The sequence below is a fragment of the Amblyomma americanum genome, unplaced genomic scaffold (genome assembly GCF_052857255.1).
Source record: "Amblyomma americanum isolate KBUSLIRL-KWMA unplaced genomic scaffold, ASM5285725v1 scaffold_81, whole genome shotgun sequence".
Lineage (NCBI taxonomy): Eukaryota > Metazoa > Arthropoda > Arachnida > Ixodida > Ixodidae > Amblyomma > Amblyomma americanum.
The window spans coordinates 357901-429048 of record NW_027526553.1 but is presented as its reverse complement, the minus strand read 5'-3'; the positions used below and the strand labels follow the sequence as shown (position 1 = coordinate 429048).

The window sequence follows — 71148 nt, the reverse complement described above, 5'->3', positions numbered from 1 at the left end:
GTAGATCAAAAACCATATTGCCGCGAATATTTCCAGTGTTTGTTCGTTTTTCAAATCTGCCGCGACACCACCTTATCGCTTTGTTTGCGACGCAAGACGCGACTAGATTTATCTCGATTGATCGCAGCCAGGCAAAGCTGATTGTACGTTGTTCCGGAGTGTTCTAGTAACTTTGCGCCCTTTATCTCGAATGTTCGCTATCAGCTTTAAATTGAGCACGGCCGACAGCGGCGGGCATTCTGTTCGACGACCGCCGAGCACGCTTGTCGCTTCGCCGCCGCCGAGTGATTCAGTCCATTTTGAGTGCAAGTAAGCCCAATAAACAGTTCTTTTCGAAGACCCTTTCGTCCGTCTTCATCGCTGCTTCGACTGCCGTCACCACTACGTGACATCTGGTGGAGGTGCTGGGCAACTTCCATGTTCCGGACGCCCCTTCAAGTCGTGAACCCAGCCCTGAGCGCTTCACACCCGAGGACGAACCAGCAGCTCAGCGAGCCAGCCGACGTCTCCAGGGAGAGGAGCCTGAGTTCGGGAAACTGCCGGACCGCACCAGACAGCGAAAAGACGCTGCTACCAGCACTGCAACCTCGCCAAAGATGTCGACACCGATCATACTGCAGCAGCCGCGGGTGCCGCCAACTTTCAATGGATCCCTAGGCGAAGACCCTGAAGAATGGTTGGACCAATTTGAGCGCGTGGCGTCATTCAACAAGTGGGATGATGCGGCAAAGATTGGACACGTTTTTTTCTCATTGGATGGCTCCGCACGCACGTGGTACAAAAACTACGAGTCGTCCCTTACGACATGGGAGCTATTCAAGAGAGAACTATTGAAGGTATTCACCAGTGTCGTGAGGAAAGAAAGAGCTGAACGACTCCTCGAGTCCAGGATCCAGCTTCCGAATGAGCCCGTCCGCAGTTAATTCGAGGAGATGAAGCGCCTATTTCGCCGCGCCGATCCCGGGATGACCGAGGAAAAGAAAGTTCAGTTTTTAATGCGTGGCGTAAAAGAACAACTCTTTGCAAGCCTCGTTCGCCAGCCGCCAAAAACAGTCGAGGAGTTTATGCAAGAAGCCTGCACGATTGAGAAGACCCTCGACGTTCGAGCTCGGCAGTACAATCGCCCTTCCTCTGCCTGTGCAATCCGTTCGGACACGCCGGCCACCACCAGCGACAGCTTGCTGGAAGTTATCCGCGAAATCGTCCGAAAGGAGCTACGCCGATTACTGCCATCTTCCCCACAGCCACAAGCAGCGACTCTGATGGATGTGGTACGGGAAGAAGTGCAACAGGCACTTGGTACCCCGACGGCCACAGAACCCCAGGCCATGACCTACGCCGCTGAAGTAAGTACTGCTCAGCCCCAGCGACAACCCCCACGTCCTCCCCGAGATGAGCCAATCGTTCCACAACGCCGCCTCCCAGCCCCCGCCCGCCCAGCCTATGACCGACGCTCAAGCCCCAGGAAATGCGACGCCTGGAGGACTTCCGACAACCGGCCGTTGTGCTTCCATTGCGGTGAGGCCGGCCATATTCTTCGTCACTGCCCGTACCGACGTATCGGTGTTCGATGATTTGCCGTTAACGCCCCACGACCACGCTTCGGATAACGTCCGCACGAAATCGATGAGTACCTGCGTCGAGAAGAGTACACGCCGAACTGCTTTTCGCGCTCACCATCGCCGTCAACCTCGCGCTTTGCGTCGCCACGCCGCAGCTACGCAGCCGCGGTACGAGGAAGGTCGCCCAGCCCCCGTAGGGGAAACTAAAGGCAGCAACCTCTGGAGGTGAGGTTGCTCACGAGCTAAACGCCGAAGATCCTCCACCGACCACGCCCCATGAAGACGTTGCACCCGCGACGCCGCATGAAGAACCGACACTCGCTGCACCGACGCCGCACACAATGAGAACCTCGACCACGACGCAAGCTACCTTGAAATCGACGCCGCCACCCAGAGGAGCTTCGACCACACGCCCAACCCGTGACTCGCATACGCGACGAAGCCGTGACCCGACGCCGAGAGCGACATGAATGCAAGAGCCAGGACCTCCGACCTAGAAATGACTATCGACGGCCGGAAAGTTACCGCTCTAGTCGAAACAGGAGCCGATTACTCGGTGATGAATGGAACATTCGCTGCGCAGCTCAGAAAAGTCACAACGGCTTGGGACGGCCCACAAATTCGCACCGCTGGGGGCACCTCATTACGCCATCAGGACGATGCACAGCGCGAGTGACTGTCAAAGGACATATCTATCCTGCGACCTTTGTTGTGCTACCGCAATGCTCCCGCGAAGTGATCTTGGGTATGGATTTCCTTAATGAGCATCAGGCGATCATCGACCTGCGATCCAAGCTGATCACGCTTTCGACAGACGAAGCCATCGCTTCGATGAAAACTCGAGAAAATCACGTTGCCCTAAGTGTCCTGGAGGAAGAAGTGAGCGTCCCACCCCGTTCAAGCGTTATCGTGACCGTAGGCGCCACGAAAGCCATAAACACTGAAGCCATCATCGAGGGGAACATGCAGTTGCTACTAGACCGAGGAATCAGCATCGCAAGAGGCATCGCACATTTCCGCAATGGCCAGGCCGAAGTACTGCTGACTAACTTCAGCGAAGAATACCGGCATATTAACAGAGGAACGACGATTGCTTTCTACGACGAAATATCTGACGTACGAGATTCCTTCGCCCTCTCCGACCCCTCCGCAGAAGATCCGCCTGACAAAGAGAACTCGCCCACTTTCGACATCAACCCAGCCCTGCACCGGAACAGACAAGACCAGATCCGCAATCTGCTTCAAAACTACAGTGAGTGCTTTTCGACATCGCCGAAGGTGCGACAGACGCCAATTGCCAAGCATCGCATTATAACGGATTAACACGTCCGACCTCTCCGTCAAAGCCCCTACCGTGTGTCTCCGCGAGAACGACAAGCCATCCGGGACCAAGTCGAAGAAATGCTTCGCGGCGAAGTCATCCAGCCTTCAAACAGCCCATGGGCGGCACCGGTTGTTCTAGTGAGAAAGAAGGACGGCGCACTACGATTCTGCGTGGATTACCGCCGCTTGAACAACATAACAAAGAAGGACGTCTACCCCCTCCCCCGCATCGACGACACACTGGACCGCCTCTGCAACGCCAAATATTTCTCATCGATGGACCTCAAGAGCGGCTACTGGCAAATTGAGGTCGACGAAAGAGATCGCGAGAAGACAGCATTCAAAACTCCGGATGGGCTGTTTGAGTTCAAGGTGATGCCATTTGGTCTCTGTTCCGCACCAGCGACGTTTCAGCGAGTAATGGATACAGTGCTGGCAGGCCTGAAGTGGAAAATTTGTCTGGTATATTTAGATCACGTCGTCTTCGCCTCGAACTTTGAAGAGCACCTCAAAAGACTTCAAACAGTACTAGACGCAATCAAGTCGTCTGGCCTAACCTTGAAAGCAGACAAATGCCACTTTGCCTACGAAGAGCTGCTGTTTCTAGGCCACATCGTTAGCAAGGAAGGATTACGCCCAGACTCGCAGAAAACAGCCGCTATTGAACAGTTTCAACCGCCGGCCGAAAAGAAAGCAGTGCACAGACTTCTCGGACTATGCGCATATTACCGACGATTTGTGAAAAACTTTTCGCGCATCGCCGAGCCCCTGACCCAACTGACGAAGGCAGACGTGCCGTTTAAATGGGAAGCGCCGCAAGCAGAAGCCTTCAAGGAACTTCAGCGTCGTTTACAGTCCCCACCGATCCTTGCGCATTTTGATGAAAACGCCGATACTGAAGTTCATACCGACGCAAGCAGCGTGGGACTAGGCGCCGTTCTCGTTCAAAAAAGTGACGGGCTGGAGAAGGTCATCGCATACGCTAGCCGTTCCCTTTCTAAGGCCGAGGCTAACTATTCGACCACTGAGAAGGAGTGCCTTGCCATCATCTGGGCTACGTCGAAATTCCGCCCCTACCTCTACGGACGGCCGTTCAAGGTGGTCAGCGACCACCACGCGCTCTGCTGGCTTGCCAATTTGAAGGATCCCTCTGGCCGACTCGCTCGATGGAGTCTGCGTCTCCAGGAATTTGACGTCACCGTCGTTTACAAGTCCGGACGCAAGCACACTGACGCCGATTGCCTCTCACGAGCCCCTGTAGATGCACCGCCGCTGGACGACGATGAGGACGCCTTCCTGGGACCCATCAGCGCAAGCTCTTTTGCTCAGCAGCAACGCTCGGACCCCAACCTAAAAGGCCTCATCGAGTACCTGGAAGGCAAGGTTTCTTCACCCCCCTCTTCATTCAAGCGAGGACTGTCTTCTTTCTGTGTGCAGAATGAGGTCCTTGTGAAGAACTTTACAGCGAACAAAACAACCTACCTCCTCGTTGTACCTACTTGTCTCCGCGAAGAAGTTCTACAGGCTTCACACGACGAGCCGACAGCTGGACATCTCGGGTTTGCTCGCACCCTCCGCCGCATTCAAGACAAGTATTACTGGCCCCGACTGTCTGCCGATGTCGCAAACTATGTGAAAACATGCCGAGATTGTCAGCGAAGAAAGACTCCTCCCACACGACCAGCAGGATTTCTGAACCCCATTGAACCTCCCTCAAGACCCTTTCAGCAGATTGGCATGTACTTGCTTCGCCCTTTTCCAACGTCAACATCTGGAAATAAGTGGATCATCATAGCGACCGACTACCTGACCCGCTACGCCGAGGCGAAAGCCCTACCGAACGGAACAGCAGCAGAAGTGGCCAAATGTTTCGTGGAGTGCACTCTTCTTCGACACGGCGCCCCCGATGTGCTCATCACGGACAGCGGAACAGCATTTACGGCGGAACTCGCGCAAGCCATCCTGCGCTACAGCCAAACCAGCCACCGGAGGACAACTGCATACCATCCGCAGACCAACGGACTGACCGAGCGCCTGAACAAAACCATCGCCGATATGCTCGCTATGTATGTCGATGCCGAACATAAAACCTGGGATGTCATCCTGCCTTACGTCGTCTTCGCCTACAACACCGCAGTGCAGGAGACCACCCAGATGACGCCTTTTAGGCTCGTCCATGGCAGGGATGCCGCGACCACGCTAGACGCAATGCTGCCCAACGTTACAGAAGAAGAGAACGTCGACGTTGCCGCCTACCTTCAACGCGCAGAAGAAGCTCGAAGGCTTGCCCAATTACGGATCAAAGATCAGCAGCGGTCCGACGCCAGACGCTACAAACTACGAAGACGCAACGCGGAATACAAGCCAGGAGACCAAGCCTGGGTGTGGACACCCATTCGCCGCCGTGGATTGAGTGAAAAGCTTTTGCGCCGCTATTTCGGTCCGTACAAGGTTCTTCGTCGGCTGGGTGAACTGGATTATGAAGTCATCCCTGACGCAATGACTGCATCCCAGCGACGCCGCGTACGACCAGAAGTTGTCCATGTAGTCCGTCTGAAGCCGTATTATGCGCGCTAAAGGCCGCTGCATTTCCATGCTCTATTTTCGCAAGATCCGTTTTTTTCCCTTACTAGTCGCATTATTTGTTTTAATGCATCAAGTCGATGCTTCTTTGAGAGGGGAGTAATGCCGCGAATATTTCCAGTGTTTGTTCGTTTTTCAAATCTGCCGCGACACCACCTTATCGCTTTGTTTGCGACGCAAGACGCGACTAGATTTATCTCGATTGATCGCAGCCAGGCAAAGCTGATTCTACGTTGTTCCGGAATGTTCTAGTAACTTTGCGCCCTTTATCTCGAATGTTCGCTATCAGCTTTAAATTGAGCACGGCCGACAGCGGCGGGCATTCTGTTCGACGACCGCCGAGCACGCTTGTCGCTTCGCCGCCGCCGAGTGATTCAGTCCATTTTGGATGCAAGTCAGCCCAACAAACAGTTCTTTTAGAAGACCCTTTCGTCCGGCTTCATCGCTGCTTCGACTGCCGTCACCACTACGTGACAATATCGAAAGCTTCAATGAAGGCTCCCCCCGCAAAGCACTGATACACTACATTCGCACCTAAATAAAAGCAGACCGCAAGCGCCGGTTATCAGAAAGAACACAAGCGCCGAGGTTTGACACTGAAGCTTACTCGGCTACAAGAGTTCTTACAAAAAGCTCTTAAAAACACAGCGTACACCCCGTACATACGCCACAAGTGGCCTCTTGCCAGACAGGAAACACCTATGCAAGACAAATGCAACCATTTCCAAGAACACTGCAGAGCAGATCTCCAACATTTTATGTGGACTTGCCCATTTCTCTCTCGAGGAAGAAAATTTAAAATTCAGCACATATCATATAACTACATGGATACCATAGCAGACCAGATACGATTCAACACACACACACACACACACACACACACACACACACACACACACACACACACACACACACACACACACACACACACACACACACACACACACACACACACACACACACACACACACACACACACACACACACACACACACACACACACACACACACACACACACACACACACACACACACACACACACACACACACACACACACACACACACACACACACACACGCACGCACGCACGCACGCACGCACGCACGCACGCACGCACGCACGCACGCACGCACGCACGCACGCACGCACGCACGCACGCACGCACGCACGCACGCACGCACGCACACACACACACACACACACACACACACACACACACACACACACGCACACGCACCACTCGGAACCCGCACGGCGAACGCTTGTATTAAAGTTTTGGTACGAAAACTTTTTAGGGAAAGCATAAGGCGCGGTAACTGCCTCACATCTTGGTGGGCACATAAAACATGCCTAAGAGAAGAAGGAAACTGTCTGGGAAGGCCTACAATAGAAAGTTCAGATGTGTGCGGATAGTATCTTTGTCGCAAGCTAGCCCCCGGCTTGGCTATAGAACATTTAAGCCATATGCAAAAATAAATCGTATATGACACCACCCAGAATGCTGTACGGAGAACAGGTGTGTGACAATTTTGGTACGAATGTAGTCGGGAAAACTGGCTCCGCATTTAGGTAGCGCAGTGGGGAGTAGTTATAGAAGAACGACGTGTACCTCATCTGAAATTGCGGCGCTCGGCTTGCTGTGTGCGTCCCACGGCGGCTTGATGACGTCGCCCTATTCTTCTTGCCATATGGGGTTTTCTGTACCATCCTTGAGTACGCTCGCCAACACACGCCGCTGGCTTTCCCCGTAATGGGACTTGTAATGCTTCCTCATTAAAACCGTTACTAGCCAATGGCTATGTGTGCATCAATGTTTGTACTTCGCAAGATATGCAATAAATATTGAATGAATGAATGAATGAATGAATGAATGAAATGCTTCCTGCGCGGGGGGTAATCGGAAGCTCCGGTATCGCGCGACCTCTCAGAGGTCGTCCATGTGAATACTGCTTGAAAGGAACTCTAGAAATCTCCCGCCAAAGTCTGAAATTGCATGTGCTGCGTCGCTATTACAAGGACAAACAGGGCAACACGGTTGTTTCAATTTCATCATCATCATCATTATCATCATCATCATCATCATCATCTTCATCATCATCATCATCGGCCTTACTACACCCACTGCAGGGCAAAGGCCTCTCCCATGTCTCTCCAATTAACCCTATCATTTGCCAGCTGCATCCACCCTTTGCCTGCAAACTTCTTAATCTCATCCGCCCACCTAACCTTCTGCCGCCCCCTGCTACGCTTACTTTCTCTTGGAATCCACTCCGTTACCCTTAAGGACCAGCGGTTATCTTGCCTTCGCATTACATGCCCTGCCCAAGCCCATTTCTTTCTCTTGATTTCGACTAGGATGTCATTACCCCGTGTTTGTTCCCTCACCCACTCTGCCCGCTTCTGATCTCTTAACGTTACACCTATCATTTTTCTTTCCATGGCTTGCTGCGTTGTCCTTAACTTAAGCTGAACTCTTTTCGTTAGCCTCCACGTTTCTGCCCCGTAGGTGAGTACCGGTAAGATTATGCTGTTGCACACTTTCCTCTTGAGGGAAATTGGTAAACTGCCACTCATGATCTGCGAGAATTTGCCATATGCGCTCCACCCCATTCTTATCCTTCTAGTTATCTTCCTCTCATGATCCGTATCAGCTGTCACTACCTGCGCTAAGTAGACGTATTCCGTCACAATTGCTAGGCTCTCGCTGCCAATTGTGCTCTGTTGTTCCCTTGCTAGGCTGTTGAACATTACCTTGGTTTTCTGCATGTTATTTTTTAGACCCATCGATCTGCTCTGCCTGTCTAGCTCACTGATCATGATTTGCAGTTCACCTCCTGAGTGACTCAGCAAGGCAATGTCATCAGCAAATCGCAGATTGTTTAGGTATTCTCCATTTATTCTTATTCCGAACTGTTCCCAAATCAGTCCTCGAAATACCTCCTGTAAACATGCGGTGAACAGCATTGGCGAGATCGTGTCTCCTTGCCTGACGCCCTTCCTTATTGGAACTTTATTGCTGACTTTATGGAGGACTATAGTAGCTGTGCAGTTGCTATATATATCTTCCAATATTTTGACATAAGGTTCTTCTACCCCCTTATTACGCAATGCCTGTATGACTGCTGAGGTTTCCACTGAGTCGAATGCTTTCTCGTAATCAATGAAAGCGATATATAGAGGTTGGTTATATTCTGCGCATTTCTCTATCGCCTTATTGATAGTGTGAATATGATCTATTGTGGAATATCCTTTACGAAAGCCTGCCTGATCATTTGGTTGATTACAGTCTAACGTTGCCCTGATTCTATTAGCGATTACCTTAGTAAATACTTTGTAGGCAACGGATAGTAAGCTGATCGGCCTGTAATTTTTGAAGTCCTTGGCGTCTCCCTTCTGATGAATTAAGATAATGTTTGCATTCTTCCAAGCTTCTGGTACAGTCGAGGTCATAAGGCATTGCGTATACAGGGTAGGTAGTTTTTGTAGCACGATGTCCCCTCCGTCCTTCTACAGATCTGCTGTTACCTGATCCTCCCCAGCTGCTTTTCCCCTTTTCATTCCTTCGATGGCTTTCTTTACTTCATCTTTCGTTACTGGCGGGATGACGCATTGTTTTATTGCCGACTTTATGGAGGGCTACAGTAGGTGTGCAGTTCATATATATATATATACTGCTGTCTTTCTCATTATTGCTCTGATTACATTGGCTACTGTACAGGCATGTGTAGAACTCTTCGGCTACGTTAACTATCTTATCCTTATTGCTAATGACATTGCCCTTAAGTACTGTATACGCCTCACCTCTCCTCCTAACTTCGCTAAGCCCTATCACATCCCATTTAATTCCCGCTAGTTCCTCAAACAGCCCTGCTAGGCTAGCCTCACTAGCTAAAGTTCTAGCGTTAAACGTTGCCAGGTTCAGATTCCAATGGCGGCCTGTCCGGAGCCAGAGATTCTTAGCACCCTCCGCTGCGTCACAGGTCTGACCGCTGCCGTGGTCAGTTGCTGTGCAGCCGCTGGGGACTGAGGGCCGAGGGTTAATTGGTTTGATCATAGAAGGTTGTGGCCAAGTACTACACCAGGGTGGCCAAATCCTGCTCTGGTGAGAGAGTGCGTTGTCGGTTCTGGTCACCGAGATCCGGCCGCACTCTAGGCCTGGTTATGCAATTCCATCGACACGCGGATTTTTTTTTAAACCCGGTGGAGAATTGCGCGGCACCAGGATTTGAACCCCGGTCCTCTTGCACGCGAGGCGGATGTTCTACTTCTACGCCATCGCTGCATTGTTTCATTTTAGCTTAAATTAATCTAACAGGCCACAAGTTGCATTCATTACCCACCGAGTTTCGGGGTTCGAGCGAGTAGGCAGCTCACTTTTGTAGCGAAATTTACACTACGCTGGCCGGAGCGATTTCGTCTGTCTTGGCCATCTGCTCCTACTGCGCAAGCGTAAGTTTCGCCACGGGTGGGCCGCGCGTCACGTCACAGCTGTGCCTCCGCCGCCTCGCCCACTCCCCCGCTGCTCGTTGAGGCATGACTAGCTATGCGCCTTACCGCGCATGCGCGTTTTGTCACCGAATGATTACGGTAGGCGATGCACTCGGCCGTCAGTTGCAAGCCACGCAAGAGTTGCTTTCGCTAAGTATACTAGGCAATGCAGAGCTAAGCCACCGCTAATTGTTTTTTAGCATTGTCGACGCATCTCGAAAAGTGGCATATGTCTCGGCGGCACGCTTGTAAGTGAAGCCAAAAAAGAGGGAGCTATTTTCTACAGCGCGAATAAGCACCGCCACAGTGCCAATCTAAAATTCGGGCTTGGAGTCTTTGGTTTCAACCGATTAAAAAGGAACTGTGTATCCTCAGATATTTTTTTGGTTTCAACTATAAAATTATTCCTTAAACCAAGATTAGGCCACAGCCCACTGGCTCCTGAGTGCGAGTTACAATTGGTTGGTAGAGTCAATTACTCCGTGCTAAAATTAGAAGCAGGTGAACTGAAGCAATGAGAGCATTGGATTCATTAGTGCTGTTGTAAGTTTTGCGGCATTGGTCGGACGCTTTGGACAAACGTAGGGTTTAGGCCTCTCCACTACCTCGTCAGTATACGTCTACAGAGGTTGCGCCTTCTATTCATAAAGTGTCATCACCATATTAGAGGGGTTAATTGGTCAACCGTTTGAGACACTTTTTACATAACGGCATGCGTATCGCAACCTCGAAGCTTTTCCTAGCAATAATTTTTTCGTTTCAAGGGAATTAAGCCTCCCTTCCCAGGGAAAATGGGGATTTTTTAGCCATTTATCGAAAGCAGCAAAAACTATTCAACAAAGCACTGAGCTTGCTAGCACGTCTCCCGCAATTTTCTTGGTGATAGATCTTTCCACTGGTACAAATGACTACATTTTTCTTCATTTCCTGCACCAAAGAAGAATTTCATGGAACCAGGATTCTGATTTCCTAAATCCTGATGTTTCAATGTTAGTTTCCAGTCTTAAATACATTTTATGTGAGTCTTTATTCTCGTTTAAAAAATAATCTCTGGGATTTTTCGTGTGAAAACTAATAAATTGGATTTCTTGAGGTCTGAATATTTTTTTTATGCTAATAAATAATCCTTTCCAAACAAAAAGACAAATGGTTCTTGAACGATTTAAGAGTGTTTTACAGCAGTATGTAAGAACGCTTACGACTTTTGTGACCGTAAGAAGACACAGTCAACGCATAACGATGCACAACCCCCTTTCTTATGTTCTGGCTTCCGCGACGGATCATCGTAGTCCCATCGCTACCGTCATCATGCGGACTAAGTAATCTGAGGCCCTCTCGATTCTTCTGGATTCATGCTCGGTTCTCTAGAGCGGTAGCTCTTTTCAACGCAAATGTTTCTCACCATTCCTTGAATGATTTTACCCTGCTTTCACCTTGACATGCACAGCTTAACAACAGATTTACATTGAAAGATTGACTTTTGCCGATTTGGAACAAAATCAAATCCAAACCATCATTGACCGTGCCCGACAGGATTGCGGCCTCCAAATTTGGCCCGGGTCATTTCCAAAATTTTGGCTTGGCCAATCCCCGAGATATGCCCTTGGCTGGTTTGGACCAAAAGCCATGTTCAAACATAATTGAGCGAGCGTGACACGATGGTGGCCTCCAAATTCGGCCCTGGCCATTGGCGAAATGCTATGGTTCGACCTATCGTCTGCTATGTCTGCTATCGGCAGACACATCATTACTGATTCAGTTTTCTTTCCTTTTTTGGTGAGACGCAAAAAACGATTTTTCTGTGGTCAGAAGACAACAGCATCTCTTCTTCCTTTCTTCTTTCACTCCCTCCTTTATCCCTTTCCTTACGGCGCGGTTCAGGTGTCCAACGATATATGAGACAGATACTGCGCCATTTCCTTTCCCCAAAAGCAAATTATTATTATTCTGTGGTCAGAACCTTCGGATTAGTGCTGCACAGAAGATGACATGAGGAGCGCTTGCGCTAGGCGCATACACGCAAGAGATGATGTTGCTATGCACCAAACGTTCGGGTTAGAGCTCTCGCTATAATAAAATTCCCCTTCTTCACCCAGCGCTACCCGTACAGCGTGGCCTCAAACAGCACGTCATCATCGAGCCTGCCCAACCTGACCCGCGTTGTGGGGATGCTGGACCGTTAGCTGGGCCTCGGAGCCCTGTTCCGGCCCTCCCTGACTCGTCGTAGACAGCCGGACACCACGGTGCTCTTCCTCGACCCGCCAGAGTCGACGCCCTCTCTGCGTCTCCGTGGAGCCGGCGGAAAGATGGACCAGGAGGCGTTGCTGCTGAAGATCGCGGCCGGCTTCGCGCTTCTCAATAAGCCTGGTCGGAAAATCAATGACGAAGCTAGGCAGGTGAGTTTTGTAATAATTTTCTGGCTGTGAATCACAAAGGGTTTACCGGTTCGTCATGTTTCTGCGGTGAGTGCACTGAAAAGTACCTAATACGCTTACAAAGTTGTTATTTGTTAAAAGAATAGAGCCAGAATTTCGATTGCGATAAACACAGTCCTGGCGGTCCAAGGTGAATAAAAAGTGGAAGCAAATGCGCTCACAATAAGCGCAGTTGTGCCCACTTTCGGTACTTGTCCGTCGACAGCCAGCGCTGTCTATTTAAGAATTATTGCCAGCCAACTCGCCCGGTAACATAATTAGCTCAGTATATTTAAAAAACGCTGCAGCAAGCCCACGAAAAGAAAAGTGGAGTCAGAGAAATACACGTACAAAGTTTTGTAGCGATAGCTGCATTACGGAAGCATTTCGAGCCTTCAGCGTGGCGACGCCGCCACGCTGTCACGCGGTCGGTCACGCGGCGGGGCGCCGTGACTGATCACGTGGTTCGTCCCATCGTAGGGCACGTGACCGGCCACGTGGTGCAGAGCAGCTGCTGCTGCTGCTGGCGGCGCAGCGCGCTGGCCAAGCCGAGCTGTAACAGCTGTGCGCATGCGCCGGGTCAATGGGACGATGATGATGAAGAAACGCCCAGCAAAACGGAGCGGGGAAAGAACTGACTTTGCAATTCAACTGACCAAGTTCCACCCGGCCAGCTGTAGCTATCGCGTCACTCCAGGTTTAACCAGAGCGAACCCATCGCCAATTTTTTTACCCTTGGGGTACGCCGAGGCGTTTTTAATTGAATTCAATTTCACTTTCAATTGTTCATTTTCAAATAATATATGGAAAAGGCGGAGGAAAACAGCTCCATGGGAGCAGCTTGAAGAGCCCTGACTCCCTTTGCAAGCAATAGCGAGGAAGCGATGCACGCACCGTTTAATTGCGATAACGACAATCTTTTTATCCCCTTTTTGTTGTTTTTTACTAGGTAACTTTTCAAAACAAACAAAGACGTCAGTATAATAAATGCTCAATGGTGAATGTTGCCTCATTTGCGCCAAAAATATTGTCGCCGTTAAACGGTCGAAGCACACAAACCAGGTTCAATTAGACGTGCTGGGCGTGCAAGACAGCAGGGAGCTCGAGCGAGGACGAAGACGAAAACCTCTAGCCCCTCGAGAGCGCAAGGCATGGCAAGTCCCATCTAAAACAGTTAGGCCGTGGTATGGCGCCACTGGATTGATTGGTACTGTGGCATTACTCCCCCTCTCTGAAGGGCAACGACTCGGTGCCGCAACAATAAGAAGCAGGAAGACAAGAGACGTAACATGTGTCCGGCGGCTGGTGTAGACACGCATGAAGCGCTAATGGGCGTTTTACGGCTTCATCTGTGCGCCCTGGACGACTTTGGGGGTAGGCCGTCTAGAGGAGCGAACTCTTTCCTAGGGAAAACTTCATATTTCACATCACTGACTTGGCGGAGTACCTCGTAGGGGCCAAAATATCGGCGCAGAAGCTTTTTGGAGCGCACACGCATGCGGATTTGGCTCCAAACCCAGACTTGTTCGCCGGGCTGGTAACCTACAGCTCGGTGGCGGAGGTTATAGCGGTGAGCAGCGTGGGCTTGATGGTGCCGGATGCGCTGTAGGGTGAGTTGGCGGGCGGCTACGGAGTGACGAACGAATTTGGCAGTACCCATAGCAGATGAGGTACTACTAGTCGGAAGCAACATGGCGTCCAGCATAGTTGTGGCTTCGCGACCATGCACTAAACGAAATGGAGTGAAGCGCGTCGTTTCTTGTAGAGCAGTATTATAGGCAAATGTGACCTAAGGTAGTTTGGCGTCCCAGTTGCGGTGGTCTGCGTCAACATACATGGATATCATGTCGGCGATCGTCTTGTTCAGCCGTTCGGTGAGTCCGTTCGTTTGATGGCGGTAAGCTGTTGTTTTGCGGTGACTTGTGCCGCTAAGGTGCATAACCTCCTGCGTAAGGGCCGAAGTGAAGCCGCTGCCCTGTCACTTTCAGCGATGATGAGTGCACCGTGAAGAAGCACAAAATTTTGAACGAAAAAGTTCGCAATTTCGCCAGCGGTACTACGAATAGAGCTTTAGTTTAACAGTACCGCCTGAGGTAGTCGGTGGCGACCACAATGTAGTGGTTAACCAGTGAGGACTCCGGAAATGGGCCGAGTAAGTCCATGTCGCCTTGATGGAAGGGGACTTGTGGCGGATCAATAGGCTGCAGTAGTCCGGCTGGCTTAGTCAGCGGCGTCTTGCGACGTTGGCACTCGCTGCAAGTTCTGACGTAACGCTTGACAATTGCAGCAACACTGGGCCAGTAGTACTTTTGGCGTATCCGCGCCAAAGTGCGGGAAAAACACAGGTGACCAGAAGATGGGTCATCATGGCACGCCTGCAGGACTTCGTCGAGCAAGGCCGCAGGTACGACGAGCAGATAGGCAGCTTCCGTCGGGTTGTAGCTTTTCTTTTACACAACACCATCGGGTAAACAGTATGGCGACATTCCAAGTGAGAAGATTCTCGAGGGCGACAGAGCGCTTCCTTCAAGATACTCAACGAGAGGCCGTAGTTCACTGTCGTCCCTCTGGTGTTGAGTGAGGATGGACGTTGAGGTAGCGCCGAGAAAAACAGAATCGTCGTCGGTTGTCCTCGATATTAGCACGAGACAGACAGTCGGCTTCACTGTGCTTCCTACCGGACTTATAAACGATGGTGGCATCGAACTCTTGAAGGCAAAGGCTCCAGCGTGCAAGCCGCCCCGATGGATCTTTGAGGTTCGCCAGCCAACAAAGCGAATGGTGATCACTGACGATTCTAAAAGGGCGAAATTTGATAACTGCCAACAGAACTGCCAGGCATTCTTTTTCAGTCACGCACCTTGTCACGCTTCCGAGCGTGACAAGGTGCGTCTTGCGTATGCGATGACACGTTCGATACCATCCTGCCACTGCACAAGGACCGCACCGAGGCCGATGTTGCTGGCGTCGGTGTGCAGTTCAGTGTCGGCTGACTCATCGAAGTGGCCAAGAATGGGCGTACTTTGGAGACAACTGCGGAGGTCTTCGAAGGCCTGTTGCTCCTGGCCCCAGAGGAACGGTTCGGCATTTTTCGTGAGGCGGGTGAGAGGCTCAGCGATGTGGCAGAAGTTCGGCACAAAATGCCGATAATCGGCGTAGAGACTCAGAAAGCTGCGCATACTGCGCTTATCGGTTGCCACGGGAAAAGCAGCGACGGCGGCTGTCTTATCGGGGTCAGGGCTGACTCCCTTAGCGCTCAAGATGTGGCCGACAAACATGAACTCCTGCAAAGCGAAGTGAAACTTTTCGAGTTAGAGGGGAAGACAGGCCGAACAAATTGCTGCGAACACAGCGCGAAGGCGACTTACGGCTCTTCGAATGTGGCGGAGAATTTGACTACATCATAAAGATACACTGGGCAGGACTGCCATTTTAGATCGGCAAGCATAGTGCCAATCATCCGCTGGAAGGTGGCAGGAGCCGAACACGGGCCGAAAGGAAACACCCGGAAATCGTACAGACCATCCGGTGTATTAAAGGCGGTCTTTTCCTGGTCGCGTTCGTCAGCCTCGATTGGCCAATAGGCACTGCGTATATCCAGTGACGAGAAGTACGTGTCGTGGCGCAGCCGGTCCAGGGAGCATCAATGCGTGGCAGAGGATAAACGTGTTTTTTGGCGACTTTGCTTAGACGTCTGTAACTAACACAAAACCGTAGGGTTCCGTCTTTCTTCGCCACTGGAACAACAGGCGATGCCCACGGGCTCGCCGACGGTTGTATCACGTCGTCTTGGAGCGTCTCTTGAACTTCTCGGCAAATGGCATCCCGTTCCTTCAAAGAGATCCAATAAGGCGACTGACGTAACGATCGCTGGTTTGCGTCAACTATAATGCGGTGCTTTGTGAGCGGAGGCTGCCTAACCTTGGAGGTCAGGGCAAAACAGTCGCGGAAACACTCGATAATGCCCTCGAGGCAGCGTTTTTCTGTTTCGGCCAAAGGTTCGGGCTCACGTAGGTTTTTATGGGAGTGGTCGAGTCCTCCACTGATGCCGGGATTTCGGAGAGCGCGTGCTGTCCTGCGAATTCGCTAAGTACATCGAAATACGCTCTGGCTGTTTTTCCAGGCAAACGCTGGGGTTCAGAACCAAAATTGGTCACCAAAAGTTCGGTTCGCCCACTGTTCAATTCAATAATTCCAAGAGATACACAGACTTGCCAACCCATGAGCAGCGAGGTGTTGGTTTCAGCGATGCCACGAGTGCTGGGGCTGCTTCTACCGTATCAAACATGCTGGCTCTTGACGCGATCAATAAGTGGTCGTCACAGACGCATAACTTAGCCCTGCGTGGTTCGATTTCGTCGTCGACAGGGCCTTGGGCGGAAAGCAACACGATTAGCTCCTGAAGGCTGATAACGGCACTGTACTCCTGAAGGAAATCCAAACTGAGTGTGTCTTTGGAGCACTCAGGTAACACAGCAAAGCAACGAGGGAAAGTGTCACCGCGGATCTGGATTCGCGAAGTGCAGACACTGATCGGAGTTACCACATGGCCACCAGCTGTCCGGATCTGCGGCCCAGACCAAGAGATCAGAACCTTCCTCGAGGCCATGGCTAACTTTCTGCTCATTACCGAAAAATCGGCGCCGGTATCCACGAGTGCGGTAACGCCGTGGTTGTCGGTGGATACCGGAATTTCGGCGGAAAGCAGTCGGTCGCAGCGCGTCGTCGAGGTCGTCGGGTCAGGTCGTCATTCGCCGGAGCGTCGCGGGGAATCGTCGGGTGGAGGCTCTTGACTCGGTGCAGTAGCGGAAGCGCTACCCCCGGAGGACGCCGGCCTCAGTTTTTCTGGCGTGGGGACGTACCTCTGAAATGGCCAGAGGACGACGGGCGGCCGGGCGAAGAGAACCGCCTTGGGGATGGCGATCGGGACTAGCGTTGCTGCGAGGTCGAAGATTGCACGTTATCAGGCAAGTACTGTTCGATATGCCCTGGTCTTTCACCGTAACGCGGTCCCGGCTGTTGCCTGTGTGTAAAGGGCTAACGTACTCAAGCTGGATGCGAAGCTTTTTTTCAGGGGCCTTCCCGTATCTGTCAAATCTCAAAATTGTCAAAGTGCCACCAATGAACGTTTCGCCTCCCTCTCCCCATGTCTCGAATGGGCAAGTAAACTTCTTTTCTTTCTAAGTAAGGAAATATTGTTCAACACATTTCTTCATGCCAGGTGCTCACCTCCACTTATAACAAGCGCGTCTGTTGCGATGAAAAGTATTCACATAGTGAACAAAGGCCTTCTTTTCCTATCTGGAGATGTTGTTTTACTAGTTGTCTTACTAAGCTTTCAACCATAAATTAGTGCTTTACGCTATTGTTTATCAAATCAAATCTTTATTTCTCAAGGAGATTTAAAGGGTGGCGGGTAAAAGCCGTATGATTGCAGCTTGACGAACCCCGGCCCCCTCATGTACAATTCGGCAGCAGTTTGAAAAAAAAAGCACATTTAGCTTCGAAAAGTTAGTTAGAAACAGATTTCGTTAAATACACTTCAGCTTCAACAAAATGCATATAAAAGAACCTTTCAACGCCATACAGAAAAATAATCTGCAGCAGTACAGAACACTTCATGGCAGTCAAAAACACAGGATACAACAAAAATATGCAACAAGTAACATACATCACGAACACCAAAAAGTGCAAACACAAGCATACAAAATTTATCAGGCGTTAGCTGCAAGAAAATGTGCATAAACTGCTCGTTATGACATCTTTCCCGGCAGACATCGATGGCCACAAGGATATTTAAAAGAACAGCTGCGTGATAAGAAATGGACTGGCGACCATAATCTGTACGACAGAAAGGCACAACCCATGAGTCATTTCGACGAGTATTGTAGAAGGAAATGTGGGGTCAAAGATTTATGAAGTCCAGGAAGCGGCGATTACACGCCAAAACGGACGAGCAATATGTAGACGTGAGACGAAAAAGATAGATGTATTCTATGGGAAGAAGTTTAAAGTGATGAAAGTAATCAGATGTTTGCGCATGACATGGAATAATAGCAATCGCACGCAAGGAACGTTTCTGACAGATTTTAAGTTTCCCTATGTTTTCCTTAGATGTAGTTGACTAAATTAGATGGCAGTAGTTTAGTGTAGACAGAAACAGTGCGTTATAAATTACGGGTTTAACTGTGGTCGGTAGGAAGTGGCGGTGCCTGTTTAGTATCCCGCAAACCTTGTTAAGTTTATTGTAGAGTACTTCACATGCTTATTCCACGTAAGGGACTCAGAAAATGTTACGCCAAGGGTCCTAATTTCGTTAACAATACTTACTTCCACACCATCTGACAGTATCTTAGCTTCGGGGTTAACATTTGTGTTCTTAGTGCGGAAAAGAATGGCCTGTGTCTTTTTAGCGTTCAACCGTAAATGATTTCTTTGCGACCAGTCGCTAACAAATGACAGTGCATGGTTTCGAGAGTAAATTAAATCATCAATATTTGCCCCCGTGAAAAGCGTAGCAGAATCATCCGCGTAGCCGACCCATAATATGGCGTCATGCTGGGAAAAAAATATTATTAATATAAACAACAAATAACAAAGGCCCAAGGATACTTCCTTGCGGTGCGCAGGAAGGTATTCTTTTTATGTTAGAATTATGATTATTGTGATTTACACATTGGCACCTGTTATGAACATATGAAGAAAGAAGAAGATTTGCACTGCCGCGCACTCCTTAGTCCTCCAGTGTAGACAATAAGATTTCGTGATGGACACATTCGAACGCTTTTGAAAAATCAATGCACAGACCTAGTACAAGTTCTTTACGTTCAAAGGCGTCAATGATGAGTGCTATTACTGTCTGAAATTCGTCCAGCAAGTGGGACCGATCTTATTGCCGGCAGTCTGCTTGAGGCACTCGCACCAATAAAGTGGTCATTCAGCATATCAGAGAGCGCCTTGCCAGTCACATCTGTACTACCCACCCTCATGGTTTCAAGTACAGTTTGTAGTTTGCATCGTAGAAGATTGTTTAAACGTTTCCACAGCAAATCAGTATTTTTAATTGCATCATTGAAATGCGCCATCAGATACTGATGCTTGGCATGCTTAAGTTTGACATTTAAACGATTCCTGAATTATTTAAACGTTTGAAGCTCTGACAAATCCTTTGATTTTGCGAATTTCCAGTGTAGCTTATTTTCAATTTTAATTTGAGCTAGAAGATAGCTTGTAATCCATGGCTTCCGTGAGGGTTTCTTATTTACGCGTGACATGTACGGGAAATGTTTTTTGTACAGGATTGTAGTATTTGACATGAGAGCGTCATACATGGAATCAACATCAGTTTTTTCAAGAACATGAGTCAAGTCGCGGGCTTGAATATCAGTGCGAAAACTGTTCAAAGAAGTATCGGTGATGTTTTGAGAAAGCAAGGGAGGTGAGCTGTCTTTCTTTGGGGCATATTTATCCTGAATAAATACGAAAATAGGAAAGCGATCGCTAATACCACATACAAGAGTTCCTGAGATTGCAGGTTTATCAACATTTGTAACAAATACATCAATTAGAGTTTGCTAGGATGATGTTATACGTGAGGGCTCATTTATGAGGCTAACAAAGCCATATGCTTCAGAGACAGACAACGGACCAGTTCGACAGGTTGAATTGACAAGCATGTTAATGTTTACATCGCCACGAAGAAATGGGTACTCATTTAAAGATATGAAGTCAAAAAGATGGTCAAGAAAACGCAAAAAAATTGCGACGTTTGCGTGTGGTGGACAATAAACAACGGTGAAAAATCTGCAAGCATCACGAACAGTCAATACCTTGTAATTTTCGTTTGACTCAGAATATTCTTTGACGATATGCACGTTAAAACAATGTTTCAAAAGGAACAGCAAACCACCGCCCCTTTTATGCGGACGGCAAAGTGTAAAGCTATTATTAGCCGGATGATTAAACGAACAGGAAGCTTCAGTATACCTTGTTTCGAATGCCATAATAGCATCAAACATGACATCTACGGAATTTCAGCAGGAGTTCACAATCATCATGCTTATATTCCAGAGAAACGGGCGTTTAGGTGAAGAAAAGATAATGTGCCATCAGGTTTTAGGCTTTTGAGGCAATTGTGCTGTACTGACATTTTGTGTTTATCATTTGTTACCTTTTGTGCAAGCAGCTAAGCCTGTGCATACTTCAGTCACTGTTTGAAGATGAAGACACAAGCCTACTCTGGTCGGAAAAGATTTTATCGATGTCAGCTTCACTGAGGATTTGTACTGCCTGCATGCCATCGGCCTGCCTTGCGTAGATCTTTCCATTGCTTGTCCAAACGGACTTCCAACTGTTTTCGTACTTCTTCTTAACAGTCATGGCTAGAAGTTTTTTAAGTGCTGGAAGTAGGTGCTCGTTTATGTAGACGGGCTCTGAATTGTTAACACCGATGTTGCTGTTCGTTAAACGAGCCTTTTTCGCTTTCGCGAGGATGTTATCGCGCTTAGTGCGTGCCCAGAACTGGACGATAATGTTACTTTTATCGGGATTACGGTTCGGCACACGATGGCAAACTTCGATGTCAGCCTCAGTAATTGGCTCTCTTATAAAATCTCCGATCTTTGCCAGAACATCAGGGACGGATTCGTGTTCAGTTTCAACCACACCCTGTATCTCAAGGTTGTTCTTCATTGAGTATTGCACGGAGCGGGTTAGCCGGATTTCTAGGTCTTTCAATTTGGTCACCGTCGACGTGAGCCTCGTTTGAAGTGCCTCGTTTTGAGCTTCTATCTGGCGGTTTTTAGCAACCTCGTCATCCAGTTTCTTTTTTAGTTCTTCTTTTCAAGGCTTTGGATTATATTCTTTTGTTCATTCTTTAGGTCCCGGATTTCATTACGCAGGTCCCTTTCCATCGACTCGTGGAAAACCTTGAGTTCCTGCTTCATTTCCTCTTTCATCTTGGCAAATTCAGCTTTCATCTCGTCCTTCATTTCAACAAGTGTTAACGTACAGTCAAAGCGATGCAAAGGGACAAGAACAAACAGCCACATTTTTTGAACTCATATTTTCTAGCACTTAGTGAACATAAGGGACAAGAACACAACTACCCAGGACGTACGCTAGTCCTGTGTAGTTGTGTTCTTGTCCCATGTTCACTAAGCGCTAGAAAATATGAGTTCAAACAATATCCAACTAGCCCAAGTTTCTGCCTTACTAAACAGCCACATCTCTCGCTCATTCAGATAACGATTGCGGGTGACAAACTTTTAATCAGGAACTCACGTTACAAAAGCATCGCCCTGCGCCTCACCCTAAAATATACCCGATATTGTTTCATAACATAGGCTGCATACCATGCAAAGCTTTCCTAGGCCTCCTGTGGCCCTCCCATCTGCTATAGTGACATCTTCTTTGAAGAAACTGGTGAAATGCGATCGTATACCATGAGATCCCCTCGGGTTTTTCACTGGTAAAAAACGTCTTCAGTATACTATCTTTTATTGCGGCTATGGTGTAAAGCTCCCCTATAATAGGAATGCAGAGCAGAATACGGAAATAAAAGACTTCTCACCAACAATTCTAGCGCAGCTTTGCTGCTAAGCCATTCCAACTTTCTAGACAAAAAAAAATATGTAAAAAAAGCGCATGCGACATGCTAATTCGACGTAATAAAATAAACCATGTCGGATAAACAGGCCAACAGATAATCTTCGATGAACTGTCTGTGCATTTCCCACCGAAAAATGGCGGTGCCATATCGCCACTGTTTAAAGCCGTCGCAACGCGGACGTCAACAGATTTACAATTCTGGCGATACGTGCCAAGATGACTAGAAAGTTTTGTTTCTAGGATGTGGGGGGTGAATGAACGCCTTGAGAGCAAACACGACGTTTTTTTCCTCCAAGAAAAGCGTGGTTCAAATCGTCAAGGGCTCAGCCGTGACTAGGTGACTTATGAGAGAAGTGTATTAGTGAGAAAGCAATACTTCACGGGGCAAACGCAATAAAGAATCTAGTTGCTTGCATGACCTTCAGGGGGCAGAAATAAAATAATCATATCTGCGAATTGTTTTTGACTCAACGACGGCGCAAACAGATCAGCTGCGTTGGCCACTTCACGACAGCCTTTGCTCTCGCCGCAGCCAGTCACGTTGTAACACACTCTCACCCAGTGCATTGCACGTCGTCGCCTCCATCATCATCCATATGCGGCGCGAAAGAATCAGATCTGCTTAACCTCGACCGGAGTTTGACCTGAGTGACATCATCGCAGACGTGCCGGCGACCCATGAGGTAGGTAGGTAGGTGAAAACTTTATTGATGAGCCTTATGGATGAGTAACTGCCAAGGGTTGGTTTGGCTCTTGGTCCCGGGTGGTGGCCAACTGTCCATGACGTGCGGCGACCTCTCCAGCCCACTCTACCAGCCGCCTTTGTGAGGCCGGTTCGGAGCTGGAGACCGCGATCTCCCAACCTTCTTTGTCCGTGAGGTTCCAGAGAGATGGTGGCTGGAATTTTCGGCAGAAATATAAAATGTGGTCAAAGTTGCTCTCGGAGCCCCACAAAGAGAGGCTTCGGGTATGTAATGGCCTGGGTGGATAAGGGTAACAAAGCCGGTGAAGAGAATGTTCGAGCCTGGAGCTGTCTCCAGGTAGTTTGTTGTTCTTTCGAGAGGGTGATGTGTGGTGGGGGATACACGAGTCTTTGCTCCCTGTAATGTAGGGTTATCTCATGATAGGTGACGAACCGGTCCCAAGCGCTACCCCGGTCTACGGTGTGCCCTGCTCGGTTCACATACGCTCGAGAAAGAGAGAGGGCCACTTCGTTGCCGGGGTTGCCTGCGTGGGCTGTCACCCAAACAATTTGAACTAGTCGGGGTTCTGTGGAGCAAACCATACAGCCTTAACGCATGCTTTCGCATGTCTACTAGTTTACTTAACTACGTTAAAACACTGCCACATTTGTTTTGGTGCGGCGAGCATCGTTGTGAATGCTTTTCTATTGAATGGGTTGATTGTATCGGCCACTAGGAATCGTACTGTGGTGGCTCACTATCAAGCGACAGCTGCAGCACAGAAGCGAAGTATAGTACAGTACACAGCTTTAATTTAAAAATTATGGCCTTCTTATCAATATTCTTAAAGCAAATGCAATAGAATTTTGAAGATGGCTTTCAAAAATTTCAGAAGAACCCTAAAACTTTCGAAGTGGACCCACCCCAGGGAACGAAGTGAGGTGGGTTAGTGGGAATAGGTGGGTGGATTAATGTGGCGTAGTGGGTGAATTAACGTAAATTAGAATGATTAGTGGGTGATCTAATAAGGCTTATGGGCCAGCTTACTACAGTCTGCTATGATAATCTAATGGAAGTTACTCGAACATCCATTCCTCAGATTTTCAAATTTTGTGTGCAGATGATGTGATTACCCTCTCGACCTTTCAGAGAATTTCGTTACAGAGAAGCCCGGTAGTTTTTGCATGACAACCAAAATTCCATTGCGTTAAAACAGACTGTGGTGGAATAAGGCAGGTGATGTACAGAGAGAATATATATTTTATAGAGGTCATTATTACGAAACAATTTTCGTGCAATTACACACTGTTAGCCACGGATATTTCGAGTCACATGCACTAATAAGGTGCATATTGGATCCACTGAGGGAAAAAACAAGAAGTTGACAGTGCGCTACCCCCTCCCTCGCACACAACACTGCGATATGCATGGCATAATTTTTATAATCAGATTCCTGTATGCTACAACAAATGCCCATAATGGCATGAAAAAACGCTAATGTGTCTTTAGAAGCCGCATCATTCTACACGACCAAGGCACGTTTTTTATCTATGCCGCTGGTGAGAAGCACATCTGGATAGCGAATTTCTTAATAATCTCACACAAATCTTAGATCTCACTTTAAAAGTAAGATATATTGTCTCTTCGATTCTCGCTTACATGGAAAGTGTACTTAGCCAAAATGCTATACGTTTCCTTTGGTACAAAAACAGCTTGCTTTAAATAATATAAATCGCCACGCTTAAATAACGTCACAAAACAGGAAAGCACATTGTACATTAAGCTCATTTTTTTGTCACATTTTACTATGCTTAGAATGATTGTTGCAAAAAGAACCAGAGTCTCAACAGCACTTTCCTTCTAAAAATTGTGTGCTCATGTCGACGTCCAGCATTCCCTCGGCCACCTAATGCTTGCAAACCCTCTCAGAAACAATATATTCTGCATTCATGATCTACTGATTCATCTCTGGGCGCTGGAACTATAAGAATTTTGCCCCGGCGTCATGAAGCCCCTTTATTCCTTGGATGTAGTGTTTACAATCATCGCTTCCACCCTTTCTCTCACCGCGTCGTTCAGCTTCCGCGATACCTGTAGTAGCTGTAAGGAGTCAACTACACACGCCACGGCGCTATTCCAGGTCGTGGCCGTCGACCGGGAGCTCTCTGCCATCGTTCAAATGGACAGGCTGGCACCTCACCGAGGACATTTCCCAGAGGGCGCTGTTTTGTCGGCAGCCTCTGGCGGCGGCCTCGCTGCGCTCATGAGCGTTCGCAAACTGGCCCAAGACTTCAGCGCCGCCAAGTGGTCGTGGGAGGCGTACGCTCAGCTACTCCTGGGAGACATCGCCCTGGAGATGGGCAAGACCACCAAGCCACGGGTTCTTGTTCAGGTATTTGGAAAGTGCTAGAGCTATAGCTGGGAAGAACCACAAAGATAGTATTTGTAATAGGATTCCTTTTAAGTAATATTTTTTTTTTGCTTCCGAGCAAGGATATAATATCGCTTGTCTCGAAAAGCAGTTGCTCTGGGCTTAAAGTTTACTCACATCTATTGCGTTGCACGAATATACCCGGTGTTTCAGGGTATATTATTACTAATTTTAAAATTTGGTTTTTGAAGTAAAGAGCAGGTATTTGCAATAGAATCATTGCACCGTTGGAGGACGTCGAAAAACGTGTCAATCGTGTTAACTACTAGACTGGTTTACAGAATGCTAATAGTCATCTTTTTAACTACTACCGATAGGCGCCTATCTGATTGTAGTTAGAGATTTGTAGCCGGCCTTTAGTAATAGCCATACTAGTTTTTACAAATAAAAATGCGATTGCCATCGCCACCGTGGTTCTACAAAACTTGGCTACACGAGCCAGAATGCATGCGCTTGCGAAAAGCATGAAGCAAACCAACCCCTACAGTGCATGCAACTAGTCTAAACAGCCAAATTTTTCGACCCGCCGCGGTGAAGGTAATCGCATTTTCGAAATTCTAAAGTATCATATGGCTATCACTAACGGCCGGCTTGAAATCTCTAATCGAAGTGGGTGCTTACAGGTAATGATTAAAAAGTTAATTATTAAAGTTTAGTTAACCCATTTAATATTTAACATGATTCGCCGTTTTTTGACGTCCATCGATACTGGTATTACTATGCCGCAAAACATTTGTTTTACCTAAAAAACTCTACATTTAAAAATTACTAATCACCTTCCTTGATATACTGGCAGTTTGTACTGTATTTGCCGGCACAGAACTTGGTGGTGCAAGCGCGGTATATTTTCAGTAATGGGATTTATGTTTCGACTGTGCGATGTCAGTGCACGTTAAAGATCCCCAGGTGGTCGAAATTATTCCGGAGCCCTCCACTACGGCACCTCTTCTTCCTTTCTTCTTTCACTCCCTCCTTTATCCCTTCCCTTACGGCGCGGTTCAGGTGTCCAACGATATATGAGACAGATACTGCGCCATTTCCTTTCCCCCAAAAACCAATTATTATTATTATTAATGAAAAACCACACCTTCTAGCAAGTACTATTACTAAACAAACCCACGGACATCGCAGAAAAGGAATGAAATATATAAAAATGATTTCATATGTTCTACCTTGCCTCTAGAAGGCGCCTGCAGAAGCAACTTTTGTGGTATGCATGCCGTCATTAGGGTTCTTTACGACTTTCAAACTCCATTATTGAATTTTTGGCCTAAACGTAACGCACGGCACTTAATGGGCGCCCGATTCGCTAGCGTACCTTTTTTGTGAAATATATTGTAAGCGCGATAACGTCTGCGCGATACAAAACAACGAATACATAATCATCGCCATCAGCCGGACTCTAGAGAACAGACCAAGGTCATGAAGGCCGCCACGAAGCTTAAACAGTGTACCCCTCCTCCGCAGGTGGACAACACTGAGCAGCTGGCAAAGCTCTGGGCCTTGTTGGGCAATCACGACGAGTCGGCACTGCTCAACTACGTGGGCTTCTCCTGGCCGCTTTCCTGTCACCCACCCTGCCGCACGGCGGACCAGCGCGAGAGCTCATCCCGCTCAGCCACGGAGAACACGTGCCGCAGGTGCGTGACAAGAGAGAGGGTTTATTGATAGGAAAAGGAAGAGAGGTAGGCCTGAAAAATAAATATCTGGCCTGCTACTCTGCTCTGGGGGACGGGAAGAGGAGAGAAAAAAAGGTCACGATGGGGGACGATGATGATGGGAGGAGGCAGATGAAAAACTACTTAAAAAAAAGCACAGTTTCGACATCACAAACGCGAGACAAGGTCCGTGTCGATCAAAAAGCGTGAGAGCGCTCGCGTTGCCTTTAAAGATCTAAAACTATCTGGCCAAGCGCCGAGGATCAAATCCTCAGAGAGGAGAGATGTGTCCATAGGCTTCAGAGCAGATGCGAGTATGAGTCTTTCACGTGCATACGCTGGTCAAGCCACTAAAACATGTTCTATAGTCTCTAGCACGCCACATGTGGTACATTCCGGGGAGTCCGCTTGTCCTATTAAGTGCAAGTATTTGCGCGTGAATGCCACATTTGAACGTAGTCTACGGATAACGCATGCAAAAAGGCGAGGTATTCCGCGAGGAACTGAAAAGGTCATCGTTGGATCTAGCCGTATGAGGCGGATGTGTCGGGTGTCTGGCAGGGCCCAGTACCTAGCCGTCGCCCTGCTCATCAATTCCGAAAGGAGACAAGTTGTGTCCACTATAGAGAACGGTACAGCTGTACGCAGGCCACTGCTGAAGGCGCTCCTTGCTTCAGCGTCGGCGGTCTCATTTCCATCGAGTCCGCACTGTCCGGGGATCCACTGAAACACTATACGGTGGCCGTTTCCTTGAGCAACTGATACGAGACTAATGATATCAAGAGCCAGAGCTTGGTAGGCTGTGTGGTGTAGGAAGCATCCTAAAATGCGTAGCGCAGGTTTACATTCGGTGAAAATGCACCACTTGTGAGGCGGTTCTCCGCAGATGTGGCGAATCGATTACCGAAGGCCCACAAGCTCTGCAGCGGTTGAAGTAGACTTGTGTCCCAAAATGAATCTGCGGGTCGTCTGTTGTGCAGGGATTGCGAAAGCTCCTGTTGATGCATTTGGAGACGCAGATCCATCCGTGTAGACGTGCACACATTTGTGGTATTCTGACCAGATGTAGGCAAGTGCGAGTTGCTTCAGTCCGCTAACCGGCATTGCAGACTTCTTGATTATGCCAGGGACATGCAGGCAGTCTGAAGGCTGAGCCATTACCCATGGGGGTTGCAAGGAATGATGCGGCAGGGCATAGTCTGATGGGAATTCGGAGCGATGGAAGCGCAGTGCGCGTGCAAAACTGCTGTCCGGTCGCTCATCAAAAATCTTCGTCAGCGGGTGACAGTGGTGCCGTGAAAGCGCACGTAAATATACACGAAGTGGTTCGTGTGACAGGTAGATCGATATTGGACACGCACGAGATTCCTCAATCGTGCCTTTGTTCAAGGCACAACGTGGTAATCCGAGGCATATCTTGAGCGCCTGTGCTTGGACACTCTCTAATGTCCGCAAGCAGGAAATACTCATGTTAGAGAGTACAGGAAGGCTGTAACGAATATAGCCAATAAAGAGGGTGTAGTAAAGCCGAAGCAAGGAGCGCTCCGTTGGGCCCCATTTAATGCCTGCCACAAAGCGAAGCACATGGCAAAAAAGAGTGTCTTTTCTTTAGCATGTTTGTATGCCTCGACCATGACAGATCGCGGTCAATGATAATGCCCAAAAATCTGTGGTCGGAGACGTATAATATTGCAACCCCTTGAAGAGTTACCGGGTAGTGGCAAAGAGACTTGCGCGTGAATGCGACCACAGCACATTTTTCAGCTGCCAAGTGCAAACCCTGATGCCGTAGGTACCTTGATGTAGATGACACGGCACGTTGTAATCTCGCACGCATTTGCGGACGTGTCGAACCCGACGCCCAGATGCAGATATCATCAGCATAAACACTGATGTGAATGTTAGTGGGAAGTTCATTCACCAGTCCAATCAATGCCACGTTAAATAGGGTTGGGCTATGAACTCCTCCCTGAGGAACTCCACGGCAAACCTGATGACGGGTAGTCCCCCCATCAGGCGTAGACATGTAAACAGACCGGCCGTTGAGGTAGCTCCCAATCCAAGAATTCATCCGGCCGCCAACGCCAATGCCGTCAAGGGCATCAAGGATGGCGTCATGAAGTACATTATCGTAGGCCCCTTTGATGTCCAAGAAGACAGCAGCGACGAGTCGGCGACTACGTTTTTCATGTTCCACTGTCGATATGAGGTCGATTACGCTGTCAATCGAAGAACGTCCCCTCTGGAACCCGGTCATCCTATCCGGATAGAGAGCATTCTGCTCTAAAAACCATTCGAGCCGCGCCAGCACCATTCGCTCCATAACTTTGCCGACCCAGCTTGCTAGTGCAACTGGCCGGTATGAGGTAAGCTCATAAGGAGGTTTGCCAGGCTTCAAAAGTGCAACCAGGGGGCTGATCTTCCAGTGTTCTGGAACGATTCCGGAAGCCCATGTATCATTGTAGTAACTGAGCAGCACAGTTCGGCCTTCCATGCCAAGGTGAGAGAGGGACGCCTACGAAATCCCGTCAGGACCAGGTGCAGATGGACGCCTACACGAGGAAAGAGCAGCTTCTAGTTCAGGCATCGTGAATAGCATGTCGTAGTGGTCATCTGGTGAAGGTGGTACAAAAGCCTCCAAACTGGTTGATGGTACCATATTTGTGCCCACAACCATTTTGCAGAATTCTTCTGCTACCTCTACAGTATTACGGCGTTAGTAAATAGACAGGGCATGGAAAGGATAGCGTTGCTGCGGTGGCGAACGCAAGCTCCTGGCTACATGCCAAATACGCGACAGTAGTTTGCGAGTGTCCAGCGATGAACAGAACTGCCTCCAACGTTGTCTCCCTTGTCTCGCTAGGTGGCGCTTTATTTGTCGTTGAGCTCGGCGACAAAGGGCAAGATAATACGTGGATTTGGTTCTTCTGTATTTCCTTTCGGCGCGCCGACGGACTGCGCGTAGTCTTTCGAATTCCACGTCAACAGTAGACCCTGGCGTAGGCGCACATATATACCGCGTGGTCTCACTGAGAGAGGACGTAATCAGGCCTTCTATTTTAGATGGTGTTGAGAGGTCCACACAGGAAATCTCCACGGACGACCTAAAGGCAGGCCAGTCTGTATATCGCACGCGAGACGGAGTAGTAGGCGCGTACCACTTGACGCAAACATACGTTGGAATGTGGTCACTCCCATGTGTTTCCACGTCACTGCACCAGCTGACGTAAAACTGGAGACTTGCTGAAACAAACGCCAGATCCAAGCAGCTGCTGTACGACGTGCCACGCAGAAACGTAGGTGAATCATCGTTGATATTGATGAACTTCTGGGAGTGCATAAAGTCAGACAGGTTCCTGCCTCGGTTATTCATAACAGCACTGCCCCACTGAGGGTGATGAGCATTAAAATCGCCCACTATGATATGAGGAGCTGGACAACTCTGGATGGCTGAATATAGGTACGAAGTATCAACGGCATCTCTAGGTGGAATGTAAACACCGATTATCGAAAAGACCCGTCATTTTAACGTGACTGTCACACAGATGTAATGGTTTGTGTTGTGTGGCTGTAGAACATGGCGGACGTGCGCAATGTCTTGGCGTATGCAAACTAACACTTTGCTTGTTTCGACTTCTGTGCGAGATAACAGCAGCACGTATCCAGAAAGGCGGAAAGGCGACGGCATGTTGGGCTCACATATAACCAGCACAGGGAAGCGGTACTTGTGGACGCGTTGCCGGAAGTCACTCAGACGACTGCGTAGGCTTCGGGCATTCCATTGCACCACCACAATACTGCGAACGTGCATTGTCACAGAGGAGGTGGGTTTTGGTTGCGCCATAATTATTGCAACGCCGCCAAGAGCGGCTCAAGTGCATCCAAAAACTGCACAACAATCTTTGCTGTTGGCGTGTTAATGCCTGAAAGCAGCACGCGCATTGAACACACTAGCTTTTTTAACATTATGCTCACATCCTGACCTTCGGGCTTGCCAACAGTTTCAGCAGGAGTGGCAACCGGTCTTGGTCTTGCCATGGCGATCTCCTTGGATGGCAGAGCAGGCCATTCAGCATTAGAGGAAGAAGGTAACACAAACGCATTAGACTGAGATACTGCGGTAACATGGGACACGGCCGCAGACGTCTTGTTATCGTTGTTAGGCTCATGCTGCTGTGCCGGCTGAGCTGATACTTCCTGCGACTGTGGTTCAGGTGGACTAGAATTGTGTGGAACCGGACGACGCCGCCGGGAACGATGTTTGCGGCGACGAATACACGCCGCCGCTTCTTGGTGGGTCGAATTGTCCTTCAACATCTTTTTCAGGATGAGTCTTTCGTTTTTCAGCTTAGCTGTGGCTCCATGGGCACCCGAGCTGTTGGCGCACTTTATATTCTCCGTCGTGCAGGTGTCATGCTGGTGCATCCCGCCGCATCGACGGCAGGGTACCTCATTGTTGCAAACAGCACTCACATGACCTATCTTGTTGCACTTGTGGCACTGAACAGGTTTGGGAACATACAGGCGGACAGGATGCCTCACATAGCCTACCTTGACGTGGGATGGCAGTGCGTCAGTTTCAAAAACTAGTTTGACACTTTTGGAGCGCCCGAAACGATGAATGTCAACAATCCGGGCCGTAGATTTTAATCAGCGACCAGAGGTCCTTGTCAGCTATCTCCGGGTCAACATCAGTGATAACACTAGTGGTTGTCCGCTTCCCGTAAGCAACGTAGGAGCGGACCGCCATGCCACCGAGGACGCTAATTTCTTTCAGCTTGTCTACTGATGCCTGAGATGTAACATCTACTGTCAGGACATTCTTCCATGCATTAATTCTGACTTCACAGACTTGTCCCGGAACAACCCGGTCGAAAAACTGGGTTAGCCGCTGTCTGTTAATGGTGTTCAGATTGGCCGTCTGCGTTGTAGGAACGAAGGCCACTGAGGAGACGCCTGGCTGGTCCACGTTCCTCGTAGGCAACTCACCCGCTGTCGATGTCCGGCACAACTTCCTTGTCAGGCGGCGCGACGCAACAAGCGTGAAGCTGCTGCTGTCAGAATCCATCGATGTCACCGTGCATTCATCAGAAGAATCTGGAAGCTCCACATCAGCACTAGAGTTTCCACCTGGTAAAGCCGCAGTCTTGTCAACGGCGACCACGGGAGGACGCAGGGGTTGTACTCCCGCCATCCCGAAGGATGACGAGGACACAGTTCACGCACAAAAGCAAAAAACTGCAGAAAAGTGGAAGAGCTCAAAGAACGTTCGGCACCACCACTTCTTCTTCTTCTTCTTCTTCTCCCATTTCCTAGAATCGGTGCGTGACAAGCTACTCGCGAGACCGCCTTCTCGGTGATGACCCTTCGTGGAAGGTGGAGAATTTGACAACTTCTTAGCGGCCGTCTTTTAAGATGTTTATCATTAGACACAGTACGAAAATCACATGAAAGAAACCTATCAGGTTTAAAATCTTCTTATAGGTTTTGGCAAGGTTGTACCCCACGAAATGTACAAGACACAAGGCAAGAACACGGTACCGAAAATGACTGACAGCTGAGCATTACTTTGCAAGTAGCGCAGCTTGAAAGGAGAGGCAGGAAAAGTGGCAGAAATAATAGTGCACAAAGACCCGCAGACAAACCTTGCTCTTCTTGCGTACTTCGTTATCCTCTTTTCCTGCTTCTCGTTGTTCGCTAATGGTGAGGCAGACGTGCAGCTGTCAGCCTTCGCCCGTGCAAAGTCAACGTCTGTGTCTTGTGTCTTGGTAAACTCAAGGTGTGTTTAAAACTTGCGGTATCAAACACCAACCCACTCCAAGTACTGAGCCAAGATTGGTCGAGCCCTACTATGGCCAAATGGTTAGATGTGCACAATGATCGGATAAAGTATTGCTTTTTACGCTCTATCTTGTGTAATATGCCAATAAAAACACGTAGCATGAGACGCTGAAGCGATTGGCAGTGATTTGAGGCATTCGCAGACAAAACTGGTCGCATCGATAAGATGTAGCTAGACTCTCATTCGGGGCTATTAGGTGCGGTAAAATTATTCTGTTGCTGCGTGCCGTTAACATTAATTTCGGAAAGTTCGGAGATTATCCGCCTGATGCTCGGCCTCATCCTCAATGCCATGTCTGCCGCACTGTCCAAAGATGTACGCAGGTGGTTGCCGAGAACAACGGGGAGCACCAGTGCTCGTTCTGGAATATCCCCATTTGCATTCGTAAGTAATCGTGGCGGATTGTACACTTCCTGCTGGCCGAACTAGTTCGATATACGCGAGGAGACTGCGAATGCAGCCCTGAGAAAAGAGCACGAGGAAAGTATCTGGCGCCAAGAAACTCGTGGCTGCTCAGTGATCAGCCAAGTTTGAAGGCTAGCTCACAATTTACAACGCGAAACAATTGAAACACAGCTCTTTGTTTTGCCCCCATTTATCTGGTATTAATGTCGATGCCGGTCTGCCTACGAAAACAACGTGCATCTGCCTTCGAATATTCAATATGCCGCTCGTAGTTTCGGCCTTAAATTCCGCATAGACATCATTTTTCCTCGTGCCCACCACCAGTCGGGGGTGTCGGGCACAAGTGGTGGCACCCAATGCGGGGCAATCGTCATCTCGTAGCGATGATTGCGGCCTCCGAAATACATTCAGGGCACTTGAGCGCATTAATTTCAACGCCGATCGCGCAGCAGGTACTGCATCCAGATGTAGACCCTGTTTACCACGCCCGTAGTTGCCGGTAACTCTGCTGGTAAAACCAGTTGGGCGACACGGACGAATGCGCAACAGTGCATTAATGGTGATCTGGCGTTCATGTATTCTCAATATCATGCTACCCTAACAGCACACAAAGGCTGTTAGGGAAGTAAGTTCTGCATTGCACATCATGTACGAGCGCGCACAAACTGGGACAGCGCGACGTATAGCCAACACAGCCGCTAGTGCTGCCTTCGCATCTCTGTCTCCTTGTTTGTGTGCCCTCGTACTTGATCTACAATCAATAGGCCCGCAGCAACGTTAAGCATTATTAGTTGGACTCAGCAATGGCTACAATGCACATCAAGAGATAAGAATGAGTTCGCACAGTTTTTGTATGAAATTTTATTGCAAGAAATACACTTCAGTAATTCTGCGCGAAATCACTGCAATGCAGTGAAGTTGCTCGTAGCTGCTTGCAGCACTTGTCAACGGTGCAGAGCCTGTGGGCTTTTCTTCAAAGGTGTAAAGCTGGGCTGTGGAAACTCCCTAGATTCCCCCAGCTTGGGAGAGCGGATGAGTAGAGTTCTCACTTTCCAGGTATTTCGGGCACTGTGGATGCATACAGAGCCACACCGTAGAGGCCAGAAGCAAAGTCAATGTATTTTATATTGCCACACTGCTCACATTCTGCGAGCGCCGCCATGCGGCCGAGCGGCATTACTGGGCTCGTGTGGGAGCGAAGAAGAGGACGTTCCCGTTCGAACGCGCGCTGCTGGGTTTCTGGCCTTCGGATTAAAAAAAGCCTTTTTTTCGTGCCGCCCTACGTTTGTCGGCGACATTTTGGTGGAGCCGCTGGGTATCGTTCCATGAACGCTCACCCCAAGGGCAACTCTGACGCTGATCAGCGACGCTTGGACACAACACCCGTCCACAAAGCGAGCCGCCGCCTGCGAGGCCTACAACCCGAGTTCGGCCAACTGACAGCGCCGGTAAGGGCCATGAAATCCAACGCGGCTAGCCAGACAAGTCATCACTCCGTGAGTGCCCCGCCATTTGTCCTTCACGCACCTCGATCGCCGCCACCGTTCCACGGGGACAGGTTCGAGGACGTCGAAGACTGGTTGGCCAGCTTTGACCGAGTGGCGGGTTTCAATGAGTGGGACGGCGAGCGCAAGCTGCGCAACGTCTACTTTGCGCTGCAGGACTCGGCCAAAACGTGGTTTGAGAACCACGAAGCTTCCTTTACCACCTGGGAGGCTTTTCGTCGAGAGCTGCTAGCGACATTTACCAGCAGCGAAAGAAAAGAGAAAGCGGAAATCGCCCTGCGCTCGAGATCACAGCAGCCGAACGAGGGCGTCGCGATGTTCATCGAGGACATGAAGCGACTGTTCAACCGGGCCGACCCTGCTATGCCCGAAGCCCAGAAGGTACGACACTTAATGCGTGGTGTAAAAGAGCAGCTGTTTGCTGGACTGGTCCGTGACCCGCCACGAACAGTGTCCGACTTCACCAAGGAGGCAATGGGTATCGAGCGCTCTTTACAGGAACGGGGCGCCCACTAAGGACGTCAGGCTACTCTAGCAGCCTCTTTCCAGTCCCAGTACACGCCTACGTCGCTGCCCGCCGAGGACCTTCTGGAACTTGTAAGAAGCGAGGACCTGGCGAAACTTCGCTTTGAAGCTCCACAGGTCAGCGTCGCTGCCTTTACGGACGTGGTCCGCGAAGAAATTCGACGAGTTGTGCAGCCACCCCCAGCTCCACACCCGGCACCCTCCGTTATGACGTACAGCGAGGCGCTACGATGTCCAGGGCCAGCGATGCGAGCCTTTTCCCCCATCGCTCCTGTGCAATACCTGCAGGAGCCAATCGCAACAGCACCCTCCGTGCCGCAGGAGTTCAGGCCCCCCGTGAGCAAAGCGCACGTTTGGCTTACGCCAAACAATCGGCCGCACTGTTACCACTGCGGAGAACCTGGCCATATCCTCCGCCACTGCCCCTACCGCAGGATGGGTTTAAGGGGATTTTCACGTGACTCACCTCGACCACGCTACGGTGAAAGACCACTGGATATCGAACAGTACTTGGCTGAAAACGTGCAATCTTCGACCTCGCAGCGATGCCAGTCCCGATCGCCATCCCCGAGGCGGTTCTCTTCGCCCGGCCGCCCGTCATCCTCTGGCCAGTTCAGAGGTACGTCCCCACGTCGGGAAAACTGAAGACGGCGTCCTCTGGGGGTAGGACCGCCGCTGCCGCAGACAGTGAACAGCCTCCATCCGACGATTTTATGCGACGACCCCACCCGCCGACCTTAAAGACGATCCCACCGCCGACCTCACCGACAACCTCAGCGACGACCCCATCGACGACGGCACCAAAAACCTCGCCGACAAATTGTCAAACAATTGTTTCCGCCGCCGAAATTCTTGTTGCCGCCGATGGCTATGACGTATCTGCACTCGTCGATACCGGAGCCGACTTTTCTGTCATGAGTAGTAACCTGGCCGCAACCCTCAGAAAGGTTCTAACACCTTGGCATGGGCCGCAGATACGCACAGCTGGTTGCCATGTTGTTACGCCGGTTGGCGTCTGCACCAGCCGTATAAAGATCCGCGGTACAACTTTCACTGGCTCCTTCGCCGTGCTACGAGAGTGCTCTAAAGAACTGATTCTCGGCATGGACTTCCTTAAAGAGTATGGGGCGGTCATAAAACTGCACGAGCAATTGGTATCGTTTTCGACACAGCGAGCCGTTGATACCGACCCCGAGCCGCACAGAGCACCATTACGCATCTCTGATGACCACACAACGATACCGCCGAGAGCAAGCAAGTTTGTCACAGTCCAGTGTGATACCAGCTCCGGTACTCGGGGCATTGCAGAAGCGAATATGTCGCTGCTACTGTCTCGGCAAGTTTGCGTTGCTCGCGCCCTTGTCGACCTTGTTCACGCGCGTACCACGCTCTTAGTGACCAACTTTAGTTGTGAACCCGAACATCTGACGAAAAACACGGTGATTGCCCATTTTGAAGAATTTGGCGAACATGCCGGCCAATGTGCCTTATCAACAACGGCTCCCGAAATAGCTGAACAGGACACTGGAACAGCCATTAGGACCCACGTGAACCCTGACCTTCTGACCAATCAGAAACGCCGCGTGGCAAGCCTTATTGACTATTTCCGCGAGTGGTTTGCATCAACATCCAAGGTTCGCCAGACGCCAATAACTAAGCACGGTATTATCGTCGACAGTGACCAGAGACCGCTATGTCAGCGTCCTTATCGTGTTTCGTCGAAGGAGCGCGATGCTATCCGCCGACAAGTTGCCGAAATGCTCCACGACGACGTCATACAACCATCGACGAGCCCCTGGGCGTCACCTGTTGTTCTCGTCGCAAAGAAGGACGGCAGCCTACGGTTCTGTGTAGATTATAGACGCCTCAATAACGTTACCAAAAAAAGATGTCTATCCACTGCCGCGCATTGATGACTCATTAGACCGCCTCCGCCATGTTACCTACTTTTCTTCACTCGACCTTCGTAGCGGTTATTGGCAAATCGAGGTCGACGAACGTGACCGAGAAAAGACCGCCTTCGTTACTCCTGACGGACTATACGAATTTAAGGTGCTTCCTTTCGGCTTGTGTTCAGCCCCTGCGACGTTCCAGCGTATGATAGACACCGTACTAACTGACCTGAAGTGGCAGTCCTGCCTTGTCTATCTCGACGACGTCGTGATTTTCTCCGACACGTTCGAGGAGCACCTGAAACGTTTGCGTGCCGTCTTCGAAGCAATTCGTTCTGCGGGTCTGTCTCTCAAGCCTGAAAAGTGCCACTTCGCATTTCGGGAGCTCAAGTTTCTTGGCCACATTGTGAGCGCTCAGGGCGTTAGCCCCGACCCAGAAAAGACCGCCGCCGTTGCTGCATTTCCCCAGCCAACAGATAAACGAAGCTTGTGGCGTTTCCTGGGGCTTTGCGCCTATTATCGGAGGTTCGTTCAAAACTTCTCCAAGCTCGCAGAGCCGCTGACTCGCCTGACAAAAGACTCCGAACCCTTTGTCTGGGGCCAAGATCAGGAAAAAGCTTTCAGAGAGCTTAAGGTCCGCCTCCAATCTACGCCTATCCTTGCCCACTTCGACGAGCAGGCCGACACGGAACTGCACACAGATACCAGCAATGTGGGCCTCGGTGCGGTGATTGTGCAGTAGCAAGACGGTGTGGAACGCGTGATCGCATACGCAAGTCGCACTTTGTCCCGTTCCGAAGTGAATTATTCCACAACGGAAAAGGAGTGTCTCGCTGTTGTGTGGGCAATCACAAAATTTCATCCATACCTGTACGGCCGCCCGTTTCGAGTCGCCAGCGATCATCACTCCTTGTGCTGGCTTGCGAACCTCAAAGATCCATCGGGGCGACTTGCACGGTGGAGCCTTCGGTTGCAAGAGTTCGACGTCACCATCGTGTATAAGTCGGGTCGGCAACATAGCGATGCAGACTCTCTCTCCCGAGCTCCTCTTACGTGCCCACCAGATGAGTCCGACGACGATTCTGCTTTCCTCGGCGCTGTCACCACATCCGACCTTGCCCACCACCAGAGGGCCGACTACGAACTGCTGCCTCTAATCGAGTACCTCGAAGGAACCGCTCCGTCTCCGCCCAGACTCTTCTCGCGCGGACTTTCGTCGTTTTGCTTAATAGATGGAGTCCTCTACAAGAAAAACTACGGTCCGACCGACACTGCGTATCTACTCGTTGTCCCAACCGTGCTTCGTAAAGAAGTTCTCGCTGCATGCCACGACGACCTTTCTTCTGGCCACCTCGGTTTTTCCAGAACATTGGGACGCCTCCGCCACAAGTACTACTGGCCACGGCTTGCTGCGGTCGTCCAACGCTACGTTCGAACCTGCCGTGGGTGTCAACGACGGAAGGTACCACCGACACAACCGGCCGGCCTTCTGAAGCCAATTGATCCACCGCAAATCCCATTCCAACAAGTCGGCATGGACTTACTGGGCCCATTCCCAGTGTCCTCCATGGGAAACCGGTATATTGTGGTTGCCACGGACTACCTAAGCCGCTATTGTGAAACCAAGGCTCTTCCCCGTGGCACCGCGGCTGGAATTGCACAGTTCTTTGTTCACCACATCGTGCTTCGCCACGGCGCCCCCGTGGTTGTATTAACTAAACGGGGAACCGCGTTTACGTCGGCTCTTACACACACGAGGTCCTCCGTCTTAGTGGCACCAGTCATAGAAAAACGACTGCTTACCATCCTCAAACGAATGGACTTACTGAGAGGCTGAACAAGACCATCACAGATATGATGTCTATGTATGTCGACGCTGACCATCGCAACTGGGACGAAATACTTCCCTACATCACGTTTGCGTACAACACCGCCCTCCAAGAAACGACGCGCTTCACCCCCTTCCGTTTGGTGTATGGCCGAGATGCCCTGACCATGCTTGACGCCATGCTTGACGCCATGCTGCTCCCGGATTGTACCCCCTCGTCTGTCCCAGGCGCTGACCAATTCGTTCGCGATGCAGAAGCCGCTCGCCACCTTGCTCGACAACGCATTCGCCACCAGCAGACAACTGACGCCCGGCGTTACAACCTCCGCCACAGGGAGGTGATTTACCAACCCGGCGAGCACGTCTGGGTATGGAGCCCTATACGTGTGCGCGGTCGCTCTGAAAAGCTTCTGCGGCGCTACTTCGGTCCCTACGAGGTGCTACGTCAACTCAGCGATGTGAACTATGAAGTGTACCCGCTAGGGGTTGTCCGGTCTTTTCGCCCGCCCAAGTCTGAAGCCGTCCACGTGTCCCGCATGAAACCGTATTACGCCCGTTAGCCCCCCGGAGTTCACATTCAGTGCTGCCACTACACGCCATCGCACTTTCGGTGTCTCCACACTCTTTATCCCCCTTGCCGGAGGCATCGAGGCGATGCCTCTTGAAAGGAGGGGGGCAATGCCACACTGCTCACATTCTGCGAGCGCCGCCATGCGGCCGAGCGGCATTACTGGGCTCGTGTGGGAGCGAAGAAGAGGACGTTCCCGTTCGAACGCGCGCTGCTGGGTTTCTGGCCTTCGGATTAAAAAAAAGCCTTTTTTTTTCGTGCCGCCCTACGTTTGTCGGCGACAATATTCTCTCTAAGGGTGTGCATCGCATTCCGAGCCTGAATCTGCAGGCTTGCACTCAAGCCTCAACCCAGCAGCTTCAGTTATAGCTCGTGGCTTGTCCGCTGGCTACCTAACGAACCAAATATATTGTTTCAGCACCCCTCTGAAGCGACCACAATCGCAAAGGCATCTCACGGCTTGTGAAAAGAAATGGTAGGGGTTCAACTTAGTAAAACCGAGCAGATGTGCGAAAGCACCTCTTCATTCTTCAATTGGGGGGCGGGGGCAATTAAGTTCCGCCTCAGGGGTATGACGTGATATGTTTAGTAGGTTAATGCCTTTATATGCAGATTTGCTCATTATCTACGCAACATTCATAAATGGAAGCGAGTGCTCATACAATACCCAGCTCTGTGGTGCAGTCCTTAAGCGATGCGTCACTGCACTGGCAAATGGCTGTTTCTAGTCACAGCCACAGGTAGGGATTGTGCGACCCATGTTGCTTTTCCCTTCCAGAGCAACTTCTCATGCAACTGGCGCGACTCTTCTCCGAACTTAGCCGAGCTGCTACCCAAGCTTGCCTGAGTAACTCGGGTAATTTCGGGTAGTAACTCCGGTTCCTAGGAAACGGTGTAAGATCGTACGTACGTACGTACAGAGAACGTACAGCTCCCGTCAAATGCATGCAGCCCAAAAGGTTTGGTTCTAAGCTGTTTAGTGGGGCTCCTTAGCACATCTAGCAGGCCAAATCTTAGGAAGATTGAGGACGCCATTACATTTCCCTTTCTAGTGGTAGCGGTCGCTGAAGATGCATAACGAAGCATGCAGCAGGTCTCACAAGCAGACCTCTTAGGCCGTATACTATTGAGGGGGGTGTGCGTACGGTGACAAGATTCTTGGGTGGTGGTGGTGAGCGTATGAGTGCTTTCGGCCTAAAACACAGGTGGCCGAGGAGCTGCAGGCGTGCTTCCACCTGCTGGCGAGGACCTACCGCTTCGGCGCCCTCTCCCTCGCCCGTCAGGCTGTTAGCCGCGACACCACCGACGGCAACGCCTACAAGTGAGTTGCTCACGCCGTTGTATGTATATAAAGCAGGGGATGCAAGGTCATCATTGCGTCATAAATCACGGCACCCAGAAATGAATACTAACCTTCAGAGACGGAAGCACTTTCCTGTCGAAGAATAAGTAAGAGAACCAAGTGGCGCCATTCACACAAAGACATAGCATCGTACGGTGTCGATTCTACTATTCTGTTCAAACTCTTGGTTGGAGTCGTTGTTTTTGGTATCATGAGTTTCGGCCGGTGATATCGAGGTTTAGGTTCAAGCAACTGAATCTGTTGCGGATGTAATACCGTAGGCACAAATTGGAATTTTGTCGTTTCTTCTGGGAAAGCGAGGTGAACATCGAAGCCGTGTGTGTGCAGTCATGCATGCTTCCAAAGGGAGAAATGTATCCCGTTGAGGGACACTTTCTATGCTTTTGCACCTCCTCAAGTCCTTGAGACAAATTTCGTCGTTCGTCCCCTGGAAGCTTGACACAAATCTTTCACAATAGATCATGGCAGCGCGTACCATTACCTCGGATCTAGATGAAAAAAAAATATATGTACTTAAAGCACAGCGTGTACCGAAAGCAGTGCATCACCGATGCAATTTCTAGTAAACGCAGGCTTTCAACACACCGCATTCTACAAACGCGGGTTAATGACATCCTGGTCGAATTCAAGAGGGAGAAATGGGCTTGGGCAGGGCATGTAATGCGCAGGCAAGATAACCGCTGGCCCCTAAAAGTAAAGGAGTGAATTCCAAGAGAAAGCAAGCGTAGCAGCGGGTGGCAGAAGGGTAGGTGGGCGGATGAGATTAAGAAGTTCGCAGGCACAGAGTGGGGGCAGCTGGCAAAGGAGACGGTTAATTGGGGAGACATGGGAGAGGCCTTTGCCTAGCAGTGGGGTAGTAAGGCTGATGTGGATGATGATGATGATATGGTAGGTCACCACAGTGGTTACGAAAGCATTTCGCTAAGCAGAAGGACCCACTTCTGGTACGCTGCGGTCGTGTTGACTTTTCTTTGCTGAAAAAAGCACGTAGTCTAGAGTGCGCATGAGCAGTTTTGATGTTGAAGCCAGTGAAATTCAGTGCTGCTGCTCCCCTCGCAGCGAACTTGTAATGCGGTGCGGTAGAAAAAAAAAGATTACGAATATTTTTATAGTGTTTGTACAGTGTTCCCAGCTTTCATTACTAAGTGGTGCTCGCTATGATTGCCGCAAAAGCTCTATTACCGTGAAACAGCGCTTTAACGAACTTTTGCGAAATCTACAACGACACCCTACTGCATCCAGTGACCGCTTTCAGATGAAAGAATTTTAGGACTGCAATTTTTTCACCTTAGTGAAAAATTTCAAAAGCATTCATATTCTTCATCAGACTCAGAACGCATGCAGTGTGGAGACATACCGGAGATTATGCCTGTCACGCTTCGCGCGTCAGAAGCTGCCCACTCCCGTAAAACCCTAGGGTGCACAATAAAATTAGAGAGCATGCACTAGCAAATCTAAAAAAGGTTAAAACAATGGGTCCCTCAAGTCGTGGTGCAGAAGACTGCCGTATTTTTCTCAAAGTAATCCGCTAAGAATGAGAGCAATGTCTGAACTGATGTAAATTTTCATTTCACTGCGACAGCGTGCGCAGGCGCTCAATAGTGCTCGATAGCATGCTGCGCTCGGTTGGCAGGTGGAGAGAGGCAGATGAGGAAGAGTGTGCCTAGAGCAATCAGCGAATTGAAAGACAGGCCACGACGCCGGTTTTTTTCCGAGATGAGGTTTCAAATGCGGAGGGCGCAGACAGCGGGGTGGGGAAGGGATTGTTGGCAGTTGGGGAAAGGGCGCGACGATGAAGCGGTGGCTAGGAGACAGATGGCAGATGGTACGTCCCGTGATGTGATGAAATCGGAACTGTCTCGACCAATCAATGATTGTTTCGATAGAGCACAACGCCAGTTTTTTTCCACGGTGAGGCATCTAATGCTACCCGACTAATAAAAGCACTCACTGTGAATGAGCATTGCACTGAGGTGCTTATCAGGACAGGAGTTCAGAAAGAAAAGGGATCATATCAGACGTTTTTACTCCAAAGGAATCGTCAGTACGCAGACGGACTATTTCGTCTTGCAAAAACACAGCTACCGGTTTCCTTCGCTTTCTCAATTTCTCTTGCTCATTTTCTGTCGTCCGCGTCTATTTACGTTGTGTTTCGGAGCTTGAACAACCGACGAGCCCACGCCTTTGCGCTTGCAAACCTTTCCTGCCATGTGTTGCAGGTACGAAAGCGAGATGCGGGCTCTGGTGGACGCCGCGCGGGACCAGCTGTCCGCCCTGCTGCGCAACGGCACCGCGTGGATGACGGCCTCCGAGCTGCGTACGGCGCTGCAGAGGCTCGACACCCTGCGCGTGGTGTTCCTCGGGGAACCGGAGGACAGCTCGGAGCGCCTGTCGCGCTACTACGCCTGCGCGCTGAACGGAGTCAGCGGGGGGACCTCAAACGCACGGCTACGGGAGGGGACTACGGTGAGGCAGAGCAGTGAAAACTTGGGACTGTCGCTAATAGAGGACGTTTATAGTCCCTCTTTATATATTAACCTATAAATATTTCAGTGACTCATGCATTCAGTGATACAATAGGACTTTGGTGCAAAGCTCAGTAAAAGGATCCCTGCACAAAAAGGAACCCAGAGTGGAGACATAGATTAAGAATAATGACTTGTCCTGAGTGTATTCCCGCGCTTAAACCAAAATCATGTGCATAATACCTATGATCACAATATGACATCGTGAACATAACATGCTTTGCGTCGGTTTCGAGGTCTATGGCGCGAGCTTATATTTGACGTCTTGCAACGAACTGCGCATAGAAGGGCCTGAACCAAACCGCTCAAGCAAAATGAACGTAAAATCGTGTGTTAATGCGCACTGAGGACGTTTTTGAAGTTTGACTCGTTCGATAGACAAAATATTCTAAACCATACTGACCAAACAAGGCTTTTATAAGGACGGAAAGACCAAAAACACAAAAAATAGAGGTATCGTTATCAGATGCAGATTTCGCATGTGCACTGCATGCATCGACATCGATTTCCTTGAGCAGATCCCAGGGGCCACGCTTCCTCGCTAGTTACTTCAAGACGGTCGCAACGGTTATCCACTCCATAGACGTCACTAGTTTAAAAGGAGTCGGGAGAAAATTCTTAAGCTGTATTTTCAGAGCCCCAAATGCGCCTTTAGCTGCTCAGTGAGTCTACTCACTGAGCAAGAGTCAGAAAGCCAACATCTGGTGAGAACACTTGTTCAATAGAGTTGCCCTTAAATTACCTTTCTTATGAATGCCTCAACATTTTCTCCTAGGTTAGATATCCATATCGCTGTACTGAGAGTGCCCTGTGGATCGCTTGTTTTGCTCGTTTGGCCGTATCGAAAGGCATACACTGCGCTGACATCATGCGATGCCTTCAAGTAGCGGTGATTCAAATATGTGCAACTGAGACCCTTAAAACAGTGTTAGAGTCAAGTCAAGTCAGTTTTATTTACTTCATTATGAAGTGGGCACGCTCAAGCAAAGAGCCAACGATTTTCGCTTGAGGAAGCCCGAGCCCACTACATGGTTCCAATACATTGTAGCGCAGCAAAAGACGAGGACACAAGAGACGAGAGACGAACACCACGAGCGCTATACATGACGTACAGCAAGGGCAAAGTTAAGGAAAGTAAAAAGTCCACACACACTACATAACAAAATATAATACAAGTAATTCAGAAATACAGAGATACATTCTTGGTACTTGCTCGTTAATACGCAATGCATAGGTGTTAACAGAGATGAAAAGGTCATACTTGTCACACTTTAACGCAAAGGGAATACAGCGGCTTACAAAAATTATTTCTTAGAGTTTGTGAACTCGATGATTCGAGAGAGGAACGTGCAAAGATGAATTTATTAAGTAACCTAGGAACTACATGACACATCACCTGTCGACCATGGTCTGTACGGCAAAAGGGTATGGTCCAACGTTCGTGTTTTCGAAAAAAGTATGGCGTTGAGTTCGCTTCGAGGGATGACAATGCTATCAATAAGTTGTCACGGTGAGAAATAAATTTTTTGTATCTTATGGCCAAGAAAAATTCGCATACTAGCTTATAAGCCGGTATGATTTTGAATCGCTTAAACAGTTCTTCGGTATGTGGGAGGTAGTCAACGTTTGCTATGTAACGTACTGCTTTTTTGCATCATGTATACCTTGCGCAGGTTAGTTTGAGTAGTAGCGTCCCAGACAACGAAACAGTAGTGAACATATGACATGAATAATGTGTAGTATATTATTAATTTAATCGATACGGGTAGACATGAGCGAAACTTCGGCAGTATTCCGACCCAATTTGATAAATTGGTTAAAGTAGAGCTAATGCGAGGGTACCTGCTCATGTTCTCGTTAAACAAAATTCCTAGTGTTTTTACTGTGTCTGCCATCTCTATAATAGAGTTGTATACTTTTAGTCTAAGGTCTGATGTAACAACGCTCTGCCGGTAATGAAAATGTACCGCTTTTGTTTTCTTAATTTATATGGTAAAGGAATTTGCTGAAATTCATGATTTCAACTTCTCTAGTACACTGTTTATATATGAAATGAGCAGTGGAATTTTATTGTCCCTGAACAAGAGACTCGTATTGTCTGCATACAGAAGATATTTTGGAAGGTGGCTGATGTATGTTATGTCGTTTATATACAATAAACAATAGCGGCCCTAAAGTACATTTGTGTGGAACTCCAGTATTTATAGGTTGAAGGGATGAAACGTGCTGCTCTGTTGTTGCACACTGATATCGATGCTGTAGGTAAGACTTTAGTAGACAAGCTGCAGAGCCACGAATTCCATATCTTTCTAGCTTGTTGAGTAGTATTTGATGGTAGAGGCGGTCAAAAGCCTTCGATAAATACACAAAAACTTCTATGCACATCTCCCTGTTTTCAAGTGCCTCGAGGATTCTCTTTTTTGCATTAGTAGGGCTGCTTCAGTCGACCTGCTTGGGCGGAAACCATGATATGACGGATTTATGAGGTTAAGCTTATTGCAGCAGTTTATGAGTCTCTTATGAATTACTCTTTCTAGGCCCTTAGAAAAAATCGGCAGAATAGAAATCGGTCGACCGCTGGACATATCGTTTTTATCGCCACTATTGAAAAATACAATTTCTCTGAAGATTTGCATTAATTTGGGAAAGCAACCTGTTAATTATATATATGTCAGTACGGGGCACTAACTTTCAGCACATATTTAACTGGAAGAATTTGTATGCCAACATTATTGCGTGATTTGCTATTTTCCAACGAGTTGAATATATTGCATACCTCGCGTTGATATGTCGGATCAAAATGAATGCTGCGGTTATTAATAGGAATTGTGCAGCTCTGAGACTGAGGGTTTTGAGAACTGCTGACAAGATCTTTAAAAAATTTCTTAAATTCTTCGGCGAGTTCTGTGCCATGTATGCGGCGGCCCTGAAAAACGAAATCTTTGATAACTGGCAACGATGGGGTTCTGTTCACTACTTGTTTAGTTTCTTCCATACGTCTACACTATCGTTACAGGATTCCTGTTGGAACTGATAATAGTGTGGACATGCGACGGTCCACCAGAAATTTCATATTTATTCCCCTGGAAAGAACCGTAAATTTATATAGGTTCCCCAGTTTGTGATTAATTCATGACTTAACGAAATAAACACCACACCAACTAATTGAAGAACTTTTCGTATTTAGGGGAGTAACCGCAGCATCCCCTGCGGAAGCCGTAACGCAACCCTCTTGCCTCCTACCCTGAAAAAAAAATACCAGTCACGTACAGAATTTTTCGACAACCCGCCGCGGTGACGTACGCGCGGCTACTGATCCGGAGGGTCCGTGCTGAATGCGTGATGCGGCAGCAGCGTGAATCGCAAAAGGCGTCCGTGTGCTGTGCGATGGCAGTGCATGTTACAGATCACCACGTGGTCGCCGGCCCTAGCACTAAGGCACCTCTTCCTTTCTTTACTCTCCTCTTCATACTACGCCTCACGGCCGGCTGGACGGGTCCACTGAAAAGCTACACATTCGCTTCAAATAGATACGCAACAGAACCCACGAACGTATGTCGTTCACTTATTTACGGTGTATTTAAAGCAATTTTGGATCCTAGAAAAAGAGGAAACGGACGTGGACAAAGCACCGTATGTGAAGCCAAATGAGCTAGATCCCCTTAAAGGAATGGAGTGGTACCTATGAGAAGCTTAAACTGAAAGGGGATGGAAGAGTGAGGAGGACAGATGTGATGATGAACATTTTGGGGATAAGATCGCCGGAGCTGGCCGAGGAGCGGATTGATTAGAGATTAACAAGAACGGACTTACCCTGCTTTGAGCGTAGCTTGGTCGATGGAGGTGGCGATGAAGTGAGCTTGCCGTTTGAAGCGAAAAGCTTCACTACGTCAGCTCTTCGAGCCGTCAGCGGGGCAGCCAATTAGACCTGGAATGTAGCTAAAGGTCAAACCACGATCACAACTGGTGGTAGTCAGGTCCGACACCAAGGTGGTCCTAAGAGCAAGGTCAAAGGTGAAAGTCGAGATAGTTGGTGAAAGAGCCGCTAGTGTCGCAGCTGTAGCTGACGTCATGTAAAAGAGGAGGAGGAAGAAGTTGAGGGGTATATAAGCGTGTGTGCGCGCGCTCACTGCCGGACGCCTGTTGCGACGGAGGAAGGTGAACATCCTGCCGTAGCCGCGCGCCGAGAAGCCACGGTCGCGAAGTTTATGTCTTTTCGAAGAAAGCAAGATGTTTAACGAATAAAAAGATGCCTACTACTGTGTGTGTGTCACTGTGGCTATATGTGGAAACCGCCAGTCGCTCGACCACAAACGTAGCCAGGCAGATTCAGCTTTTCGCTTTCGACCAAAGTCAATTAGAGTTAAACCGCCAAGAATTTTTTATTCTTTCGACATGCAGTGGAGAAACTGTTGCTGTTACACTTGGTGGCACAACCTCAAAACTAAAAGTGTTTCTATGAAGTCTAATATTTTTGTATGAAATCATAACTCCCATCGCTGCGAGAGTTCCTAGACAGGCCGTTTCTGAAGGGAGGAGGGAGAACCGAGCAATAAATGAATATTATTTTGCAGCAACAATGAAGAGGATCGTTTTCCACGCACACAAATCTTTACTGGAGCAACTAAGCGCAATCTTATTCTGGTGTCTGCCTTTTACGAACGCAGACGAACCATTCCGGAAAAGTGCCCGCTTTTACTCGCACAATGGAGCCCAAGCCGACCCTTCTCCAGGAGTACGTCCTCCAGCAAACAGAGACCAACGACCTCTACTGGAGCAATCTGGACCGGGCAGAAGAGAACCTCGAGAACCGGTGGCCGCCGCTGCACGTCGAGCCGCGTGCCGACTACTTCGAGGCGCGCAACACGCTCCTAATTTCCCCAGCCTGGTGTCCTTCCTGTCGGCCATGCTGGTGAGCGTGGACCCCTTGCTGGTGCCCGTGCTCGGCTTGGACATCTTCCGGGGCCTGCTAACCGTGGTCACCAGCAGCCGGCGTTCACCAGCAGGAGGCAGCAACGCCTCGGCCAGTTGGCAAGAGGCCAAAGCCGGTGGGATGTTCGCGGGAGGCAGAGAGAACGCAACGCGCTCCCTGGAAGGGCAGTACGTCAACCTGACGGGTGACCGACAGCTGTGGCCGCGTCTGCCCGACGAACTGTTCTTTGAGACGGCAGTCGTGGAGCCCCTGTTTACGCTCTACAAGGGCTATATTGAAAGGGTAGTAGGGCCTTTGAGGGAAACGAAACTTTTTCTAGCGCTAATTAGTACACGGAGAAAACGGCAAGATCGTCAGCAAACGAGCTCCAAGTAATAACGCGATAGCGTTGAAGAACTCGTTTCATGTTGCGTCGCCATGCATGTTTTACAATGAGCGAAAAATCCACGAAAATTCCCCAGAGAAGCAAACTAGGAGGAAGATGGGCAGCTATGTCACGTAACCTTGCGACGTCATCTCAACCTGCTCACCGGATTGTGAGCCAACAGCACATCATGGCAGGTGGCAGTTGAATCAACGATTGGAATGAATTCGCCCAAGATCACTCTCATCTCAGTGCGTCTGAAATGTTTTATAATTGTTATTGTCAAAGTGATCACGCTTATCTATACCTCGGTCCCTTATAAGTCCTGTGCTTGTCTTTTTGCCTAGTGCTCCTTTTGTTAGGCATCTGATTCAGGACTTTTGTTGACAAAAATTCAGCTACAGAGCACTGGCCAGTTATTTAACACTTGAAAACAGCCACGCTACTTCTAAAACTAGACACTTTTCCTGGTATTCCACAAAAGGGCTTGCTAATCGTTTTAGCTGCCCATGCTTCAAAGCTGCACAGGGCGTGGAGAAACGTTGCGCCGGAAGCAGTTTTTCCATATTGTGCCAAAGCATTCACAAATATGGTTATTTTATCGTTTTCAGAAGCGGCGTTGCGCACCCTTGCGATCTTTTTTATATTTAGCCAGTTTCTTTGTTGTTTTTTCAGCACATGATCTTTTAGGAGCGCCAGCTTGTATTTCATTTATTTCCATCGGAGAGCTGCAAAAGACACAGCCAGGAAGTCCCGACAAACGTTTCTATGGTTTCCACGACTGCCACCACGAGTCACGTCGCGCTGTATATGCAAAATCGCTTGATTCAAAATTTTACGAGTCATAGCTAGGTGGCTTGAGCCACCGCCCGATTTAATATGTTCAGCCTGATCCATCCATCCACCAAGGGAATTTTGAACCTTTGGTAAAACATCGTGACTTTTTATGGCAGTGAGAAATTGTTGGTTTCAGCGCCGTAAGTCAGATTTTGCTACGATGACAAAGAGTCGACCATGATAATCACCAAGATCGAGCAGTATTTCTTACCACGGTCCAGTTGTTCACAAAATTGCAAGTTTAAAATATTTCCATCCGGTTACGCTGTGTTTCCTGCTTGCGGCCAACAGGTGGTGTCAGTTACTGAATGTCGAGGAAAGCTGGGCATGAGAAGTGTGAACTGAAAGCAGTGAGAACCCTCCCGCTGCTTTCCCACTGACGCGTCAGAGCATGGCTCTCTTCAATCCTTGCCTCGCAAGTACCCCGAGCTTCGGGACGTGCCCAACATCCCCGAGCTTCCCGGGAAGAACGCGCTGGAACTGTTCTTCAACTACGCGGTGGCGCACTGCGAGCACGGACAGCGGTCGGCAGAGGCAGCTGCTTCTGTCGGCGCACTGCTGATGTCGCCGGCGGCGCAGCTCAAAGTGGCTCTCATGAACTCCACAGTAAGAAGCGCAGCTCCGAGGCACCGACCGTAGTGTATCCACCGATTTATTCTCTTGTTCATTCTTCCGCAACATCGACAGCAGGAAATATTAATAATATTTGGCTTTTGGGGAAAGGAAATGGCGCCATATCTGTCTCATAATATCGTTGGACACCTGAACCGCGCCTTAAGGGAGGGGATAAAGGAGGGAGTAAAAGAAGAAAGGAAGAAAGAGGTGACGTAGTGGTGGGCTCCGGAATGATTTCGACCACCTGGGGATCTTTAACGTGAACTGACATCGAACAGCCGACGGGCGCCTTAGCGTTTTGCCTCCACCGCCGCGTTCGGGTTCGAGCCCGAGAACTCCGGATCAGTAGCCGAGCGCCCTAACCACTGAGCCACCGCGGCGGGTGACAGCAGGAAAGTCGAACCGTTTTCGGTGTCAGGAAACGCGATGGCACTTGCCTCCAAACACTTCGACTGTTAAAAAATGCTGGTCTGATATGTTTATGTAGCTTATTTGAATTTTTTGGCCTTTGAGAAAGACGCCGTTAATTTCCAAAGGCGTTGCCCAATGGCGCGTTGACCTGCGATCGAGCCATCGTACGCCACCGCGGTGGCTCAGTGGTTATAGCGCTCGGCTGCTGACACTTAAGACGCAGTTCAAACGCGTTGCGGGGGTAAAATTTTTATGGAGCCGAAATTCTAGAGGCCCGCATAATGTGCCATATCAGTGCACGCTAAATGACCCCAGGTGGTCGATATTTCCGTAGCCCTTCACTACGGCGTCACTCATAGGCTGAGTTGCTTTGGGACTTTAAACCCGCATGACCTAACAAAACTAAACTCGACCATCATATATTTTAGTTTACGCCCATCGATCTGCAGCAGTGCACAGTGTTTCTGCTCACGTTACAATGGCGAGCTGGAAGTGATTTTCTTTATATTTTAGCAGTACATGGCATAGAGGTCTGGATGCTTTACCCGTCACTACATTAATTACTCACATGACCCAGTGCTTCGTATCGTATCCTCATCAGCTGTTTAACAGCAGTATTAAGGGGCCACTCCCCAGTTCTAAGCTTAATATCGCGTATTGTAAACACACTTCACTGATGAATAGTAATTCCACCTTCGACAAAACTGGAATAAAGGCGCTCGTATACTGAACCAGAGTACCCGGGTTCGAACCCGACTGCGGCGGCCGCGTTTTGATGTAGGCAAAACGCAAAAAGGCGCCCGTGTGCTTTGCGATGTCAGTGCACGTTTAAGATCCCCAGGTGGTCGAAAATTTTCCGGAGACATCGTTCCTCCACTAAGCACCTTTTTCTTCCTTTCTTTTTTCACTCCCTCCTTTATCCCTTATCTCATCTCGGGTGTCCACCGAGATATGGAAGACAGTTACTGCGTCATTTCCCTTCCTCCTGAATCAGTCGTCATTTTCATTTTTTGCCAACGGCAGCATTGGTCTCACCGAATTCCGGGGACATCCTCAAAAAGTTATCCGTCATTCGATCGATTTGACTGCGGGTGCGCTTACCGATTCACCACATCAGCGCCACCAGACTGCTTGCAATATAATAACAAAGCTGATTTAAAACAGAGGAAGAATCATTTTAATAATATGGATAGGTATGCACTCATATGTTAGTGCATATCGGCAGCTTTGAAGAACATCCTTCCTTAAATATCCTCGGAAAATGAACACCGAAAAGCACGGAAAAAGCACTGTCGATAGTCCCAGTGTAGCTGGTTTGCGGTTTACAGGTTTGTACGGTCGTGGGTTTGTCAGTTTCCTTCGCGTACACTCAAGCATACTGGTGGCAACTCCTCATAGTTAAAGCAGGATTACAGGAACAGACCGCATGCGCATTAGGCAAGGTAACATCAGTCTCGTTTTAAGAAATGATTTCTCTATCAAAAGAGAGTTCAAACAAGAAATCCAATAGTGCTGGCATTGTACTCTTCCTTCCTTAACATGGAAACTGCAACACCAATAAGCAGAGTAAACACCTTTCTCCTCACCACATATTACTTTACAAAGAGCCGATCGAAATTCGGCAAAAAACATCTAATCGTTGTTAACTAAAGGTCACTGTTCAATCTGAGGCTATTCCGCTTTACACTGCAGTTTTCTTAGATATATTTGTGCTAAATATTTATAGAGATAAAGCGTTAAAATCTGTTGTTAAAAGCAGATTATCCTACTCAAACACCGGATTTTGAAAATTAATTAAGCCGTGCTAATGGAACTAGTTTATGTCAGATATTAAGTTGTTTAATACAGAAGCGCCGCATGAAAATTGCTACTATTGAGACCTTTACGCGCTTTTGTATTCCGATGATTTTCATATTAAATTTCTCGTTCGCCTCCTTCCGCAGGCCTTCTCATCCGTGTTCCACTGCAAAGACGACGACGTCATGAACGCTCCCACCAAATGTGCAGAAGAGGAAGAGGTAGTGGTTTGACGTGGCTCAGCTACCCAGGCTGCGGGGCAGTGGCTAGGTACCTGGCGGTGTTGCTCTAGCTTGCTAAATTTCTCCTTTTTTTTTCTGTGCCTGTTTGCTCCTGTTCTTGGGTGATTGGGTGCGGGACGAAAGCTTAATGTCTACTTCTTCTCCTGGCCAGGGGTTTTCCCCTTGGTCGGCATCTCTTCCTAAAGACCAGCTCCCAATCGATCTCTTTTTCCGCAGCGGTGTTTCAAGCATTAGAGTCGCATTAGTGCCTTCCGATGGAGGCGCTATCCGACTGAACAACCCGGAGGCCGTGCAGGCGGCTCTTAGGTCAACATCGCAGCATTTCATGCACATTACCGACGTCCGGCAGTTCGGCAGGGGTGGCATTTTGTGCAGGTCGCCGGATAAAGCCTGTATTGAAAACCTGCTGAAGTGTACTTAATTCGCCAACCACCCGGTGAGCGCATTCATTCCACCTCATCTAGCATGTTCCAAGGGCTTGGTCCGAGGGGTCGACTCTCGATTGAGCCCTGCGGAAACGCTTGAGAACCTCTCGCCTGCGGGAGTGATTGCTGTCCATCGATGCAGCAGGATGGTTGACGGAGAAAAAATTCCTACGGAGTCCGTAATTGCCACATTTGCAGGAATATTTTGCCCGTCAGAGATTAAGGTGTGGCCATTGGTTTTTCGAGTAGATGCCTTTAACTCTCGGCCCCTTCAGTGTCAAAACTGCTGGCGATTTGGCCACAGCGGCAAAGCCTGCAAATCTGCCTTACGCTGCTGTGCCTGTGGGGAACGTCATTGCAGAGAGGAATGTCCTGAACAGCAAGAGAAATGTTGTTTGTGTAGCGGTGCTCACTCTGCTGATTCGCCTGACTGTCCTGCACGAGCACAAGAAGTTCAGGTGCTCGAGCTTATAGACAAGCGCAGATGCACGCGGAGAGAGGCTTTTGCCGCAGTCAAGGAGAGAACCTCAGCCTACTCTAGTGTGGCCGCCAAATGTCCACCCATAATGGATTCTAGTTGGTCCCAGGCTATTACAGCGGCAGTTGAGAAAGCTGTGGCAAATGCAATGGATCGCATTATGGAAACCGTGTCCACGTGCATTTCGCAGGTCATAGCTGCTCAGATGACCAATCTTCTGCAGGCTTCCACCACTCCGCTCTTGTCTTCGTTGGCTTCGGAAGCTACCCCTCCTTCTGTAATTATCGATTCCGCTCCACAGGGCCAAAAACAATGTGAGCAACAAAAGACCTCTCAGGCCTCTCCTTCGCATAGCGTTATGGACACATCCTCTATGGATTGTATGGATATGGAGTCTGATCTCCGCGCCCAGAAACGAAGTGGGTCTCCTCTGAATATTGCAGGTCCATCTTGCCCCCAGTCAAAGACAAAGAGAAGTAATGCAAGTCAAAACGCTAAGACCAGTATTCTAGAAAAGGCAGTCGCGGCTGCGGCACTTCCGCCAAGATAGGGTTCTTAAGTGTATTCCAGTGGAATTGTCGATCTATATTCTCAGCTTCAACAGATTTAAATTGCCTATGCACTCAGCTTCTACCGGATTTAGTTGCTTTACAGGAAACATGGCTAACTTCAAATTTCAATTATCATCTCAAGGATTACCATCCGTTCCGGCTTGACCGGTCATCACAAGGGGGAGGGTTGTTAGTGCTCATATCTACAAAGTTTTGCCACAGGGCATGCATTTCTTTTCAATATGCGGACAATGAATGTGAAATCCTTGCGGTTGACCTTAGTGTCCCAGGTCAACAGCCCTTTACGGTAGCTAATGCATATTTCCCTTCTGGTGTGCGTGACACTCGGCCCCTTGACTCACTCATGTCTAGTAGCCGATCTCAGGTTCTTTTACTTGGCGACTTCAATTCGCACCATGTGACTTGGGGGTTTAAAACAGATAGCTTTGGTTCGAGACTATTTGATTGGGCTTCTGGCAATAACTTGATCTGCAACAATTCCGGATTGCCTACGTTTGTCCGCAGTCAATGCCGCTCTGCCTTGGATTTAACTTTTTCCTCCCCAGGAGTCTATGTTATGTCTTGGGCGCCTGTTGACTGTGCAACAAACAGTGATCATCTACCGATTAGTTTCAAGTTTGCGTGTAAATTAACTCTTCCTGAGCGACATAAGCGCACGTTAATAAATTACAATTGCTTTAAAGACACGCTAAAATCAGCCCTCCAAATCACTTCAGACACTCGCGCTCAGAGAAGTGCCGAAAGCAAGGCTGCACATCTATGCTCGGTACTGGACCATGCAAGGCAAAAGTCTGAATTTTTGCTTAAGAGCACAAAGGGTGCAATCGCGAACAATTGGTGGAATGCTGAGTGCACGCGTGAATATAGACGACGAAAAGCAGCTTGGAAGAAACTTCTCATCAATCAATGCCCAAAAAATTGGCTGGATTATAAGTATGTTGCAGCAACATTTAAGCGCACTGTCGCCCGTGCAAAGGAGGAGTATAATACAAATCATTATGATTTCCTTTCCCAATCAGGAAATAAACGAGCTTTATTTAATTTCCTGAGGCGCAACAAGGTGATTCCTCCGGCTGCCAACATTGAATCCTTTGTTCAGTCCCCTGCTGACATCGCAAAGGCCTTAGAGGATATTGCGTGTGGCCTAGAGCTTCGCTTTACATCTGCTTTACCTTCTCCTACTATATTCACATGCACCTCAAGTGATTTCACTGAGGTCTCTATGCCTGAGCTGTCGCAAATTGTTCTGCGCTTATCCCCAGCGGCTCCTGGCCCCGATAGGGTCACTTCATCTATGATCAAAATATTGTTCAATGAATCTCCTGCAGACCTGTTGGCTCTAATTAACCATTCTATTAAAGGTCCTTGGATACCGCATGAGTGGCGTCTTGCTGAAATAGTTCCATTGCTTAAAAAGCAAGGGGAGGGCTTAACTTTAGACAATATACGCCCTATTTCGTTAACATCGAACCTTGTGAAATTGGTGGAAAGGGTCCTTCTCAGCCGTGTCATGTCATTCATTTCAGAAAATGCTGTATTGAATCCATGCCAAATTGGTTTCAGGCCGGGTTGTTCAATTTGGTGTGCTCATACTGACCTTGAGAGTCGTAATAAATTAGCTCGCAATAGAAAAAAGTTTGCTGCGCTTGTCACCTTGGATGTCAGTAAAGCATACGACAGCGTGGAGCACTCGACTCTTTTACTAAGATTACAGGAACTCAACTTCCCAAGCTATTTTGTAGCCTGGATGTCTGTTTTTTTGGAAAATAGAGAATTTTACTGCTCCCAAAATGGTGTTTCCACAAGGAGATTTCCACAGACAAGAGGTGTTCCGCAAGGATCAGTTCTCTCACCTGTTCTTTTTAACATTTTTCTAAGCTCAATTCCATGCATTCAAAATGTGAAAACTTATGTGTACGCCGACGATATTGCATTTTTTGCATCAGCAAGTGACATTCACACTCTTTATCAAACCCTACAAAATTACCTGAATGTTCTTGACAACTGGCTAGGAAGAATTCATCTGTCCCTTAATGTGAAGAAATGCGCATTGTTAGTATTTCCAGTTTCTGTTCCAGTAAATATCTGCCTGGTCTATAGAAATAACATAATACCTCAAGTTCAGACGGTGAAGTATCTCGGTGTAATATACGACCCTACTCTCTCCTGGCGGCCCCACATTGAGCAAGTTTCTGCAAAAGGAGTTCGGGCCATTGGCATCCTGCTCAGGCTTTGTAGTGCTAGGTCAGGCATGAGAAGGCATACGCTTCTGATGATTTATAAAATGTACGTCGGCCCAATTTTGGAGTTCGGGTGTGTTCTATTCTCAGGAGCTCCTGCCTATAAACTTCGCCCTCTTGTGCTTTTGGAGCGTGAGGCGTTGCGCCTTTGTCTGGGGCTTCCAAAATATGTAGCCAATGCTGTTCTGGACCTTGAGGCGCTAATGCCTTCGTTATCAGCTAGGTTTCGCCTTTTAACAGTTCAAACATTTTTAAAATTGTGCGACTCACCTCTTCACGCTTCCAGTATAATATTTCTTAGTCAACCTTCCGCCTTTTTTAGTTCTGCCTGGTCTCAATTTCATACCCCGCAGATATGTTACGTGCAGTCCCTCCTTGATCGCATAAATATTCATTTCACAGATGTCCGCCAAATATTTAACAACTCCTCATCTGTCCAGATTGAATTCGATGATATTTTCCCATCGAATGCAAAGCTGCAGCCCTTCCCCCTTCTTCAGGGTCTATTGCAGGACCACCTAAGGTCCTTTCCCTCTCATGTCCTTATTGCTACTGATGCCTCGCAGGATCGCGAAAAGGCAGGTGTGGGAATTTTTTCGCCTTCACTGGATTGGTCTTTTTCTCTCCGTCTTCCTGACTACACTCCAATTTTTCTGGCTGAATTATTAGCAGTAATCTTAGCCTTACGAAAATTAGAATCTACAGTTTCCCAGGTCGTGGTTATGACAGACTCTCTGTCCATTTGCTCTTCCTTATCCTCACCCACTGACTCTCGGCCGTTACGCCTCTTTAAGTTCCTGATTCCGCTCCATCTAAATTCGGTAAGGTTGCTTTGGGTACTCGGTCACATGGGCTTTCACTTAAATGAGGTTGCAGATTCCTTAGCAAGAGCCTCTCTCAGCGGCCCAATTGTTGCTGTCCTGCCATCATGTGCATATACAGCTGCGGTGAGGTTTCGCTGCTACACAATATTTCAGGAATTTGCTGCCTCGGCTCTTACATCATCTCCCGAATATCAGCATCTTCTGCATCCTTGGAGTAGCAAAGACTGGCGCTCACGCAGACTAGAGGTCTCTTTCACGCGCTTGCGTTGCCGGGTTCCCCTTCTAAATTTCTACCTTCACAGATCTGGCCTGGCAGCTTCCCCACTGTGCCCTTTTTGTGCCGAACCTGAGACAATAGATCACTTCCTGCTGTTCTGCCGCCGCTTTTCTCATTTGAGGAAGCGTCTTTTGCAAATTCCATTTCATCAACTGGGCTTGTCTGTGTCTTCCGCGGTTGTTCTTTCCATTGGCGCTTCTTTGCTTGGACGAAGCGACAGGAGTGTACGCTCTGCTGTGCAAAATTTTCTTCAAGAAATGCAGCGACTCCCATTCTAATTTCTTTTTCCCGCCCTCAATCAGTACGACATTGCAACATTAACGGCATTGTGTACTATTATGCACATTAAGCAATTGTCCCGTCTTTGATCTCCAAGTTAACTGGACCCCTTTCCTTCCCTTTTCCAATCTCTTAGGCTACATAATATTACCACTCCTTTTCCCGTCAAAACTTTCCTGTATCCAGTAAGTAACCGCCTGTGTCTTGGCCACTCCCCCGTAGTGGGTATGTGCCAGCAACGTCTGAGGCCTTCCTTCCTTCCTTCCTAATCTGGTAAAAGCCTCCCCACGAAGGACTGCCTTCGAAGGAGCAGGCCCAGTTTGCATTGTTCCTCCAAGGAAGAGGCTGTGTTTGGATGCCACTCGTCCCGTCTTTGTTTGCATGTGTGAAGTTTTGTTGTCACCGCATAAATCCAACATGCACAGCTGCCCTCTTGCTGTTTTTCCTTTGTGTAATTTATTGCGAACACGTTCACATCCTCTGTGACACTAAATTGTTGCCGAGTACTGGACAACACCGTGCTCAAGGCTGATGGCAAAATTCGAACCGATTGTTGTCTCTCTCATGAGCATGGTGCTGCTCTCCCGTAGCTCTAATCACTGATGTTTCCCGGAACGGCTGTCGCTGCTCCCTATAGTGCTCGTAACTGGGAAGAATCGTCTTCCGGTGTGTTAGAACTGTGTTTTTTTCGTTGCCTGAATTGTCTTTATGCGTTCAAACTGGACGTACCACCGTCAGCGCGCTTAACACGAACGCTTGATTGCGCATCCTGCACTGCTAATACAGCCCTGATTGCTGGGCGGTGAGTCAGAGATCATGCGGCAGAGTGTGTCTGCGGCGGCTGATATAGCGCGTGCCCTGCTTCCAACCAAATATTCTCTCAGACCCAGCGGCGCTAATTCGAGCATTCACGTTAAGCGTGCTGCCGGCTGAACTGCTGGAAGTTAGGAGTGAAGGTGGGCTTCCAAAATGAACTCTGCCGAAAGAGTTTATTTACAATATTGAAAAAAATCTGAACTGAAGCTTGTAACACATGTCTTTTGTCTCTATGTAGATGCCTAGCCCAGGATTCTGGATTTTAACATCGTCAATCAATAATTCTACCTCGCGGCCTCGGTCGCTGCCTGCATTAAATGCACGGAGCACCTTACTACAGGCCCGTGCAAAAAAAAGGAAGCCACAACTGATGCGTTTTTCTTGAGGGCTGGTCACGCACACCACACGAAGGAAGTTGCTTTCACCGCTGAGGAGCATTGTCTCTACAACCACTTCACGTTGAGAGGATATCTGCATCCCTCTGGAGACGCGTGCGCATATCACGTTTATTTACCAGAAGGTTCTGGTCGCCTGCCTTGGATTAAATCTGTGTATATACATTCTAACGAGGTCCAGCCGCCGTTATAAAGACATCGCAGCAAGAATATTCACACACACACACACACACACACACACACACACACACACACACACACACACACACACACACACACACACACACACACACACACACACACACACACACACACACACACACACACACACACACACACACACACACACACACACACACACACACACACACACACACACACACACACACACACACACACACACACACACACACACACACACACACACACACACACACACACACACACACACACACACACACACACACACACACACACACACACACACACACACACACACACACACACACACACATATTTACAATTTTACAATTTCTGCCAAAACAGGAATCACCACGTCAGTCAATACAAATAAGTTCACAAGCTTCAGTGACATCAAAATATGAACATGAAACATTGCTAACTTGCAAGTGTTATACACAGTCATATGAGAGATAAGCTCACGGTAACCACTGTCGAGGCAGTGATTATGGCTATTTCACTAAAGATATGCTACCAACCACCAATGCGAGCAGCTTATGAAAAATCGAGTGTTAAAGCGCATCTAATAATGCATAATTCCCGTGGTATCTGTCTCCGTTAGCTTATTGGCATGGCTGGTCAAGTGCCGACTGACGTGACGTCACCAGAAAGAATGCTCTACGTGACAATACACACATGTCCTACACAACGTGGCCCTACGCCAATAAAACTCCAAACAAGCCGCCCTGCGCAGAATTCTCCAAGGCGCCCACATGGTCTACACCCAGTGACATCATTTTGAGGGCATTTTGAAAAATTGCCGAAGAGCAATCGAATATTCAGAACTCTAAAAATCGCATCGCAAAATCATGCATAAAGAAACCATGAAGCAGCTGCCCTGCGTAACGCACTATTGAGAAACAAAATTGTGCAAGTCTTGTTTCAGGCTGAAATGAAATGCCTTATTCCCTGGTTTGTTTTAAAAGCGGAGACATCGCGGAGAACGGGCATGAGAGTTGTTTTTCGAAATGAGCTGTATCCACATAGACAACTGAGAAAAGCGCGAAAGTTTCTTATCTGCATTAAGCGCAGCTCTATTTACGCCGATATGCGTTATGCTATATATGAACGTGGCAATTTCGGCTTCTTTATGGAGGAAGACGAGGAATGACGGTGGGTATGTGCCATTGTGTGAGGTCAACAACAACAACAAGAGGCGTCGATGTTCTCTGCAAGCTTAGATTTGCTGAGCCGGCCATCGCATTGGAACGTTAGAGTTTGTCTAGTGCGCCATGGGGTCGGCATGCGCGAGTAGTACTTTATAAACAGTCTCTAACAGGCGCACAGTTTCAAACGTCTCCGGACGGCTTCCATATCGACGGGCTCTGGGAGCTATGAAATAGCGGCTCTATAACCCGGGCCAAAACGCACACTGTCGTCGTTTACATCGTGGACGAAAAACAAGAACCCCTACCAGGCGATGTGGCATTTTTCGGTATTCAGCGTGAATCGAAAATACTTCTTTTCATCAGCACTTCTTTTAACCTCCACTGGTGTTAACTGAAACTTATTGCGAAGACTACAATGACGTGTGAGTACGCGAGACAATTTTTTTTTTCATGCCGGCGAGCACTGCATCCGTGACCCGCTGAAATATTGCCGGTGGGGAGTAAAGTCCAGATGGCATTACATTATACTCAAAGATGCTCGCTGGCGTCATAAAGGCGGCCTGCATTCTCTTAGTTTCTTTTGTCGACTTCAGTCTATCAGTAGCTGCTCTCGAGGCCTATCGATGTGAAGTACTTGGAAGAGTCTGCTCAGCGTTCCGTCGATGCATGGGAGGAGGTACACATCATTGGCATCTAGCTCAAACGACGGTAATCCACACAGAATGAACGCGCACCGTATTTCTTCTTTACACGAATAGACAGAGATTGAGAAAACTTTTATTTAGGTGATTAATTCACAGGAGCCGCATGGTCGGGGCACCTAGTCAAGGACTACACTGGCGGCAGCTGACTTTCGGACTAGCTGGATTATCTATGCAGACTTGCTGGTCCAGGTTGTTTCTGGTCAGGGCCTCCTCCTACTGCTCATCGGTCGGATGTGGCACTATCAATTTTTTTCTTTTTTTTGTCCTGGCATTCCCACGATGCGTGGTAGAGCGTGGGGCTTGCTCCGCATCAGGGACAGTAACTTGGGTATTGTGTGGGTCTGATATTGTGTAGAATGTGAAGACTTGGATATGCGTTTGTTTCTATTCTCCTCCAGTCAATGGCATCTGAGGAGGACGATTGTGTGGCGGTGAGAAACATCGTCTTTCCAGCCCAAGGTGCTCTAGCCTGTCAACATACGGTCCTTGGGGAGGGGTGGAGTAGGGATGGGGATCCGCCCGGTTTGTTAGAGCTCGGCATTGATCATTCGCTACCTCGTTTCCGGCTGGGCCTTCTTGACCAGGTGTCCATGTTATCCTGTGTGAGTTTGAAAGAGTACTTAATAGTGTGCTCTCCCTTCGACGAGGTTTTCCAGCAAGGTAATCCGTGCTGGCTTGTTGGGTGTCCGTCACGACATGCGATGACTTTCAGGTCGGTCTTTACAACATGGACCCTTTTATATATGGATGCTGCCACCTAATTCCTGATAGCTTTAGACTCTCTTGCTAAACTCGGCACGCACATCAGTCTTGCATATTCGTCGGTAACGATGCAGAGCATGGTGGTTGGTGTCTTCAAGAGCTTTGACGATGACGACTTGAAAAGAAGTCTCTTGCTCCTTCTCAGTTCTTTTAAAAATCGTGTTGTAGCTTAGGCAACGCTGGGTTTTTAAAGCGATAGCGTCAATCTGTAAAAAATCCTTTGGCTTCTATTTTTATTTGTGAGTGGAAAATCCGAATTGGTCGAAAATGTGGCTTCGTTGCAGCTGAAGCGACGGATTTGAAACGTGAGTAATAAATAGAAAACTGGTGATTTTAAGGTCACAGCATATTTCGAACGTCATTAGGTCATGTACGAATCTTGAATTAACTAATGTCACTGAAAAAAAATTGGGGCAATCTCTCTGAACTCCAGGCTGTGTTCCTTTGGCTGCGATTCAGAGATGCCGCTCATAGGCCACGCAGGCACGTTCGTAAGGCTTCGTAAAGCAGGGTGTTATACACGAGACATGTCGTGTACCCTTTACATGATATGTAAACAACGTTTGAGTTTGCGTGGGAAAGAGGAGGCGCTGCCGGGACCCGTAGACGCTAAAGCGTCATGCCCTCAAAGGCAGAGCTTAAGTGTCTCCGAAATTTTATCGTAGGTTGGCTCTGGAGCTCGGGCTACTAGAGCCGTTAACAGTGGCTTTGAGAGGGCAGGCATAAAGCTCAGCCCGGCAGTCTAGCCGTAAACCACGCGGGGATGTATATGTTATGGTGTCGATATTCTTCGCTAACGTTTCTCACCAGCGCCTCTGCTTGTCCATTCCTGAAATGAGTGACGACTCTAGGGATGCCAAGTACTCCCCAGGTAGCGCATTACAGCGGGCCAGTATTAGAAATCCGTTGGCAAATCAAGGCTCTAAGTAAGTCCAGAGTTCCCATTGAGCATCTGATCTTGGCTGAACTGCTCACTAACGCATCCAGTGACGGCCCTGGTGCTCCGTCGCTTTACCAGTACTGGCTGTGTCTTCATCAAATCATAGCTATTATGTGCCACGTTAGTCATAATTCTCCCACTCTTTGCCATTGCTGGTGGCGCCATTTTGGAATCATGGTTCTCACATATCATGTGAGCCAGAATTCCTTCATTGTTTGCCAGAATAGACTATGCCATTCCAGATAGCTGTCTATATTGGCCTAGCTTTGACATCACTCATCTAGTGTTAAAAGTATACTGGCGAACGCTGGTCGATCTTGTGCCATCTGATAAAACGACATGACAACGTTCAATATTGCCACAACTGAGATATAGTGTATAATTTTTTGAAACCCGTAAAAACCGACGAGCGCTCTATACAGGGTTCGAGACCTGTATAGGCCTGTTTAATCTCAGTTGAACTATAATTGCATATACACGTGGGCAAATTACATACTTTACGGTGATCCTTGAGATAAAACAGATGTTCCTGGAGCGCATTATATCACTAGAACAGTATTAGAGTAGTACCGCTGTGCTAATATCATACTACTACTGCAATTCTATCCTAATACTCATGCTATGCTGACTTTTAAGTGGCATTTGAGTCAAATGATATTCGACACTTCAAATGGCATTCGGACCCAACGAAGTTTTGCGGAGCTTAACAACAAATTCCAAACGCATTCAATCGCTGTATAGCAATGGTGCTGCTTCCGTCAAGCTTTGTTCTGTCCGTTCGCTGATTTTAAGTGGTACAACGACGTGACGACGAATTCGGTGGTGGCCAGTGGACTCTGCATATTTGGCCACAGAGGAACCGGTCTGTATCATAAGACCGACGACGATACGATTCAGACGAACGACTACAGATCTATGGAATTCTACCGTTAATACTGGGGCAACTAGAGCGGCTGCAACTAACGACTCAAACCTCTATCGAAAGGTCCCGTAAATTTAGTCATTAGCAAATGCGCGCTGGCATGACGGAATGGTTATGATGCGTTTAATTATGTACGCCTTTGCCAAGCCGCTACTCGAAAAAATATATTCTTTTTATGCGAAGCATAATAGGGACACTACTTAGCTCAACCATAGCCCAGCCTGGCGCGGCCGCGACCACCAAGGCTAACTCCCGCTCCTCTCGCTAGGGGCGTTGCAGCGGAGCACGTGGTCTGACGTCACGACAGCTGAGGAGAGACGGGGCTCAACTCGCGCGGTCGCCGCGCTGCCGCGACCACCAAGGCTAACTCCCGCTCCTTCCGCAAGTGGCGCTGCAGCAGGACAGGGCGAGATAATTATATTAGGCGACATGAATGCACACATAGAAGACCTGGATGGGTACACGGATTCGGCAGGAAGCATGCTGCAGGACATGTGTGACAGGCATGATTTAGTTGTATGCAACAGCACCGAGAAGTGTGAAGGGCTCATAACATGGGAGGCGGGGAGTCTGCACTCGACGATAGATTATGCACTAATGTCACAGAGGATGTATAACAGATTAGGGGTAATGAGCATAGATGAAGATGGTTCCAGAAGTCTAGGCAGTGACCACAAGCGCATCAAGTTGAGCTTCAGAAGAAAAAGCAATGTAGGACTGAATCAACAAAAACAATCAGGGGGAAATTTTTACTCAGAAAAGCAATTGGAAGTAGCAGCCAAACAAATCGAGAAAGTAATTTTTGAGGATAGTGAAACAGAATGGACTTATACCAAATTAACTCGATTACTGGAGCTAGAGCTAGCTAAGGTGCGAGTAAAGCTAAAAGGGAAAAGATGCAAACCCAAGAGTTGGTGGAATGAGGAGGTCAAGAGGGCAATAGAAAAGCGCAAGGAAGCATCCAGGGAACACAGATATTCCAAGAAGAGGGGGGAACCAAAACCCGAAGTAGACAGAAAATGGGATACCTTCATAAAGTGTAGAAGGGACGCATCCTATTTGATTAATGAGAAAATTAGAAGAAAGGGTGCGCAATGGATGTCAAAAGTAAATAAAAAGGATAGAAAAGCAGCCCAAAAATTCTGGAAACATCTAAATGCAATGAGTAATAAAACTACGCTAGAACAAAGGTTTATTGTTACAGATGAGGGTATTCGACTAGAAGGGGATGAAGCAATAAAACACATAGGAACAAGGATGACGCAAAAATTTTCAGCAAAGCACGTGGTACATAATTTATCGAAGGAGGATAGACCGGTTACAGCAATAGCTTCACTTGAGCAAGGAGAGTGGGAAAGGGCAGAGAAGAAGGTTCCTAGTGGCACATCAACAAGACCAGATGGTATCCCGATTATGTTGATAAAGAAGTTAGGACCAAAATCCAAGCAAACATTAATACAGGTAATGAACAAAATGATAGTGGATGAGAAAGTTCCCGATGAATGGCGATTAAGTAGAATGAACATGATATATAAGGGAAAGGGGGACAAAGCAGACGTAAGTAACTATCGCCCCATAACAGTGACATCTGTGGTTTACAGGGTGGTGATGCAAATTATAAAGGATAGACTGCAGGCTTGGGTGGAGAATGAGGGGGTGTTAGGGGAACTACAGAATGGGATCCGGAAACAAAGGAGGTTGGAGGACAATCTATTTTCATTGACACAGTGTTTAGAAATTGCGGAAAAGGAACATAGGTCCTTATTGCTAGCATTTCTGGATATTAGGGGAGCCTATGACAACGTTACACAGGAGCATTTGTGGGACATATTGGGCACATTGGATGTGGAAAATGGAGTAATTAATCTTTTAAAAGATATACATAGAGGTAACAGAGTGCTCATAAAATGGGAAAAAATGTATCAGGGCCTGTAGAGATACAGCGGGGGCTTAGACAAGGATTTCCTCTGTCCCCATTGTTGTTCATGTTGTACCTGCAAGGTTTGGAGGCCAAGCTAGAGGGGAGCGGACTAGGTTTCAACCTATCTTTTTTCAAGCAAGGGGAATTGATTCAACAGACATTACCGGGACTAATATATGCGGACGATATAGTGATAATGGGTGACAACAAGGAAGACCTGCAGAAGTTGTTAGACTTATGCATTACAGAGGGAGATAGATTAGGCTTCAAGTATAGTAAGGAAAAATCTGCAGTCATGACATTTAATGAAGAGGGCGGCGAGCATAGAATACAGGAGTTTGTGCTAAAAGTAGTGAATGAGTACAAGTATCTTGGGGTGTGGATAAATAACAGTGTTGAGTATCTGACAGAGCATGAAAAATATGTAATGAATAAAGCTAGTAGGAATGCAGCTGTCATGAAAAATAGGGCACTGTGGAATTACAATAGGTATGAGGTGGTAAGAGGGATCTGGAAAGGGGTGATGGTCCCTAACCTGACCTTCGGGAATGCGGTCCTGTGTATGAGGCCAGATGTTCAAGCAAGGCTGGAAATTAGGCAACGGGGAGTAGGGAGGTTAGCTTTGGGAGCACATGGCAATACACCAAATCAGGGGGTACAGGGTCGTATGGGATGGGCGTATTTCGAGAGCAGAGAGGCTAGCAGTAAGATAGCATTTGAGGAACGATTGAGAAGGATGGAGGAAAAGCGGTGGGCTAGAAAAGTTTTCAGATACCTGTATATAAAGAATGTTGACACGAAATGGAGAAAGCGAACTAAAAAATTGACAAGCAAATATCTGGACAGCAGTAAGGGGGCAAATCAGATTATCGGTTAAGAAAAAGGTTAAAGGAACAGAGAGAGCTTTGTGGAAAACAGGGATGCTGACGAAATCGGCACTAGAAACATACCGGACCTTTAAACAGGAAATTGTCAAAGAAAATATCTATGATAATTGTAGGGGAAGTTCTTTGTTGTTTGAGGCCAGGACTGGAGTTTTGCGGACTAAGACGTATAGAGTCAGGTACCAGGAGATAGACACTTTGTGCATTGCGTGCGGAGAGGAGGAGGAAACAGCTGAACACTTGATACTTTTCTGTAAAGGGCTTCACCCTACAGTGGAAGGCAGCGGGGCTGACTTACCTAAGGCATTGGGGTTTGGGGATATTGAAGGGAAAGTGGATTTTAAGAGATTAGAAGTAACCAAGCGAAGGTTATCTGATTGGTGGCTAAAAGCATGACAGGAGTAAAATTTCACAAGACATGGCTAGGTGGCTTGAGCCACCGCCCGATGTAAAGGGTTCAGCCGTATCCATCCATCCATCCATTGTCTGACGTCACGCCTGCTGAGGAGAGACGAGGCTCAACTCGCGCGGTCGCCGCGCGGCCGCGACCACCAAGGTTAACTCCCGCTCCTCCCGCTAGGGGCGATCCTCACGCCGAGGCAGTCATACAGCGAGATGCCGCCTACAGACAGGGAAGCTCGGCGGTATGAAATGCGTAAGCTTCAGCGTCTATGCTTCGCATCCTAGGTTTAACCTTAGCTAAGCCAGGCAATTTTTTTAGCAGTGCACAGACACAGGACACGCTTTGTCCGATTTCTGGGCATAATGACCTGCCTATCTGTCATGGAATTTATGTATTTGAAAGCGCTTTCGGACGCTCTGTTTGCGCGAGTACCTGAAAACTAGCCCCAAGGCATATCCTTCAGAAAAATGAGATAATTTTCTTTTAACAAGATTTTTAAATTAAAACCACTTTTTTGCTTTACTCTAGAGAATTCACTGCCACACTGCGCAGCGGGTGCCTGCTTTGGGAGATCCTAAATCAAACGTAATAAATTATTGCATGTACATTCGCTAAACCGGCTTTTTGCGCTAATTTAGGAACGTCCAGAAACGAAGCAGTGGCCTCGTAATTTACAATTATAAGTTGCGCACGCGTCAAATATTAGGCCGCCGCTTCATAAACGCAGACGGGCTCGCGCTAGCAGATTCCTACGCTTCCGTACGTCGTTCCCTGCGATCATATCTTTTCCTTATGTGCTCTTCGATTTTTTTTGCTTCCATTCCTGCAAATCATAATGTTGCAAGTTGATGTTTTTTGTGCATTTTATTGCTCTGTTGCGTAATTTGCATTGAGGGCTATAGTTCGAGTCTTGCTCACGACTTTGGTTATTTGCTCGAAAGTATTATTTTTTACTTTCGAACAGTACCTTTACTGATGAAAGGCATAGTATATAGTTCCGAATCACAATTCAAGGCGTTTTTGTTTGTTTTTGTTTTCTTGCGTGAAAACTTCCACGAGAACAAAAAATTTGAAGGTTATTCAACGACCAACAAATACATCCCCTGAGAAATGACTTTAGACGCATGCTGACCTAGCTTGTTTGGCACATGTCGCTTATATAATACTATTAAAGCATCGAAAAAAAGCATCGAAAAGCATCGAACGTGATCCTTTTCCTGCTGTTTTGCAGCAATTTTTTGATGTTTCCTCATTTCCCATACCTTTCTTTCTTATAGATATTGCCTTCTAAACTGCCCATGACTCATTCTCCCAGAATTCCAAACCTTTTTCACGTGTTTCGGCCCCCGTCATCTCTCTCTTTGAACTCTTGTACCGCCCCAAGTCTTTTCCAGGTATCAAATCGAGTCAATCAAGTCAAATCATTTTATTTTCCCCAGACATTTACTGGTTGGAGCACCTGAGCTAATAGCTGCTCGAGGCAAAATGACGTGGCCCAGGTGACCATTACATGGTAGGGCGTGGTGAACCTGAAAACACTACAATGTAGACACCTCGAAATAGACAGAGCATAACAACGGAACCGACGTGTTCACATGTGCGCTACACAAGCGCTCAAAAAGCAAGATATGTCTTATGCAAAACATTGTAGCTCCAATAAATAAATCATGTAATCATACATTGCAATTTTCTAATGAAACCCTGAGGGGTATTATAACATATTTCTCATACAAAACAACCGAAAACTACTTGAAATGGCAGACACCTGCAAGTTATACAAAAATGAAAACACCACAGCACATATGTAAAGCAAAAAAATAAAAATTGGCAGCAATGTACAGAAAACAAGTGCACTAGGTTATGAGAAAAGCACAATTCGACAGATATGTTGCAAGACTAGTAATCAGATCATTGTTCATGCGATATTTAGTCTGATATCTTAAGAAGCCGTTTCCTCAAGTGGTTCAACGTGGGCTTACTATCATAACTGCAGCCATTCTGTAGTGATGGAAGATTATGTTTTAGTGACTGCTTTTTATAGTTAGTGTGGAAGCACGACACGAACCAAATTTCGGAGTTTATTTTTGAAACCATACTTTCGTGACGTATAATAACGCGGTGGCAATTAAGAAGTCATGGATGAAGCCTCAGGAAAGATAAAATGAGCGTAAAATACAAAATTCGTACAAACACGACCCGGGGATGATATTGTAGGCTGCCAACAAGGGAGTGGTGTGAGAGAGGAATTCGTGGTTTGCAAAGTAACGGAGGATTCTTTTTTGCAGGACACATATTTTGTGCATATTAGTGGTTGTTGTGGTTCCCCAAACAAGAGGGTAGTAGTAGATGTGTGAGGCAAATAATGCATAATATAGTTGAAGCTTAATTTGCATTGGAAGGATTGTCCGGCAACGTGAGACAGCGGCAACTGCTTTGGAGATTTTCTCGCATATGTCTACAACAAGCAAATCCCAGTTTAGATTATCGCTGAATATAACTCCTAGTATTTTGTGTGACTCAACAATTTCTATATGCAGGCCGTCATGGGTGATTGGATGGTTGAATTGATATGCTTTATTTTTCGCTCTAAAAATTATGACCTTTGTCTTTGTTGGGTAGACTTTGAGTCCGTTTAACTGTCACCATGCGGACAACTTCATAAGAAAGTTTTGGCACTGCTCTCGCAGCACATTTGCATCTGGACTGGGCATAAGTATTGTAAAGTCATCGGCGTTTATGATGAATTTAATTGCTTTGTCAATGGGTATATTATCACTGACAAAGGCATTAAACAGTAGTAGTAGTAGTAGTAAAGACTTTTATTCGACCATAATTTATAGGCCGAGCATGTCGACCGCATGGGCGACCAGAAGCCGCTGTTCTTCTTCCCCTTCAGCGCCAAGCCAGTCGAGCCAGGTGGTGATGGATAGAAAGGGTGGGGGGAAGGAACCCGACTGTTGAGCAGCCGGGCAATAGAAGAGGCAATGAGCCAGGTCCGCATAGGTGCAGGGGCAGTTGGGACAGGAAGGGTCCGACCGATAGCGATAGAGGAAGAGGCGGGACGGGGTGATAACTGCATTCATCTGAATGTGCCGAAGAAGGCGAGACTCCGGCACCGTGAGTGATGGATGAGGGGGAGGGTAAAGGCGTTTGTCGAGGCGGAGCTCAAGGTAGACCTCTTTTATGGTGCGGCGAAGGGTGAGCCTCCCACCGTCCTCCGAGGGCTTGGGCCAGGGGATCAACGGTGCCCGGAAAAGTGTGTCGCGGGCGAGCTGATGGGCCAGCTCATTGCCGTCAATCCCTGAATGCCCAGGGACCCAGCGGAGAAAAACGATGGAAGGCTGCAGTGCGGAGACCGCTCGTTCGACCTCCTGTTGGAGAGAAGGGGTCAGGGTGCGTTTCTGTATGTGGTGTATAGCGGCTTGTGAGTCTGAATAGACTGTGTACTCTTGGAGAGAAGGAAGGAGGGCAAATGACTGGAGGGCATGCGCAATGGCGAGGACCTCGAGGAACAATGCGTCTGGAGGGTGTAGATACGGCCCGCTGGTGTGGGTTTCAGGAGCAGGGAGGTGTGGATGGTACAGGGCGTAGCCGCAGGAACCTCGAGGAGCCACGAAGGAGGCATCCGTGTAAGCTACACCCTGGGTATCAAAGAGAGGGGAATGGTGCTGTGCGGCCGCATGACGACGTCCGGCGTGCAGGACGGGGGACATGTTGGTCGGGAGGGGAAGGATACGAAGATTGGGAGCGGGGGTGGGAATAGGAGAGGTAAACGGGGAGATTGGAATGGGCGAGATACCCGCTTGAGTCAATAACCACTTACCCTGACGGGTAAGGGAAAGCCGGGCAAGTTGCGAGTCACGATGGAGACTGAGAAGAGAACGAAGAGGATGGAAGAGGCCTGTGGCAAAGAGCTTAGTGGTAGAGGTAGTGATAGGGAGGTTGAGAGCTGCCTTGTAGAGGCCCACAAGGGCAGTCTCGAGAGCGTTGAGTCTGATTGAAGGAAGCGTAGGGTGCAAAGTACAAGACTTTGTTGAGGGCCAGCGCGTGGGCAACGCGGCACGCGTGAGCCTCGTGGAGACCTGAGCGTCGAGTGACCACGCGCCGCAGGAGGTGAGTTACAGAGTGGCAGGTGGTGACAGCGCGGTGGAGGGCTTGCACATTCTTAGCCGCATGCAAAGGGAAGCCAAGAACTTTGCACTGTGTGACGACAGGAATGGGAGAGCCAGAAAGGTGGAGAGAGACGAAGTGGTTGTGTGAGCGCTGGTAGGAGGAATGGTTGAGAAGGAGAAGCTCGGATTTCTCAGGAGCAGGAGAGAGGCCAGCGGTGGTGAGAAAGGAGTCGATGAGATCTAGGCCACGTTGCAGGGTGTCCTGTACGTGACCGGGAGAGCCAGATGAACACCAGAGAGTGATGTCATCGGCGTAAAATATATGATGTAGGTCGGGAATTTCAGCTAGCTGGGAGGCGAGAGGGGCCATAGCGAGATTGAAAAGGGTAGGAGAGAGAACAGCACCTTGAGGAGTGCCACGGGTGAGGTGGTGTGAGTTA

The 71148-nt window shown here is 48.4% G+C and overlaps 1 pseudogene; it reads left to right on the top strand.

Moving 5' to 3' along the window:
• The first annotated feature begins 12054 nt into the window (after positions 1 to 12054).
• LOC144112396 (uncharacterized) lies at positions 12055 to 52396 on the top strand (annotated as a pseudogene).
• Positions 52397 to 71148: the final 18752 nt, after the last annotated feature.